At 35.9% G+C, this 72,089-nt stretch overlaps 3 protein-coding genes and 1 pseudogene across 6 annotated transcripts; 3 read left to right on the top strand and 1 right to left on the bottom strand.

Annotated features, from left to right (window-relative positions):
• Positions 1–201: 201 nt before the first annotated feature.
• Positions 202–35,057, bottom strand: LOC124407495 (moesin/ezrin/radixin homolog 1). 2 transcript variants are annotated; one of them, XM_046883680.1, is made up of 10 exons: positions 34,797–35,057; positions 32,065–32,121; positions 26,106–26,285; positions 5,546–5,668; positions 5,184–5,456; positions 4,764–5,093; positions 4,301–4,543; positions 2,879–3,054; positions 2,473–2,692; positions 202–2,073 (listed from the first exon to the last, which is right to left on the bottom strand). In XM_046883680.1, exons 2-10 carry the CDS (start codon positions 32,074–32,076, stop codon positions 1,909–1,911), a joined length of 1,722 nt encoding a protein of 573 aa, XP_046739636.1. In that variant the 5' UTR covers positions 32,077–32,121; positions 34,797–35,057; the 3' UTR covers positions 202–1,908. The 2 variants fall into 2 exon arrangements, with proteins under 2 accessions (XP_046739636.1, XP_046739635.1); XM_046883679.1 differs by lacking the exons at positions 32,065–32,121; positions 34,797–35,057 and adding an exon at positions 27,949–28,135.
• Positions 35,058–37,281: 2,224 nt separating this feature from the next.
• On the top strand, positions 37,282–42,291 carry LOC124407002 (deoxyribonuclease-2-alpha). Of its 2 annotated transcripts, XM_046882767.1 has the most exons (8): positions 37,282–37,787; positions 38,418–38,657; positions 39,738–39,915; positions 40,217–40,721; positions 41,120–41,222; positions 41,316–41,454; positions 41,623–41,729; positions 42,142–42,291. In XM_046882767.1, the coding sequence occupies exons 2-8, from the start codon at positions 38,548–38,550 to the stop codon at positions 42,146–42,148; spliced, it is 1,149 nt and encodes a 382-aa protein (XP_046738723.1). In that variant the 5' UTR covers positions 37,282–37,787; positions 38,418–38,547; the 3' UTR covers positions 42,149–42,291. The 2 variants fall into 2 exon arrangements, with proteins under 2 accessions (XP_046738723.1, XP_046738722.1); XM_046882766.1 differs by having other exon boundaries at positions 41,623–42,291.
• A 1,070-nt stretch (positions 42,292–43,361) lies between these two features.
• Positions 43,362–47,088, top strand: LOC124407088 (zinc finger protein 2 homolog). Of its 2 annotated transcripts, none has more exons than XM_046882909.1 (2): positions 43,362–43,574; positions 43,906–47,088. In XM_046882909.1, exons 1-2 carry the CDS (start codon positions 43,419–43,421, stop codon positions 45,730–45,732), a joined length of 1,983 nt encoding a protein of 660 aa, XP_046738865.1. In that variant the 5' UTR covers positions 43,362–43,418; the 3' UTR covers positions 45,733–47,088. The 2 variants fall into 2 exon arrangements, with proteins under 2 accessions (XP_046738865.1, XP_046738864.1); XM_046882908.1 differs by having other exon boundaries at positions 43,436–43,710.
• Positions 47,089–47,264: 176 nt separating this feature from the next.
• On the top strand, positions 47,265–49,495 carry LOC124407493 (annotated as a pseudogene).
• Positions 49,496–72,089: the final 22,594 nt, after the last annotated feature.

Below are 72,089 nucleotides of genomic sequence, written 5' to 3' on the forward strand. Positions count from 1 at the left end.
GGTAAGTGGATAGTATTATTTACTTCAATCTTTTTAGTTTATCTTTATATATCGTTCAAGGCCACGAGTGTTCAATATAAAATTACTCAATAGTAATTGTACTCCGTTCGTATTAATCTGTAAATACCTTACAAGTAATCCGCAGGGCGTTAATGTTAATATAACGTTTTTTTTGTTTTTTTTTTTTGTTTTTTTTTCATCTTTTTGATATCTGATATCACTTAATTAATGTAACCAGCATATACATTGTCATTGGTTGTGTTCAATTCCAGTTATTACTGTTATTACAGGATCTATGGATTCATAGACTTCGCTAGCAAATATTCCAACAAACATATAATATTTACATATCCCTATATATGCTTCAACAATCTATCACCCTTTTGTTCACAATTGCAGAGATGTATTTTTTTCTTTAGAGAAAATATAAAATTTATTCTTTGAACGATTTTTTTCACACATTTTTCGAAATAATAAGACATCTTCAAGATTATGAAACATCACTAATTTTATAGCGTGCATAAGAAGAAAACAACAGTCTTCAATACCATAGTGAAGATACGATCTTGTTTAAGTATTCGAAGATTATCGCACAGAGTTGAATTTTCGACGAAAACTGTTGTAAAATTACGTATAAAAGATAGCATGATTCTCATGATAATACATTTGTGAAAACTTATCAAAACACCATTTACAACTCAATAACATGCATTGATTTACTCAATCCATACGTGTAAATATCTTCTATAAATATGATTTATAATGCATGTCATGGAGCAGGGTGATCAACAAAATGAAATATTGACTCTCTTGTAACTTTTGAGAGAATCAATAAAAATTAATATCGAAATTCGACAGTGAGAAAAAAATTACTGCAAATAACAAGTGATATCCTCTGTTTCGGTGGAAAATGGTTTCAGCAGAAAAAAAAACAAAGACAAACTACAACCAATGTCAGTGTATTTGGATAAACACGCATTTTGTAACGTAATATTTAAATATTGGGGTCGAAGCTTATGATTATTAAGAACCAAAAGGGCGATATATGGACAGCAAATAAGGTGGCAGGCGAGACACATGTAAGAAAAAGTATACACGTCGATATTATTTAATGGCCGGCAAGGCTTTTCAGCCATAACAGTTTTCATAAGCAAAAATAAATTTTACAAGAAATACAGCTGCTCCTTGCAGTGTTTTAACAATTTTATAAAAATATGTAGGTAACGGATCACAACGTAATAGATTTCATTAGAGCTATTACGATGTATAGTTGATGCGGAAAAAGCAAACAGATTTTGTTTCGATGTTTACATGTAGTGAGTAAATTAGAAGCATTGGCCATCCATAGATCCGGAGTAAAAAAAAAAATAATGGATATGTAATGTATGGCCATTTTGAAAGAGTGAGAATTTGAAAAATAAGTACGGCATCAAATGAAATAAGGGATCAGAGCACGGCTTATTGTATGGTACACAAACTTAATATTCGGAAGAAACGACTGATAAAATAATTGTGTGTCGAAAGTTGAAGATATGAGAATACGTAAATCATTTGAGCCATTGAGACATTTTTATAAAAAAGTGGAATTTAATAACAGATGAAGTATAATCATAACGAATGAAAGTATCCCCTAATATGCTTGGAAAGCCATTCGGGTTGTAATCTGCCACTATACACTATACAAAATTCACCACAAACTAATCACTTATACAAAATGGCCGACAAAACTGATTTCACAAGCATTGCTTTTTAACAAGCTCTATCGATGCAACGAAAAAACAACGTTGAATTGTAAAATCTCAAGTTTTGTTTTAGTGTAGGTGAAATAAAAGTAAATCGTAAGGATGGAAGTTCATAATAACATAAAGATATTAAGGGATGTAATTAAGAGAAAAGATTGGGTATAATCTACATGTTCTCAAACTGGTCAACACGACGTTTAGTATTGCCTTTGCGAATCTCACGTAGCGTTTTGTATTTATCACGTCCCTGGCGTATGTTTTCCCTGTGAATTTTGTCCATTGCCGTTTCCTTCGTTTCATCACGAGACTGGGCCAAGTCCTGCTTCAGAGCCTATTGAAAAAAAAAGTTTAGAATGAAAGTGTGAAATTTACTTTGTCTTGATTTACGATTTTGGATGATAAATAATATATTATACTTAAGGACCAATCCCTCTAAATGCAATGCATATCTGCGATATCAACTGAATAGCAATTCAACAAAGGATAATTCACTACATTATAATATTAACTACGGTCATCAAAGGCCTGGAAGCCAATTTAAAATTTCATAAGCAAGTATCTGCTATCGTAAAAGATTTATGGGAGGTAACCATGGATGGTGAGAAATTATTACAGAGAAATTGAGGATGTCCTTAAATGAAAGTTAGTATATTATCATTATTTTCTGCTAAGTTTCTCCGAAATATGTAAATAGTGATCATCTCGAACGGCAGAGTAGAAAAATATTTACCTTCAACTGATCGTGCAGCCGTTCATTTCTTTCTGCCAAAGTACGTCGCTCTTCAACTGGATCGATAATCGATTCGTCAGTAGCAAGATCTTTAGTAACTTGACCCTGAGGCGATTCGTCTTCCCCCTCTTCTTCGCCCTCTTCTTCATTTTCTTCGACATGATGATGCTGGGGAGTCGAACTGGCTTGGAATGCTCTATCAGCCTCCTCTTGTCGTATTCTGTAGATTAATGTCAATTTACTTATTTGTTTTATGCAAATTATGTTATCGTAACACAATTGAACAACTGCGATTGAGATGCGATCTAATCTCATTCATACTAATTCAAATATAAAATTTATACTTTAGTTTCAACTATTTATTACAAACTGCAATAAATTAATAGGTTTAGTAATGCAAAATCACCTGGCTGCCTCTACTTCTTCTTGAAGTCTTCGAGCCTCCGCATCTTTCATTTCAACTTCGGATTGAATGCGTTGAACCTCCTCCTGCTTTGCTCTGATTTCCTGTTCCAGCTTCATACGTTCAGCAAGTTCCATTTCTTGCGAGCGTTCTAGTTTCTCCATCATCACCGTCAGTTCCTAAGAATATCATGAAATCAGTTTTAAATTAGAAAACAATATGACTACTATATAACGCAATTGACAATGTAATTGCATATTCAACTAGACAAAAAAAAATCCGAAATATGCAATCAGTCACATCAAGAAAACTTCTTCTAGTCACATTTGCTTTACATGATTTTTTTGTGTGAACCATTCATTGTATTTATTCTATTCGATCAAGTTGCCAAACATTGTTGGTAAAATTAATAATGAGAATTATTTTGTGCAAGATTGTCATTTTGTTAAACTGGGACCAGGTACTTAGACACCTGTTCAGTAAGTAGTTTAATATGAAAGTCCAACAAACGGTAATCGCGGAATATACTCAATACAAAAACAGCATTTGATATGTAAAAAAAAAATTGTGTCGCTTGGAAGAGATTTGCGACCCAATTTCCAAGTGACTATAAACAAATCACTTATAGCAATAACGTGTGATCCAAATCTACGGTAAAAACAAAATGAAAAAAACTAGCTACACAAATAGTCATTTGTAGAGGCACTTTAAACACAGGTAAATTAATATTTTATCCAATTATCGGTTATGTATTAAAGTCTATTCTTGTGGTCAATTGTAAGGTTTGTGTAGAAGAATTCTTGTTAAAATAACAAATTTGTTTAAAAAATCATATTCTACTTGAAAGTGAGCACTGGGTAATAATTTCGATTAAAAGAGTATTTTCATAGCGTAAAAAACGCAAGTAACTATATAGAAGTTATGGAAAATAGCCAAGACAAACTCAATGATTTTGGTCATGCATTACATACAAAAATATATGGATTAAAAAAGATTTCTTCAACTAAACTCACTCCTGAAGTAGAGTGATGAGACGTTTTTTTTTGTTTGTTTTTTTTTTTTCAAACTAAAATAATAACCACACTGGTAGAGATTTGTGAGCCAAACATTATAAGTGAAATTAAAGAAAAAAATAACGTTACGAAACGAAATTAAAAGAAGAGAAACATCTAGAATGGAAACTGGTGTCTCACCAATAAATATTTGGAATAACGTGCTAGCACTGCATTGGTAAGACATGCATGCGCTATTGCCATGATTTGCAAAATCGCCTAGAATTTTAAACCCTATTTTAAAAGTATGAAAGTACGCGAGGGCATCATTTGTGAGCGAATTTCAATTATTCCCTATAATGAGTTTGACAGTGTTAAACTGTTTTTGATGTGTGAGATTATTTTTGGTGAGGCAAATTGTAAAATAATTTACCTTCTGACGATCTTCAAGCTCTTCTTTAGCGGCTTGCAGCTGTTTCAACTGTTCCTCTAAACGTCTAATCATTTCCTGAGCTTCTGATAATTCAGCTTGCCGTCTCTCCATTTCTTCAGCCATACTCCTCAGCCTTTCCTCGTACTCCTGCTGTTTCTTTTCAGCTCGTTCTCTCGCGGCTATTTCCAACTGAAGCTTTTCTCTCTGCTGTTGCTTAGCAATTTTCTCCTCACGGGCTTGTGCCTTTAATAAACGACCAGTTATTCGGTTGACGAAAAGTTATAAGATATCAAAGATATAAGGATTCATTAAAAAAAAAAAGAAGATTCAGTTTTCATTTACCGCCCTCAGATAATAATTCACATCATGGCAATCAAGAGTAGCAAATACAAAAGTAAACATCATAGGGCGGTAGAAACTAAAGTTATTGACAGTATTGATAGTTGGATAAAATTCAACGCACCTTCATTTGTTGAACGTCAATGGTATCGGGTTTGCGTCTTCGCATGTACAAATCGTGATTGCCCATGCAGAGTGCCAAGATTCTCTTGTTAATCCTAACTCTAGGTGCAAAGAATACGAAGTCTGGAGCTTTCTTATCGATTGGTTTGATGATAAACTTTCTATCATTGAAGGAAATGTTGCGGATCTCTGACCACGGAAAGCCAATTTTTGGCGTCAGTTTATCATCTTTTTCGTAAATATTTAGACCAAGAGCGTCGACACCGAGCCAAAGTTCGGTACCCTTCTTGTTGCGAATTTCGAAGTAATTCACTCCGTACATTTCCAAATCCTGAATACAAAAAAATAATAAAAGTTTGAATCCCTTGTAAATGAAAATTAATTCAACATCATTAATCAATAGCTCCGACATTTCCAATACCTGAGCGATCTTGAGATACTCCATCATCGCATCTTCACGAAGCATTCCTCGATGTTCCTGCCACCAAGTTGTGACGGATCCTTCCCATTCATCCTGGCTCATTTTGTGCTGATCCATAACACGTTGCGGTAGCAAACGATCATTTGCCAAAAATCCAGAACTATGAGTACTCTTCACAAAGTCACCGTGACGAGCTTGAACCGCGTACGACGCCAAAAGTACGGACGTCTCTGGTGGGCAGTAAATTTCGTCTGTCAAGATCGTATTTTTCACCTAAAATACAGAAAGAATAATTCAATGAATATCTACGTGACGCAACTTTGTCATGATATTGAATTTTGAAGCTTTGTTTGAGCCGCCACCTGAAGGTAGAAGAGACGAAGCGTGATGTCCTGAATAATTTCCTCGGCAACATCTTCTGGGTAGAATTTAGCACGGAATTTGAATTGCAGCGGGTTCTCCTTCTTCACGTCTTGATTCATCACCTGTAACCCAAGATTAAACGATATTATTGTCATGTGCTGTTCATGCAGCCTGCGTCGCCGACAGAACTGCAGTTCAAATGACAATTTTATATGCAAACAAGTTTCTATAAAACGAACTTTGACATTAATACAAAACAATTGGAAATCATGCACAAAGAGAAAGTGTTTGTAATTACTGTGAAAGAAATTCAACCAATAAACACAATTAATATTCAATAATCTATGAAGATAATCAGAAAAACATACTTTATATTAATAAAGTCTGATGAATTCCAACTTAGTAATATTTGTTTTTCAATAAAAAGAATAACAAATCATTCGTACCTTTAATATTGTAAATTTATTAATAACATGTGTAATGAGAAACAAATCGATTTTAATACTCTGCCAAAAAAACAAAAAAACTTAACCATTGGTCTTCATGCACAAGACAATTCTATTTTTCATGCTATCTAAACCCCACAATGCATTCGTGAAAATCAACCGATAACAATATTTGAGCTATTTTTTTTCTGGTGGCAAATAATTGAGATCATAAATAATATCCTGCAGTGACAATCCTTAGAGCTGTTACGCAAATGAATGACGATTGGAAAAAAAAAGAAAAAGTAAAACAGACTGATATCGAGCACAGATTTTGCGATTTGAATATTGAGACAGTGATAATCTGTGTAATTGACGTCACGCGAATGAAAGATAAAAATTTGAAGATTCAATTTGAAAAATATTAACAATACGTAAGTAATTTTTAATCCGATTTTAGATAAAGGTGGATTTAAAAAATAATTAGACGTGAAAAAAATCTTGTGCCACTAGAAAGCTTTTAATGCAGCAACACGTTTGACAAATACAACAAATTGAATTGGTTAATTCATCTTACGTGCCAAATTTTTCGACGATTGAACAAACCCACCTGTAATAATTATACGCCAATGATACACTGCATACTCAACCTTCAATAAATGGTAATTTGTTCTTCATTCACATTATTCAATGTATATGTAAAATGTGAATATAAGAAAAGTTATTATGTGTATGAAAAAACAATATAGGTACTAAATCTTTTTTTGTTATTGCATAAAAAATATGATATCAAAGGATATGATTATAAAAATAATAATAACGATTGATGTGAAAAATCGAGAGAAAAAGAGATCGATAACATATTTAAAAAGAAATAAAACAAAAAATAATGATATGCTCTTACTTTGATAATAAATACATCTAGAATTGTACATTTTCTTGTGGAAACTATGCAATCATATAACAATCTATTACCATCGTTATACGTATAATTGCATTACACATGTTCACAACAAAAGCTGCGGTCTAATTGATGATCTTATAACATGTTAATTGCGAGCTTTGTAAAAATTTCGAATACGAAAGCATCGAGAATATAATGTGCATGCGAAATAACCATACGCACATGTATTATATGTACCATATTTATATTAATGCATCATTATTTGATTTAAAAATAAAGTGGCACAATGTTTATCGTATAAAAAAACTTAAGACGAAATAATTGTGCTACGGAAAAACATACGTTGACCAACTTTTGAAATCTCTGCGAGGTTTGAACGTTATTCTTACCAAATTTCCATTCGTCGCAGGCAAAAATTTTTTTGGTAGATAATTACCAAACTTTCAATACGTGACTTTCCCGTTACGTTTCAATTAAATATTATACAACCTGTTGGAAAGTCCACCTATAAATAACTATAAAGTTACGATCTATACACTTACCAAGATTCAATATGTTTCCAAAATGCTACTAGGCAATCATGCGTCAATTATTTATAGATTAAAAAGTACTTCAGAACTATTGTATAAATGGTGTTTTTTGATTAATGTTATTCTGCTTACCCTAGACAAGAATGAAAGTCCGGTCTGGTAGTTCATCATTTTAGTTAGCATGCGTTTCGAAAATAGAAAGACATAGTAAAATTAAAGCATTAGGTACAGAGTACAGTAGAAAATGATTATAATAACAAGATTGAACTTTCTGACATTTATGCAACAAACACAATAGACGAAAGAAATCCCATTACAGCAACCATTAAAGCTTAACCAGATGGCGAAATGTCATGAATATACAATTGTTATTTGAATATTCATTTATTTTTTAAAGATTTTTTTTTTTTTACCTCACAACGGAAAATTTCAGTAATTAAATTAGCCTAATTTTGTGCTGAAATTTTACTGCGTAAACGATGCAAACTTCAACCTCATTTGTAAAACGATGCGTGTCGTGTTAGACAAAAAAAAAATTAGTTCCGGTGAATTGTCTCCTGTCATCACGTTTCTTCTCTAATTAAGATGTTTCAAAGCGATTAAAATTACCCAAACTATACATATATATTATGTAGAAATCGTTATACGAAATAATCTCTTCTTTTACAACACGTGGCCTGCAAATGATACAAAATTCCGATACTGACAGAAATGAATGAGGTTCAGAAGATAGTAACGTTACTGCAACAATGCATCTTTAAGAAAAATCGTTACTTCGCAATTTGAAGATTGCCTGATATTCAGTGAATCCTAATAACCAAAACATCCTTATATTTTAAAAACGCAACTCATTGAGAAAGTCATTCTAAAATTGTGCAATAATGATTCTTGCCCCAAATGTTTCGTTACGTTAACGTCAAAAACTTCAGCCTGTTAGAAATGCCTAGAACGGTCAATGGGATTTTATATTATAAACATAATTGTAATTCTATTTGACTTGAATAAAAAAATAATACAACATTGTAACATTTACATCATCTACCTCCAACAATAAATGATATTTGTATTTTATAATTTATGCAATATAACGAATGACAAATTCGTCCCTCGCTGTTTCCATGCCTCAAGCCTCGAGGAATGTGCAACTACTCGATAATCTCGTAGTAAAATCTCTAATCGTAAGATTACATGTGGTATCGGGACTAACGAAGCGATCTGCCCGAGGTATATGCTCAGAGTGTTAAATTACGTCATACACCGAAGCTTAAAATCGATAAGATTATTCGCAGGAATCGCAGGGTATTACACACACATTCACAGTCATAGCGTATTATCGATTCACGTGAACGGTAACTTTTCTCTGCCGTCAAGCCATGATCGTCAAATTGTACGTTCACGTGTCTGGTCTGGCGCCTTCGACGAGACAAGAATCAATTACGTCATTGAATGCCGCTATTCCGACATGTTGTAGATATGGATGCAAGTATGCTCGGAATTCCAATGTTAGTTACTTTAAACGATACGTGTATCGCCAAAAGTCGGCAGCCTTCCCCCGATGACCCAGAAATTACGAGTATACCGTGTGTCCATGAGGAAAGTGCGCACCTTATGCGCGTGCGTCAAGTCCTTCAAATTTTATTGGCCGACATTTTCCCCCTGATTGAGTAGCCGACGCAATACCAATTGCGACTGTCAGATTTTGTCCCTAGGAGCCCACAGCTAGCGGTAGGCTCCTAGGGACATTTTAAGTGACTGATTTCATCGAATTCGCTCCTATTACCAGAGTCCCGTTTCAGAATGAGACTGAAATTAGTAACATTATCGCGACGACAATGGCAACTGTCAGATAATGTCCCTAGGAGCCCACAGCTAACGGTGGGCTCCTAGGGACATTTTTTTACAGTCGCGAATGGTATTGCGTCGGGTGCTCAATCGCATTACGCATAAGATGCGCACTTTTCTCATGGACACACGGTATAGGCACGACCAAAAGTCGCATCGCATCGCCTGCATCGCCATGCAGGTAACAACACCGGTCAATGCGTGACTGATTTCATTAAATTCGCTCCTATTATCCGGTTCCCGTTTCAGAACGAGGCTGAAGTTAGTAACATTAACGCAACGAAAAATTCGGGGGAAAAAGTTAATTACTATTTTTCAATATTATAGTAACTTTGAAGTGGCTAAATTATGGAAACATAAAACTTCTTTTGCCTTATTATAATTTACTGCATTTCAAACGTTCTGAAAATAATGAAATAACGATTTTTCCGAAACGTAAATCATTACGATAACGTCACTAACTTTAGACTCATATTTCAGATGCGTTCATTAGCCATTCTGGAACGGATATTTGACATTTAGATCCGTCAAGCTCGATCGGAAACTTGACTTTTCATTGACACCGAAACGTTAACGTGTTCGATCACACTCTTCAAGACCTTTTTGTAGTGAGATTGCATCAAGTTTGATCCATAGAAATGTCAGATACATTAAATTTTTTCTAATCACGAAGAAAATAGTGAAATAACAAAAATGAATCAATCAAGATCATAAACTTGTATTATCACGACAAGTGTTGGAAAAGTGGAGCTGTGAGTCGTGACGTAGAATTTAATATACTAATTTTACAATTAGTCGTTGCAGATTATTACTGCGGACGGCCATAATCACACACACACAGCAAGATTATCGTAAGCCAATCCAATAACTTAGTGTCACCTAACGTTTGATCGATAACAACCGAAATACCAAATTCTATCAAGATAGTTTTTATCGACGTTTTAAACGATAACAAGAATCCCATCGCCGTATAACTTTGTTTACGCGTGTTAGAAATAATTATATTACCTATAACTATATACACACAGGTATATGCTTATACTTTGTAGAAAAACATGTGTTCGATGCTGCTTCGATAAGGTCAGTTGACACAAAAAAAAGGGGAAAAAAATTGTATCTGACTCTTTCGTAAATTTTCCTATAGAAACGGGATCAAAACTGAACATAAATTCTAGAATCTGTTAAAGAATTTCAATATTTCGGCTCTGTGAACAATTCAACATAACCTGCTGTGCACTTGATAATTGCAAAAATTAATCTTCGATTTTTTCGAGATACTTTTGTTGCATAATATAAATATGAAAGACCAAAGAAGGTTTGGAAGGCTCTGGAAAGTTGTACAAACAAACAAAAGGGGGGAAAAAAAAAACAAGACAAAATAATGTAAAAAGTAAATTTCTTCTTGTCTACAACGAAGTAGAATAATAAAAAAAAATTGAGCAAAAAATTAATCAGCCTATTGCTGGCGGAATAATAATCCTGAATACTGATAGTTAGCGTGGCAGCGAATATATACATACATATATATATTTTTTTATCGCAATTCCCGGAAGGGTGGTCGTTTCACGATAAGATAAACGTTACCGTTGATTCCGTTATTTCAGCACGGTAAAGGAAAGGAAAGGAAACGTAGAAATCGGAGGAAGCAACTCCTCCTCCGGATTACAATCTCTTAGCTGGAGCTGCAACGCGAGTTACCGTCTCGCTTCTTCTCGTCTTTTCACAATCAGAGTTTGTTTTATCTAACGTGTGTGTCACAAGACCAGCTAGACGTATTATAGAGAGGCTTCATGTGAAATAAAAAAGTGAGCTCCTGCAGGCGGAGTAGCCGACATCATCATCATCATCATCATAATTCACTCGTGGAATTTTCCTTGTTATATCGCGTTTTATTTTGTGGTAAACTCGGTGACGTAATAGCAGAATCAAGCTGCAGCTCACCAGACGCGTTAAAGATGGTGAATCGGTTTGAATAAAAACGAAGGGTTTGAAAAAACGGAAAAAAAAAAAAATAATATACAATATCCAAAAATTTTATTCGCGGTAACGATGCGGTGAAATTGAATGAAAAACCATATCTAAAATTTAATACAAACAAATGAATGCAAATTCAAATAATACGATCAAAAATCTAAGGAATTTAAGAAAAAATTTCATCGTGTAGCAATCAGAACGTTAAAAATTATTAAACTATGGTATTTTTCATCCGATTTCGACGTTTTTGAACTCATTTTGCTACAGCTGATCATACATTGTAAAACTGATTAAAATGTAACGTATAATGCGTCGTGCTTATATATGAGTCATTTAAGTCAAATAAAAAATTCATCTCGTTAGTTAAGTGAGGTCATGAATATCTGAATGGATAAATAAAAGTATTTCGCATTTTCAAAATGTTCGGATGAAAACCGTGAGAATTTAATTATTTTGTACGTTTTAATTTTCTTTATCATCTTGATAGTGAAGAAAATAGGTCCAAAAACATTAGAATAGGATTTAAAAAAAAACAACAACAAAAAAAAAACGTCAGTTTAATTATGTTCTACGTTCTGCCTGAAAAAAAGAACGTATCTACCTCTTCACAAAATATTTAAATCTTAGATTCCATTATTGGAATTTGTTCAAAATCACTTCTGTTACATTATTATACTATTTTGGCCTACTATGACGAAAATGTTGTTTCATTCGGTGTTTTCCGTATAATATCGAGGACTGAGAACCAAAAGGGCGCAATCGATTGTTTTTCTTTTCTTTTTTTTTTTTTTCGATTTATGGAACCCGGTAAAAAAATTTCAAACAATTTGTCCGGTCGATTCATGCTCGAATTATCGGAATTGGGAGTGAACAAACAGGAAACTGGTTTTGCTAATCTTTTCTCCTTCCTTTTTATCCACTGAGTATTTCTCTTTCCATTTTATACGCCAAACTGAAGACACCAATAGCATCACCGTTCTTTTCATTCTATACCTACATCGAAGAATTTCATTCTACGGTTCGACTTATTTGGAATTTGCGGTTACAACAGGTTCGCAGTTGGTTTTTTCCTTCTTTTTATCGCGGTTTCCGGTTGTCAAACGAAAACTATCTAGGTACACAATAATAGCAGATCAACTTTAGAGAAAATTCTAATCAATGTTTCGAGAACCAATTCGATTGTTACACACCTAAATGCATTACCGTATTTCTTAATTAATTGGTTGCTGATGTAAAAACACTTTAAATATCGAAGAAAATTCGAATCAGTCGAGAATATATTTTCACCATAGAATTACAGTATTCCCTGAAAGTCATCAAAATTCCTTTGTCATAAGGTTAAAGTTCGAGTTAACGTTATTGTAAAATGCAACTGTAGAAACAAAGCACTGAAATAAATAAATATTTATCTGTCACCTTAGTAAACCGTATAAAGCAAAATATAGATACTCATAATTTGAAAATTTGATTCCTTTGAAAAAAATAATTTTTACCGATATACCGCATATTAGGAAAAAAAAAAAAAAAAAAAGTCGAGTCAGCGATCTATTTTAAACAGTAAAATGATCGTTAATCCGCTTTCATTTTCCGTGTAAAAAAAAATTACGCAAAGAGAACTGAACAGGAAATTTGAAGAATATTCCGGGCGTTGATCATAACGTTATAAAAGTCTTCTTCGTAATGGGAGTGAAAATCCCGTGAAAATGATAAAAATACTGCATTAAAAGAAAAAAAAAAAAAAAAAAAAAAAAAAAAAAAAAAAAAAATAGTTTTTCTTTTTTCAACCTCGCAAAAATGATCCACGACAAAATTTTCTAGATCACGTTGAAGTACGGTAAATACATGTCTGCATTCTACTTGTTGCTTCGAATATCGACATTATAAACGAATCTGCACGCATATGATGGATAATTAAAGTATAGATATGTACAATATATGGGATAGAGAAAGAGAATTAGAGAGAGAGGGAGAGAGAGAGAGAGAGAAGAGGAAGACCGACTCGATTACGTCACACAGTTGAAAAATTACGTCGGCACCGAGTGTGTACCTCATATGCATGTGATATATGAGTCACGATACGAGCGTATATGTGACACGCACGAATGCGTGAATTAGCGAATTATACATGTGACGATCACGTTCGGCTTTGAGTTCATAAAAAAATGTGGTCTTTTGGATTTCTATTTCACGTTACATGCTTTATTCTGCGATATAAGTGCTAAATCCTTAAAAATAGCGAGTATGTAATTACTTCGCGGACTGATATTTTTCGTCAGCTAGCAAACAACTTGAACACATATGATATGCTAGACAGATTTGCTTGGGATAATAAATTATTTCGTGTAAAAAAAAAAAAAAAAAAGACGAATATATTTAGTATACCATTTGAGATAAGAGTGAAGGTTATTGTCTTTAAAAAATCTCTTCGGTTAATTGATCTCGAGGAAAAGATATGATTAGAAAAAAAAAAAAAGAAAGAAAAGGAAAAATTGAAAAAATCTTGTACAAATTCACGTTTCATTCATAATTCAATGTTGCGTTGGGTTAACGTCACTAACTTCAACCTTGCAGACTCGCTAATGTTGCCCATTAGGACTTTACAAGTTGGACAATTTTTTTTGTAAACACCTTTAAAATTATTTTTGTAGCTGTATCACCAGAAAATGTGTGAGAATGCTACTGAATTACTATTATTTTTCATTATTATACAAATCGTATTATATTATCATGCAACAATTGCGATGATTTGATATTGCCGTGAACGAAAAAAAAAGATACAACGTTGCAATAACCGGAAAATGTAGCATAAACAACTATAATCACGCTAAATAATTAATTGTACAAATTGTACATGAGGCTAAAGTTAGTAAAGTTAACGTAACGATGCAGATTTAGACGTATTTCGTAGTAACAAAGTTTTGAAAATATGAATTACGTATACCGCTTTGCCCTATTATAATATTCCCCTTGTTATAAGTCTGTACATAAAAATATTTCGTAGATTCCAATAAAATTACGTAAAAACGAGTATTTCCGAAACTTAAATCATTACAAATAAAAAAGTTACCAACTTCAGCCTCATAATTCTACCACATTTCCTTGTAATCCTTGAAAAAAAATATATATATATATATATATATATATATATATATATATTTAACCCGTTATCGCAACGATATCAATTTCACTGTAATTTTTTAGAGAAAAAAAAAAAACAAAAAAAAAATGGAATTTTTTTTCAGTCCAGCTTCTGGCACCAAAAAACCAGCGAATCCACCAAAGATAGACGCATGGACAGACGGCAACGCCCTGCGTCGTCGTCGTCGACTCGGCATACATTTGTCACATACCCGCGCAGGTAAAACCACGAAAGTAATAAGGCTTACGTAAAAGGCACCCGCGGTATTCCGGATAACCAAGCTTCGTTCGATTCTGTCTCCGAGAGAAAGGGGGCGAGGAGAGAAGAGAAGAGAAGAGAAGAGAAGAGAAGAGAAGAGAAGAGAAGGGAAGGGAAGAGGATAGAAGCTGCTGCGGTTACAGCTGGAAGACACCTGTGGCCTTGGGGCTAATTATACTGGAGCCTTCCATATCTACACATTATGCATATATTACCGTAGCCTGATTACACACGGTGGTAATACATATGGTGCATGGCGTTTGCGGAAAATCGATGACTCCGTCGTGCAAATGTCTTCGTCACGTGTTCATTGGCACGACAAACGGCATTAAGTAAATAAATAAATAAATAAATGTCGGAAAATTTGGGAATTTGTGAGGCGACAATTTTTTTTTTTTTTTTTTTACCTTTTTCAACTTTTATATCCGAACATGGAGAAAAATTCGACCAATTATCGATTTTATATTCATTTTACTCTTTTCCTTATTCACTGTGCTATCCGAATGATAAAATTTTATAACCGCAAATGATTATGATTATGATTATGCTTAAATACTTTCGTCACATGATTATAGTCTCGTGTATATTATTTGTAAGAGTATTATAGATAGACAAGTGATACTAAAATACAGGTATGATATAATTTTATCACGTGTTATCGAATGTTGCACGTCTACGAGACATCCTAAATATATGTTTTTTAACGTCAAATTAATAACAATTTTAATAACGCGGTTTTCGTTGGTTAGGAATTATTACGTTTCTCATAATTCAATAATTAAATTGTTAAGAACAGAATATCTCTGGTAGAATATAGAGGATGAATTAAAGGTTTTTATATGTATAAGTTAAAATATTTCGCAAGTTAAGTTAAGCGAGATCTTAATTTCTAAAATCCACTCAAGTAGTCGTTGATCCGATTCTTTAGTTAGTTGCAAAACTGCTTTTACTTTGACCGTATAGATGAGAAAAAAAAAAAAAAAAAAAAAAAAAAAAATTTATACATCCGTGAGAGGCGACATCTCATGGATTCCTGTTAAACTACTTTCACACAGGATTCTAGTTCAGAAGACCAACGAACTTTGTGTATAATAATAAAATAGGAACGCGTCTATCGCTGGCAAAAATAGGAATGAAGAATTCACTTGTAATGAATAAAAAAAGAAAGATATCAGTTTGTTGTCGACTCAGCCTGGAAGAATTCTTCTCGTTCTCCGAACGAAGGATGCCAATTAAGGACGAAATGCTCGCAACTAATATACCGACTTACCAAATCGTCCTCAAAATCGTCATCGTCGTCGTCTGAATCAGAACACCCACGAAGTCTGCGTACCTTTTTCTTAACCTCCTTCTTGACGACCCTAGTAATCATGCTTTCTGGCTGCGTGAAATTAACACAAGAATAACAATGGAAAAAAGAAGTCAAGAATAATATCCTATCCCGGAAGTTGGTAGACGGATATCGATAAATTTCTACGAGTACCAGCTTACAGCAATTTTCAAAATACAGATGAGATCGAACTAACGGATCGGATCTAGCCAACGGGTTACTTACTACATGATCCAACGATACACTGGAATGAAAATACAAGCTAAGGGGTGTTTCTCCAAGCGTTGCCACTACACAAACACTGATCACGTGTACGATGTTGAAGTCAATAAGTTTATCGCAACGAAAGTTTGGACAGAAAAAAAAAAAACAAATCACCGTTTTCCATTTTTAAGGTGCTTATAAAGACCCGTTGTACACCTCGAAAACGCGGGGATGAAAAACTCCTATACCGCTCAAGCGATCAGAGTGAAACTTGGGCAGTTAATGCCTTATTTTGGCAAAAAGTGGAGCGTCTTTTTAAATTTTCAAAATTTGGAAAAAAAATTTACAGATTGGTTACCACCCACAGAAATTGGCCAAATTTTCACAGTTACACTAAATGGATCGAACTATCCGATATGATGCCACTCGGCGGTGATGAATCACACATTTTGAGCCCAGTCCCATGAGATTTGATGGTGAAATGACGATATGGCAACTGATCTGGTTTTCGATTATGAAGAACACCGAAATCTCATTTTGGCGACATTTGTTACCGACATTACGCGCATGCCGGTAATGTATGCGTGTAATGTCGGTAAAAAATTACCGGCAGGCATGAAAGGTCGGCAACAAATGTCGCCAAAATGAGATTTCGGTGTTCTTCATAATCGAAAACCAGATCAGCTGCCATATCGTCATTTCGCAATCATATCTCATGGGACTGGGCTCAAAATGTGTGATTCATCACCGCCGAGTGGCATCATATCGGATAGTTCGATCCATTTAGTGTAACTGTGAAAATTTGGGCACTTTTTTCAGGGACTGCAGTTCACTTCAAGATTGGATTTGCGATTACCGCAGAATAATTAACGGGTTCAAATAATTTTCACTGATTTCAAATACGATTTACTATTACGAATGAATTATGCATGATATCTAGATAAACGCTGGATTATTATATCAATAATTTGACATGATTTTCGATAGTTTCGACGGTCGTAGGGTTAAGAATTTTTTTTTTTTTTTATCTCAAGACTTGAACAATTTCATACGTTACTACGATGACATCATGAAATTTCAAGAGATATATCAAATGATATAATATAACCGACGATTGAAACTTTTTAAGGCCATCGTGACTGTACGAATTTCAACGATCTTATACGATTCTTAACGATTACAAGTGACGTCATTCTCATTACGTATAAGGCATAACCAGACGCGCCCCTCGAATTACTTGACTCCAAAGAGACACGAAACCTCTTTACTGTTATAATTATTATCATTATTAAAATCAATAGTGAACAATTACGCGACCAAAGAAGCAGAATAAAATTAGTATCGGTCTAAGATTCAACCAGCTTTCAATGTGTTGCAGAGAACGAGTTGAATTGTCTGAAATTTTACGGTTCGAGAAGCGTGAAAATGCGTTCAGCGGTTAGACATTCTCCTTAAATGCTGTGCAACAATGTCATCCAGCAGATTCTGATTACACAGGACAATAAATAGAAAAAAAAACATTTGCTTGAGATAAATGGAAGTCTCCAAAACGTATTTTGGGATACTGAATTCGAATCCATTGAGCTTTGGCCTCCGGCACGTCAGGATTTTCCTGCAATCGTAAAGAACGTGCTAAAGATAGATTTTTTTTTTGGATTGATAGGGTTTGTGGTTTCGAGATTCACAGATCAGAGTTCGTGAGTTTTTAGGTTTTTAGATTTGGGGGCTTGGGGAGTGATAATTTAATTGATGTAGACATGTCAGACCTTTTTTCAAACAAGATCACATCCGAGAAAATCTATTTTCAGCAGGTTTTTTGCAATTGCAGGAAAAAAGCAATCCTGACGGGCTGCAGGTAAAAGCTCAACGAATTCGAATTCAGCATCCCAAAATACGTATAGGAGACGTGAATTTTTTTTGTTTAATTTGTGATCCTTTGTTATTAATATATTCGAAGAGCGATTACGAAATTAAAATAAGTGCCTGATCCAACTGACGCTAATTACTTAACCGCCATGTATCATTAGGCTGAAGAAATTCTTCCGGATTATTTCAACATTTGAACAACGTGTTCGTACACAATGAGACTGCGTCATCGTGCGCATTTGTCAGAATAAAATTTTATCGCGTATGTACTAAAATCATGTGTATGCCTGACGTTATATTCAATCTCCTCGTTGCCGTACTTGCCGCGAAATTAAGGAGGTCAACTAATTAACTCTCTTAACAACTAAACACACCACGCGTAATAGTTATTATACATATATAGATATATATATATATAGATAACTGGACAACGTTTCGGGTTTTTACACGAGTAGCTCATTTTTACTTTCAAATATTAGTCTTCAGTTATAATTTTATACTTATAATACCTTAATATTGGTAAGGAACAAAAGAAAATGAAAAATATTCTCTCGACCCCTTAAATTGACTCGAAATACTAAAAAATTATTTTTAAACGTGAAATCCGCTCTTAATTTTAATATTAAACCGTGTCCCAAAGGCCCCTTCATGGAGTTATAATCTCAAAAAAAAAAAGAAAAAAAAAAGAGATACGACGACGGAAGATTTTTGATATTCTTCTTTGATTTTTAATTTATGTAATTTTTAATATACAATTGAATAAAAAAGTAGTTTATAAAATATGTAAACCTCTTGTTTTTGTTGAAATTTTTTTTTTAAATAATTTTGGGTCGGCACTCTATTGATTGGAATGGCAATTTTTTCGTCTGGAACTCGGAGAATGATCGTCAGTTGAGTTATTGTGTCTCGGAGAACAATCGGATTGAAGACAAAATATTAAGAATAGAAAACTCAAAGGTTTTGAACTTACTTTTTAACGCAAAAAAAAAAAAATAAAAATAATCAATCACGTCTCTTATCTCATCTATACGAGTTTTTCGTTGATTTAAAAAATCGCCTTTCGATATACTAATTTTTTCGCGATAATTAGCCATGACATGCCTTCATTGCATGAAGTAATAACCATGCCTCGTTATTCAATACAAAATTTTTTCTATTCAGCCATTTTTACACAAGAAAACTTTTCGGAGCAGGAAAAATTCGCAAGAATTATACACGCAGTTGCTGCAAATGTTCGTACGTTGTGTTGGCACACAAGAGTAACGAAACAAATTCAAAAAAAAAAAGAAAAAAAAGAAAAAAGAAAACGAAAAAAAAAGATAATATCGACAGGTTCGTGTGAAGCAATTGTTTACCTTCATACACTCAGTGCGAAGCTTACAACTTTTATTTGTCATTTGGAGTCTTTGTTTACACGGTATAGAAGTCAGGCAAAGTATTTTGAATTCGTTTCGACAGTCTTACATGCGAATAGTACCTACGTGGTAAATTTTTTGTGAATTTTTCCTGTTCCAAAAAGTTTTAACGTGTAAAATTGACCGAATATAAAGAACTTCGTATTGAAAGTGAACAAGGCATGATAAATATGGTCTGGTCAGTGCGGAGGCGATTTTTTTTTTTTTTCAACGAAAAACTCGTACAGATAAGATAAGAGACGTGATTGATTCTTTTTTTCTTTTTTTTTTTCTTTTTTTTTGAGTTAAAGAGCAAGTTATTTGAATGCTTAAACTTTTTTTCTGTTTAAGGGTGGACAAGAGTTTGAGTTTCCCAGAAAAAAAATCAACATATTTTTGTGATTTTTTTTACAAACTACTTTATTTAATAATATTTTTAAACATATTGTACATTATTGAGCATTATTCTAAGAATATTCTGCTACATTTTCATAAAGAAATATTGAAAATTCAACCAGTATTAGTGGTGAGAACCGCGTCACCTCAAAAGAAAAGGTTTCACATGCGGTAGTCAAAATTTTTTGAAAACCTTCGAACCGATTTCGCCTAATCTTTGCACACTTCATTTACATACTAAATACTAGTTTCTGAACGGAGGATATTATTTTTATTTATTTTTTTCAATTACAACTTAACTTTTTTAATTAAACAAAAAGAGCAAATCAGAGTTTTTTGAATGCACCTATACCAAAAATTTAAAAACGACTATTTTGTCAATTCTTTCGTTCAAATTCAAGATAAACGTATATACTAAAAAAATCTCTTTGGTTTTTTAATTTCAGATGAAGCAATCGTGAATTATCCTGACTAGCGCGCATAGAAACTTTTTTTTTTTTTTGATGTGACTCGGTTCTCACCACCACCACTGGCTGAATTACCAATATTTATTTTACGAAAATCTAACAGAATATTCTTAGAATAATGCTTAATAATGTATAATAAGTTTAAAAATATTAATAAATAACTGTGCTCTGTAAAAAAAAAAAAACACACAGAAATATGCTTTTTTTGGTATCTCAGACCCTTGTCCTCCCTTAATATTTTATAAATAATTGACCCTCCACTCATCAGAGTCCCGATCCAAAATTATATGGAAATTTTTTTTTTTTTTTTAACAAAACTCAATTAACAAAAATGCAATACTGGAGTGAAAAAAATCGTATGAAACTTTGCTGAGAAAAAAAAAAAAAAAAAATGAAAATGTAGGTTTTGATATCCTTTTCGAGTTTACAATAGGAAAAAACGAGAAATTTTTTTTTCACAAAGATGCGGGGTTAATTTCCGGCGGTTAAAAAGTAGCCGAAAAACGGCCATGTTGAAAGAAAAGTACACGAAAAAAAAAAAAAAAAAAAAATTGTAGAGAATTTTCAAAAAAAAAAAGGAAAATAAAGGTAAATTTTTCTTTATTTTTGAATCAGCTATTTAAATTTAAGTGCGGCAAGAAATTTTTACCGATGTAACCAAACTTTTAGCAGCCGGCCGTGTATGTATTTAAAAATTGCAAACTTTTCCATCTGCATTTTGTTGAATGCATGGAATTGTTATTGATTCAAGGTCAGGACCAGTATAATATATCCTCCTGATATAAACCACGAAACATTCTAAAGATCTAAAAGGATTGTAAATACGGGTGAGGCCAAACCGTGAGTCATGAGTGACGAATTGACAAACTCTAAGTGAATGGAGTTTTATTTTAAAAGATGAGTCTCGAGGATCGCGAGATAAAAAGATATTACACATGTCCTCGTTATATGTGTACACATATATTTATACACGATTAATCAGGTGCCTAATGCATAAAAATGTTTTTTTCTTAACTTCTAGAAATATTTTTAAGGTAAAATATCAGAATAAGGAAAATCTAAAAGAATTTTTCAACATTTATTACACGGCTAACGTTACTGACATATATATATATATATATATATATATATAAATTCATAATAATTATATAATTCATATATAAATTCTCAATAATATTTTATGAGAATAAATGATTTCTAACTATATATATATGTTAGAAATCATTTATTCTCATAAAATATTATTGAGAATTTATATATGAATTTATTTATATGAATAAGTCGAGGATAAATAAACAAGACAGAAAATTGCGAAGATTGAAGTAATTTGAAAGAAGTAAAAATAGGCAAAAAAATAATACAAAGAATTATACTCTAAAAAAAAAGAATGACTCTATGAAATTATTGAAATTAGTATTATTATTACGCGACGAGATAAATAATTCTCACCATAGAGCAGAAAATACTGGATTCTGTCGTTTAATCCAATCTGCATGTTTCCGCGTGTGTTTTATAAGGTGTATATATATGAGTAAAACGAACGATATATGCATACATCCTGCGAAAAACAGAACAGATCAAATGAGTTACATACGTTATAGGTTATTTACGTAACTCCACCTGTTTGCATAATAACACCGACGGCGACGACTACTACTACTACTACTACTACTACTGCTATTACTACTACTATCGGTAACGGATCATTTGACCCTGTAGTTGATCGAACTTTGATCAAAGTGTTAAGTAGATAAAAATGTGTATTATTATTATAATTTCGGGAGGTTAAATGAGGCAAATTTGTCACACAAATTGTTCGTTGCGTAATTTAGAAAGAAAAAACAATATTACGCTGTTATGACGTAGACTTGAAAATGCAGGTATAGGATTACCTATTTACCTATTTTAAATTTTAAATTCCCTATATTTGAATAGAATAATAGGTCGAATATGTGTAATAAATAAAGTCTTGGAAATTTTATTTCGACGTCTGTTTATTGATATAATTATTCATTAAATTTTTTTTTCTTCTTATTTTCATGGCCAAGGGATCTAGAATCGACGCAGAATGCCCCATACATAAAACCCGCGTCGGTTGATTATAAATTATAATTCTTATCTCCTAGCTGAGATAAATAAATTCAAAAAATTTGTACCAAGAAATAGAGTTTTTTTTTTTTTTTTTTCACGTCTTTTTCCGTGTTTCTTTTACCCATATATTTATGATTGCGTGTGTACTTAATTGAAAAATGCGGTAAACTAGGTAATGGAGGGAAAAAAACTGCTGCGCTCAGTGCGCGTGCAGATGGATATGGAAGTAGAAAGAAACATAAAAACGAGACATAAAATATGCGTGTGTGTAGTTTTTGCTTGCAGCAACCATCGTGACATACTGAATAAAACTTAGTTTCTCGCCAACAATCAGGATCTTACGTTATTATTATACAGGTCAAATGTATGTCGCGTAAGAGAGAAGAAATCTTTAGTTATGATAAACTGTACAGTTTTCAATAATTATACTTTAATTTTTTAACCATACAACCGTAATAAATAAATAAATTTTTTAAGCCATAAACAGAAAATTTAATCTAATGTGTTAGTATTTTTTTCTTTCATTTTCTTCGTGTAACAATTGTAACAATTTGATGTTGGTGCAGGAATAAGTCGATGTTTAATTGAAGAAATATAATAAACTTATAGATTCAACGTTGGTATAATAAGAAAATTTAATTTCGATAGTTTTAATCACACTGAATAGTTACTCGTATACCATATTTTCTTGTAATTTTGAAAATATTCAAACAAGATATTTCTTTGAGACATTTTTCTGTAAACGATTTAATATCAGGCATAACGTGCACGTAAAGCTTTTGAAGAGTAGCGAATGAACCGGCAATCATCGTTAGAATCGCGATTGTGTCAAGGTGAAGGTGCGTTGTGGGGTGAAAGCCGCCAACCATGACGACAACCGACCGACATTCGCGACTAGCGTTTAATTAATTTTGTTCCGAATCTAAACTCGAATCAGTCGTTGGAAAAAAATTAAAAAAAAATAAAATAAAAACATTAACCGGTGAAAGTGCTATCGAGAGATATAATATATCTAATACGAAAGAACGATGAAAATTTTGCATAAAAATCCAACAAAATTTATTATACAGCGAGGTATATTGTTTTTAGTTTATGTCATTTATTTATTTATTTTTTTTTTCTTTTGCAGTAAGTACTCGTGTAGAATATTGCATTTTATTTGTTTAATCCGAGTTTATTAATCATGAGTTACGTAAAATCATCGACTGAAGTTCAATTGAATTCACAGTTAACGGATCATACGATTCGCATGTATATATATATAACGCATAACATTCGTAGCGATCTGGGACATTTCGTGCCTTGACTGATCGAACAAACCGCAATACTTTTACATTTCTCGTTAGCACGTGAATCGTTTACTTAAGAATTCTTGGAACTTGTAAAATCTTACGTCACTTGCGATAATTATTTATTTTTTTTTTTTTTTACGTTTTTTATTCTTTCACGTATTGTTGTACTGATTTTAAAGAACGTTAATCAGTAAAATATATTTGAAAGAAGTATAATATAAAAAAAAAACGTTCAGTTTTTGTCGTCGAAAAACGACTGTTACATAATACCGTTAAAAAATATGTACACACAAGTATCTGGATAAAAAAAAATATATACCTGAGTAATAATTAACAAAATTTTGAAAATCTGTAAAAATAAAGTTTGAAGAAAAGTCATTGTAAGAAATTTTTGTCTCCTCTTAGAATTACACAGGTATTTTAATTTTTTTTTTTTTTTTTTTTTTTTTTTTTATCATCAATAATTAAACTCATGGATAAAATATCCGTCAAATTGACATGGAATGCCCTACGTATCGAGATTCTCGTTCGCTGCAAGGTAGGTGATGACTACTACACACTTTGCTGCGTATACGGTTACAGATGCTCAGGACATGAGGCAATCTGGGCTGAGGACCTCGGGAGATAAGGTAAAGTGGATATACATATATACATATATAGTGTATATACCTTATAAATATATGTATATAGTTACGCACGTATCCGGTGAGAATAGCGGTGACATCACAAAGTGTCCCTCCACACGTGTTATTTTTCATTTCTTATTTCTTTTTTCTCTCTCCCTCTCCATACATACACGCGTAATTTTTTTCTTATCGCGGTGGAAATGAGCGGTTCATCTCAAGAGAGAGCTCAACGCGACAGAGACGAGGACTCGTTTCAACTTATTCTCGCCTTCTTTATAAATATATTCACACACATGATGCGTGTCACGTATATGGATATATATGGTAAGTTTAGAAATTTATGTGGCCAATCGGTGTCCATGTGATCACGTAACGCAAGGTGTAAAATTATATTAAGTATGTAATATTTATTTTTTCATCCTGAATTTAGTGATAAATTAATATCGTTAAATTATCCTCCAATAATTTTCGATAGTTTAAAAAAGCGAGGATAATGGGTTACATATTTGGATCCTAAGGACGCTACGTTTACGTATATATACAAGCGGCAAATCCCACGTGACATGGACCGGTTTCTGGCCGATGCGATGCAGTCTCAACGCGTTCACATATTTCATTAGGTACCTACTCGTGAGGAAAATATTTTTTCTCTGAACATAAAGGCGAGCCGAGAAAGTTTTACCAGCTCCTGCAGCCGATGTACAATAAGTTTCGTTTCGTGTTGAGGTAAATGTTATATACTCGAATAAAGTTTTCATATAAACAATCTACAACTTTTTGCAGTTGGTTAACAAAAAAAAAAAAAAAAACAAGTTATTAAAAATTTTCCAATTTTTGCGGTTTAAAATTTCTTTTACATATCAATTGTTAGAAAAATTTCAAAGCTAAATACATTTTTTCACTCTATATATATATATACCAATTATATAATATAATAAATAAACTATTATTACAAAGTAGAGCGACGACGACGTTGCCGACAAACGGTGTTTGTGAATCGCGGTTCGTACAGATGTTAATTAAAACGACGTTCAGGTTAAGGATAATTAATCGTTGATATTGATATGTTCGGTCGTGCGGTTAAAAAAAAACCCACAAATTTTCCTGCACTCACTGGCACCAGACCACCACAGAGTTAATGTACACAAAATTATCCTATATAATGTATAATACGAGGTATAATACTACCGTACAATTACGCTACGCCGTAAAATTACATAATTTCCGAGCTCTACATGTCTATATCGTACATACATATACAAAAAAAAAAAAATAATAATAATAATTGTAATGAAAATTAATTATGTATATCGTGAGATTTAGAATTTTAATATTATACAGATTAGTAGCAGGTTAGTGTCGAAGCGGATTAATTAATTATCGATAAAGACTAGTGAGAAGCTCGTATTTTTTTTTCTCAACACATATTAAATATCGAAAGCGAGTTATCAGTAAAAACACTGCATGAGCTCGAGTAAATTCATTCGCAAAAAATATTACTCAAACCCTCGAATATGAAAAAACCGTTCAAACACACAAGGGAACTAAAGAGTGCGCTGACCCAAGATCAAGATGGCGACTCTAGTGGTATACGCTTGCGATCGTATTTCGGCTCTAACATGATTTTCAACGCTCGTCGATCGCGAAACGTTCATTCACGCCAAAGAATACGATGGCAAGCGTAGTTTTAGCCAGTAAATTTCATCTCCGAGGGGCGTCCAAGCATATAATTAACGAACGAAAATTCACCAAAGATCCGTGGAATGGGTTCAATCTCAAATCAGCAGCGTCGTTATTATTCATCTTGTTACTCGGTCTTACCTTTTTGTAGAGCTTAATCCACGTAAGATCGCCCTTGCTGTCTGTGTACTGCAGACCGAAGAACCAGACCTCCCTTAGACCAATAGTCTTGACAACCTGGTCGAAGAGTTGTTTCCCTGTCGTCGTCTGCTGGATCGCGAACTCGAGTTCCGCGTCCATCGTCGTCACCCTCACATTCGTCTGTTAAAAACGAAAAAAATCAAAATCGATTATTCTTTTTTTAAAGCTTTCCCCACCTTCGCCTTAAAACGTATTTTATAAAGTTATACATTTGCAACGTCATATACTATACTAACAATACATAACTTGAATAACTATGAATAAATATTTTATCAAAAAACTTCTCAAAAATATATAAGTTCTTAATCTGTTACGATTCTGAGAGTACATATCTCTAAACATTGTGATGAAAAGTAAGAACTAAAGAGCAAAAAGCAGAAGAAGAAGAAGAAGAAGAAGAAGAGGAGGTCTCGGAGTACAACAGGTGGCCTTCAGGGCGAGAAACTAAACCGCGGCGGTATAGCCACAAGGTAATACCCATACATATAACCACACGATTGTTAATCGTAAGATCTGAATGATGCTTGTGAGTATAATACGGGACTCGTATAAAACAACACAGCTATTACGAAATGCATCTTGGTGAATAATTGGAAATTATTATACGTTACGCAACGATCTGCTGTACAGAAATACGCGCATATAATTATATCTACATCGGCGAATGAAAAGAGAAAAAAAAAAAAAAAAAAAGAAAAAAAAACTAATGTAAGTATACTGCATATTATAACATAGGTAAGTTTTGAACATCGTCATGCAGCCATTTACACGCCATTGCATTAACATACACCTTCGGACCTTGGTTTTTTTAAATTCATATCTTACGTCTATAGCGCGTAAATAAATGGCATCCCGGACTTTATATTCAAGTAGATAATATGCACGCCTCGGCTAATTATCGGCAAGAAAATATATAATAATAGACGCAGTGTGATATTAAATTCTTGATAATACGACGGAAGGCGTTTATATATATGGGGCATTCCGTGACATAGCGATTAAGATTCTACATCGATGTCTCAGATTGAAATTTTAATTTGTTTCAGAATTTTTTGAAAAATTTGTTACGCATATTTTACGGACGAATGAAACTTGAGTCGCTTTACAACGAGGATAACGAAAGAAGGAGTTTTACGTTAATACGTTATAGCTTCAAGCTACCGTGAGAACGAATTTGAGGCTTCTTTTGTTCCTCGAGACTATAAGGGTGTATATAACACGCACCTTTATGCATTATACTGATTTTCTCACGCAGGAATTCTTTCTTTTTTTTTTTATACCTGTTTCATGATGCGTGGTACCGACAATAAACTTCTAGTTCGATAATGACAATCGCGGATTCGTGGATATCGAATTTCATTTTTTCCCACATCAATACTTGAATCTTTTGAAAGAGTTGGAAAAGTAAATTGAAATAATTTCGGAGTAAAATTCACATGTAGAATATTGTAATTCGAAAGAATTGTCGTTTAATTTTTTTCCCGAACTATTGGAGAAAAAAAAAAGTTAAACACGAGTATAATGATCGATTCGATAATTCCCTGTGCAAACAAAACTGAATAATTATGTACAGTTCGCCTTATACAATCGTTAGAAACAAGTGCCATTAATTGTGCTCCAAATAACGACGCTCGTTTGTTTAACAATGAGACATTAATTGCGTGTAACGGACGAATGCAAAATCTAATTTCAAAGTTTAGCGTACAGTACAAAGTAATCGAATAATGGATTCAATTTTTTTTTTCTTTCATATATGTATGTATAAAATTTCGTCGAATCGTACCATTTTAGCACCGGCCACCATTGTAGACGAGATCCCGAAGGAGAATCAGACGGATCGACGACGCTACGCCTCAGGTTTAAAAACGAGGGGTGAAAATTTGAAGAAACCGATATCCGTCGATTGCCAGATGTTATAATTATCCAGGGATGCACGAGCCGGTTGAAATAATCCGCACAAAAAACCGAACAACCACTCTTATTCAAACACTCTCGCTTTTACTTCCTCCTCCGGCTCGTTTTCCTTCTTTCGAAAAAAGAAGAAAAAGAAGAAGAAAAAAAAAAATAAAATAAAGACCCTGAACCGCGGAATTCACCCCACACACTTAACAAACCCCGCGACAACGATAAGATTCGAAAAAACTATTTGAAAAGTGAAACAGCAGAGCGAGCAAAGGCTTGATCAATCGAGCAGATGAAGTGAACACAAACTGCGCTCAACTTCTCGCCGTTCGAACAACGCGAAGAAAGAAGACGTTGGTCACGTGACGACGCCGGTTAACCGCCGGCTCTTTTTTCACCCGATTGAAGTGGGGATAAGACTGATGCAGGTTGGCCAATCCCCTCGGCCGTCGACGTTAGTTTGGTTTGTTCGTTGAGAACGGCGAGCGCCCCTTGAATTTTATTATGGAGAGAAACGACGAGGTACAAGATGCATACCTACCCCATCTCGGAAGATAAGAAAGGGGATCTAAAATGCCGACGTGATTAGTTTCAAGTTCCGAATTTGATGCGATGATCAACTTTGCGTCAACTTTTGCAATTGCTTTCTAAAGCACGCGCCACCTGTTTGAGTTTGCTGTATTCTTTGATTCTTGTTTAATGTTCCTTTTTTTTTCATTATGTTGACGATACTGTCACGGTTGATTATTTTTTAATTCCAATTATTAGAACTTGACCGCGGTCGGAACGTTAAGGCACAATTTAGTTTCAGTTCAGTACAATTGAAGTGGAATTTTTTTTTTACAATAGATGCAACTCCTAAAACTTATCCTTGGACGACTTTCCAAGATTATGAGGTTGAAGTTGTAAACGTTAACCTAACGATGCATCCGTGCGAAAAATAGTTTGAAATTTCGCCAACTTAGAATACCGTATCCAAATTGTATTTCTAAAATTGCAAAATGGTGATGTTTTCGTTTCTTTCTTGATGATGAAACTGTAATTAGAATTGGAATTATTTTCCGCAGGCATTACTTTTTTTTTTTTTTTTTTTTTTTTTTTTTTTTTTTTTTTTTTTTTGCGTACGAAAGTGACGGTGCTAAAAATCAAAATTTAAATTTAGGAAGTTAATGCTCTTCTCATCTTGTGACATAATATTTTATGAAAAAATTCATCGTTCCAGTAACGTTACGAACTTTAATAATCGCATAACGGCATCAGCTATCTCGACTATTTTCCAGCGTTTAAATTCTATTACCAGATATATTTCAAAAAACTCTTTTTTAATCTATCTCTAAAAGTTTAATTAACGAAGCTTTTATGTTTCCAATTGACTCAATCCATTATTCTAAGTCAAACATATCAATCTGAATAAACATCCCTGCATCACAAGTAAAAATATTCTTATATATAAACAAGAAAAGAAAAAGAATATAATGATTCGAATTCAATGTCAAAATCTAGCTCCCAGATTCTAGAAACTGTTAAAAATCACGTCATGGGTATTACTACACGCCGATATGTATAATACTTATATCCTGCCACGTTAAAAAAAAAAAAAAAAAAAAAAAAAAAAAAATAGCTGTGTATACGCGAGATCAGTTATCGTCATATATGTATATTATTATGCTCATTCATGACTCTCCCGTGCATTGTGTGTAGGTCTGATATGTGAATCATTCGTACCATACGAGCGGAATAAGGTGTCATCGTTAAATGCGGCATATAGTCTTGAAAAGGAAACAGGTGAAGTTATAAAAAAAATTGTCAAAGAACAATTTGTAGAAAATTAAATTTATTTTATATAAATATATTATTTATAACTTCAACTGCTTTGTTGATGAGTACGCAAATATAACAATTTTTAAAAAAATTGGACTTTCGAGACCGACACCGATGAGACGGGTTCAAGTACAAAAAAAATGTTAGTGGGTACTTTCAAAGAGTCACTAATATACTACAAATTCTGACTAATCGCAATGAAATACCATGAAATCAAACGGAGCTATGTTAATTTAAATTAAAAAAAATCATGAATTACACGTTATTTAAATGGGAAATATACATCGATCGAGAGGAACCACTTAAAATTAAAATTAAGGGCTCAAATTTTCAGGGGATTCTTTTTTCGATAAAAGGAACAAAATTTTTATGTGTCACCCTAATGTATACATACATATCCTTATTCGAAATTAAGTATAAATGTATTTATTATACTTATAGACACAACGCATCCATAATGCGAGTTAGCCTGGCGTTATGACATTACAGATCTGATATAATATGTACGACAAAGTTAAGTTGCAAAATTTCTATTTCAAACTATTGAATTATCTAATCTCAACCAATCAAGCTACCGGGCAATAAACTGACGGCGGTCTCTGTTCTCTTAGTGTATATACATATGCAAACTACGTGTACGTAAGTAAATGGTGGTAACAACATTTGCGAAAGTCACAATGTTGCCCAGCTTTGAAACTTATCATTCAAACACGCCTACAACGAGCGAGCGAAAAGGCAAACGAAGCGATAAGGCTTGGAAGGAATTCGTAATAAAAAAAAAAAAACAAAAAAAAAAAAAACCATTCAACGTGCGGATACAATCCAATCATCATTTCCAAAGAATTCCGATGAGATTCCTTCGCTTCGTGGTCGGTGGTGAAATGACGAATTCTGAGTCACTTGCCGATAATTATGTATTATAATATAAATATAAGTCGTTTCACGCGGAAGGTAAATTGATTATTGATCCAACAATTAACAATCGCGTGGAAACTTTGGAACAAATTCATTATTTACCGTTAATTATAGCATACTCGATTACATTAGGCATTATACGAGTTTGATAAATCTACTTATAATTAATTTCATCAAAGAAGAAGAAGAACGGGTGTCGTCAACTCGACGATATCTTATCTCAGGCAAAACGTCATGTGCTGTAAAGTCAAACCGCCCGCATTTGCCTTCAAAACTGTATCTCGCACCTCAGAAAGTTTAATATACGTCTTACAGTAATATTTATGCATATTTTTTATTTATTCAATATTATCGTCATCGTCCAAGCGGATGATGAATTTTCCCATTGCTATAAATACGAGATAACTTGAAACAGAATTTACTAAAACGATACCTATTATAAATATCTGCAGAATTCAGCAGAATTCAGTTACCGATGCGGTATGAAGATAAAATGCGTTGATTCAACATTTGCGAACATCGACAGAGATTGAAAATCAATGATGCCGATCAGTTAAGTAGGTGAGAAAAAAATCTTCTTTATATGATAAAAAAAGATTCGCTTCGATCAATTTCCTCGTCGCTTCTTTTATGTGTGACTATACATATTATCATATAGAACCGATTGGACAGGATATGAAAACTCGATTACAAACCTGTGCGCAATAAGGTTTCAAGGCTTGACATCTTGCCGGTGTAGAAAGAAAAAAAAAAAAAGTATAATACGTATTAATTAATTAATTACTGCCCCTTAAGAAGAATGGAAAAGGAACTTTTTTTCTATAGTATAATTATAATTCTTCAGGCGAAATAAAAAAAAAAAAAACACAAGCCTTGTCTAAATGGTATTATAAAAAAAATTTGTATCACAATTAGTAAAGCTGACGTTTCGTCTACATATATATTTTCTCCGGTATCCTGTTGCAATCAAACTTTCGTTACACCCAGAGCATAGAAATGCACCGACAGAAAAAACAATTGATTCTAAAACCGAAATGGAAATTAGAAGATTGATCGTATGATCGTCCTTGTCCCGGTATAGATAACGAGATTATTCAATAATTAGTGTGAGGAAGAAAACCGTCGTCGAGGTGATATTACAGTGCGATAAAATGGCCTAATTCTATTACCCTGAAGACCTAACATTAATAATAATAATAACAACAATGGCAAAGAGTAACGGACGCGTTATCTAGTCTCCGTTATTCTACCACACACTTACCGACTTCGGCATCTTGGCAGCTGTGCTGGGCTCGTTCTAGGCAGTGAAACTGTCAGCCTGAAACAGATAAAGTATTAGCACTGTTATACAGAGTTACATCACAGACTGGATAACAAACATAGTCGAACAACAATCACGCGGCAGGCAAGTACAGGTTGACGATGCCCGATGCACGAGAAGAAATAATTACCGATGAACCTCAGGGATCAAATAAAGCATCGGAATCAGCTCGCACGCGATACAAATTTCAGTTATGTTCCGCTCGGTTCGTCCCTGTGCACGGAATGACTCTTCACTATTGAACGTCAATCTCATTGTCGGACATTCCGAGCGATTCGCAACGTGTTTACTTCCCTTTAATTTTTTTTTTTTTTTTTTTTTTTTTTTATCTCATACGTATGAATCCTATAGTTTTACCGTGTTCTCATCTCGCTCATTTTCAAACTATAAAATTGGATCATGCCTAAGATGATATTCGACGTAGATTGTTAAGGTGATGTGTGGCCGAAGATAAGCCGGTGACTTTTTGCTGCTGCATTGATGGATTGGTTAATTCCGAAAATGGAAGATTTATGGAAGAACATGATTTGCTGTTAAGAAGTTCTGTGCAATCATGAAATTTGAAACATCTATCTCTCCATGCGATCGATAATTTTTGGGTCGGAGTATTTTATTGTTTTCTGTTTCCTTCCCCCCCCCCCCCCCCTCTCCCCCCCGCAAGGGATTAGGCATGTCTTTTAAGATAACAGGTATAAAGCGACTGAATAATGACGATTACTTGGGATTGTAGTATTAAAAATTTTTCCTGGGAATTATACCGAACGAAATAATTCGGTCACTGTGCTGCGCCGCATCTTCTCGGAACTGTTCGAACGAGTCGTCGTCGTCGTCGTCGTCGTTTTGAATTGTATAAATGCAAATCCGTGTGACCGAGATCCAAGGTATATATTATATATATATAGCGGGAAGACGAAGGCCCCTTCGTACGTGTCTCGACGGTTTATCTGTGCCCCAGTGGCGTTCAGTGAACCGGGTTTCAACGTGCGTACATATATGCAAGTAGGTACATTTCCTCGATTACACATTTCGAAAACTCTTTTCGTACCATTCGTCGCTAGCGCGCGTTAGAATCCTCGATTTCCTCTCTCTAATCGTTAAGACTACATGCAAACGATACACACGCATTAAACACTAGCAGGCGCGGTTCTTACCGACCAACCGGTATTCATCAGGTGTGCTCGTTCCTTCTCTCTAAAACACGATGAAAAACCCGTTGTATTTGCAAATCCAATTACTTAAAAACAGCGTGATTTTTTATCTCGGTTTCCTTGCTTCAACGTTACTAACTCCAATAATCCTTCCGTAAAAGTATTTCTTTAAAAATACGTAATTCTCCAAATAAATAACACGACATGTGTGTCCTCAGGATCTATTTTTGAAATCACGATCATAGGTACAGACCCTTGGATTGATACCGGCACGTTCAAGGCCACCGGTATAGTCTGCTGCCACTTGTTTAACATCGGAAACGGACGCCATCGTTGATCTCGAATGTATCAAATTCAATCTAATTGCAAGGAGCAGTTAAAACACGGCAGAGGCTCTTCTCCTATGGCCACATAAGTACCTTATACGTAGTTTACTTACGTTTCGAAGGTTTCGAACCAACAGATATAACATGTATATATAACCGTCTCCGGCACTATTTTTTTCCACACAATATCAGTGATAAACGGCTCTCGCGAATGTGGGGGGGGGGGGGGGGGTTAGCCTACGCTTTTGGCACAGGTGTGTGTAGCACAGGCTCTCGGATCACCTATCTACAGCAGCAGGTAAGCTTTCAGCGGCCAAAAGGTCACGGGATATGAATCACGACATTAGATGATGAAGAAAAAGCAAACGCGGCTCAGTTCGGATCAATGAAGGCGAAATAGAGAGGAGGAAGAGAACTGCACGGATTGGAGAAGCTACGGCGATGTTATACCTACGTGATCGAAGTATCAATTAGTTCCCGTAGGATTTGAGCGAGTAGAAAACCACCTCGGAATACAGCGTTATGCCTTTTTAGGTCATCGACTGCCGATGAAATCGGACCTGAATAAGTATCGCCGGTGGGCAAAATTGACCGCGGGACGTTTCTGATCCTCGACCGAGAGTCACGGAAACTAGTGAAACGACTCGACTGCGTGTGATTTGCAAATACTGCGAGAGGAGGTACGTAGGCGAGCCGTTAATAAAGGGGTTTCGTATTTACACTGGCATGAGTAACGCTGGGTAATGCCTACATTGCACCTGCGAATGGATGTTCGGCAAAAATTAACTTGCTTTTGGATTCGCGCGCGAAGCCGTCGGCGACGGTGTTTAATAAAAAATCTTGAATAATTTTTAGGGAAAGGAATATTGATGTCGAATTATATTTCACCCAACATGCCGCTCTTTCGACCAGGAATTTGCATATTTCTGTAATAAGCAGGCGGGCAGGTTTGTAGGGAGGTGCAAGTTCCAATCTTGCTGTAAGAAGGCGAAGAAATTCAGTCGTTGATGATAATTACGAGAATACTTATTTCCCAGCATTTGTATCGTGCGCGATTCGGACATTCGCGAGGGTCTGATGATCATTCAAACCTCGGATAGAACAACCGGTATCGGGATAATCGGCGGTGAAATACGGCCAGTGAGACGTCTATTAACACTGTCTCAGTAATATTAATGTAAAATATGATTATACTCACTTTGAATTTACCGATATAAAATATCTCTCCAATCCTTAACACCACATTAACTGGGGTTAGAGGCACACACTTTTCCCGGGACAAACCCGTGCAATCCACACCCAAAAAAAAAACCGTCACGTTGAGCAAATACTGACACCTCACTGATAATATGGCCGCCGCCCGCCTCTGAGGTGGGGTGTTAGCACCGTTCACGAACTCTGGTGGCCTTTCGACGAACTAAATTGACGCTTACGAACATAGATGGGCGTCGGACCTCTTCGATCGCAACCGAACTACCGACTAACTATTAGTGACGGATCCACCTTACGGGACTTCATGGAACTATTTCTTATGAATTTTCACTTAAGGCCCCGCTGACCTGGCATGTCATATATATATTTCGTGATGTCAGAAGCGGGGAAATTGGGTGAAAACGCCTATACGAATCCTGCGATAACGAGAGTATGAATCTTACTCGGAAATATTTTAAATCGTAGCTTGAATAATAGTGTACGTGTGAATCTCAGTCACTGCTCAGGCAAATCGCTGATAATGTTTATAATAAAGAATGATGAAGTGAATAAAATCACGCGACAACAAACATGGCCGATCGGAGCTACCGCATGTTGAATATTCACTGATTGCACTGTTCCACAATTTCTTTCACCCTCGCCAGGGAGATTCACACGTACAAAAGGACACACGTTATCCGGGAAAACTTATACTATCAGTTATTTTTTTGTAAACATGGCTCGATTCGTATACGCGTTTTTCATGTGACAGCAGCCCGTTTATGGTCCACAAGAAGTATGTTTCGATCTGTAACTGACATCATTGGTTGGATCTAACAGAACAAGCCAATGAAATCAGCGGCCTTAGTTCACCGTTCAACGTTCAAGGCGCTGCACGTATTTATGACGTCACGATTTGATATTTTCAAGCCAGGTCAGCGGCACCTTAAGAAGCGTTTAGAAAGTAAAACCTCCGGGCACTTGCTCTTGAGTTGATTCATCAACCATATTCTATTAAAGAGTACCAGCCAGAAAGTAAAGAAGGGAGGAGACCGAACTCGGCTTGTGAAAGTGGGCCATTCCTTTGACGGAGTTCCGAATGCCACGCTGCGAGTACCGCTGTCAGGATTACCACTATCGAAATTGGTCGCACGTTTTTGTTAGTTGGGAATAAGCGTTGAGGAAAAATTTTAATACGGTACCTCTGGACACACTTTTGTGATCGGTACTCTGCAAGTAAGTGGATCTGACAATAAAAAACCGTGTTAGTGATCCGGTAGCTTCTTTATCGGTGGAAGCCGTTTAACATGCAATCTCAAAGACACACAAAACCCCGTTAGAATAACTGTAGATATAAAGGATGTCTAGGATAAACGTTATCAACAGTTTTCAATCACGAAATAGGAAAACTTCCTGCAACCGCCAAAGGGTCACGAATATTGACTTTTATTGGCGAAAACTTACTTATCTCTGCAATTTTTACCAGCACTGATCGGACGTTTCACCCACTTCACCCTCCAAATTAAAATATATTTTCTCCGGCTGGATTTTCACGGGTAGCAAAATGCTACCGCAATATTTTACTACAGACACAGAGAACTTATTCCATGACTTTAGTTGCCGTGACAAAAGTAACAAAAAATGCAATACCTAATCAACTATTTTGACTAGCTATAAAGTTAGACGATCGAATTCAGATACTTTGTGAATTACGTGGCAAGACGGAAATAACCTGATAAATCCGACACGGAATTGGTTAATGATGTTAAAATTACAATATAGACTGACATTTTGATTGAGTTGACGTTAATTGAAGAAACTGTCATGCAAAGAGTTTTTCGAGATTCCATTTTTGAAAAATTCAATTCAAACAATACAGAGTGTCATATGGGAAGACTACCTGAGTTGAGTATAGGTAGCATAGGCGCAGAGTGATCCCATTGTAAGCCCTAATTCCTATGTCCATATTGTAAGCCCGGAAAGCGTCATTATTCCTAGAGCCTTGTATTGCGCCAGCTGCGCCTGATCGTCGAAAGCTGCGAATATATTCAAATTTTTCAATTTTAGACAATTGTCAGGGCAAGTTGTATATGTTTTCTAAGTAAACAGTGTAAACCCCGAAGTAATACTTAGAAGAAGAGTAGAAGACTTGTCAACAGGTGGCGACACAAGGAGGTTCCAATAACATGGCGGCTTCCGGACTTCAATAAGGAGTAGGGAGCAGAATTTTGCGTCGATCGGCTATCCAATTAGTATATATAGGTATATACAGAAAATATACAGCAGAATTCGGCGTTACTTGTAACCACGGAGTGGAATACAGCGGCAATATTCTTCAGTATATAGCTCCATACTCTTAGGTTCAAACCAACCATGGATTTCGGAATTCTAATTACTCTAAACGTGATATATATAATAGATTAGTTCGATAATTGGTATCTGTCTGTTCTATTTACCCGGCGCTGCATGAATTTTTAAACTGTGAAATATATGCGCAGTAAGGATCTTGAGCTGCTCATAGTGGAATTACCGCACCGAGGCAATGAAAATTCCTGTGTTGCCAACGCCATTTGCGAATGGACTGCAGCCATAATTCTTCATTCATTGCTGGTACCGCTGGTACTGCCACTTGCCAGTCGTCTCGTTTCTCTGTCACGCTACCGGCTCGTCGGTTAGATCTGTCTCTTTGTCCTTCAAAGAATTTTGTTGCCTACCATAATTTAATCGCGACAGGTTTAATTTTATTTAACAATCGACTCCAAAATATCTATACACTTTGTCTATTCGGTTTAATCGCATACCGGACTACGTTACGAGAGTGACTTAATATCAGCGATAAATTCGGAGATGCAAACATTAGCAATTAAAATGATGACCCATCGACTAGAGTGACGCGATCAGTGTTTTGAGATATTAGAATACGTATATCTCATGTTATCCCGCGTGTCTAATGGAATGAGGTCGTGAGCAGCAAACAGAAACATTTTGATGACAAAAGGTCGTATAATTTTTTATCACTGTACTAAGTTTAATAAAATAATCAAACTTGAGAACACATAGATACATCATTCAAATAAGCAATTCGAAAAGTTAAAGGTAAAAGGTCGTATGTAACCGGATATCTTTTCTCATTAAGCAATATTTAATTTTAGGAAAACATTTTTAAAAAAAGTCCAATAAAAACGAGAAAGAACAAACTTTTTAGTACAGAGAAAACAGTGCAACATCGTAAATTCATTTCAGGATTCTCCTGTGGAGTGTGCTTTACCTTCGGCTGTACAATTTTAAATGTGACGATGCAAAAATTATTCTGTATTGAAAATATTTCTGTAAACTGTCGAAATTATCCTCCTATTTTGTACAACTTGTACTCTTAATAATAACGTATGCTTTCTTGAAGCTTTAATTATATTTGATCGTTTTATAATTACTTATAATATTGTTCTTAACATCTTCATCTACTTGCCTAGGCCTAGTAATTATTAGCTTATCGCGAGACAAAATATTCTCACTCTCAAAATTAGCTTATAATGCCTAGCTAATTGGGATATCAGACCTTGTATTATACATATACGTGCTATCATCGTGCCCATTTATGCTTATACCACAATATCCTGTAACTTTTCAGATATAGTCGCACCGAAGCGGCTAACGACAACACGTTAATCTGCGACGGTAGTTAGCAGTGTGTTTCAGTAATTATCGAACCAAAATTGTTTCTGTCAGGTCATTCTTCTCTGAAAACGTAAGGCATCGATATGTTGATGCGAGCGTGCGTCGTGTTCTCCGTTTTTTTTGTCAGCAAACTTTTAGTCGGAGTAAACACACAGTTGCAATGTAAGGATGAAAGGGATCTGCCAGTGGACTGGTAAGTGACTCACAATATATTATTTGCTTTGTGCTTGATGCGTTGTTCACTCTTGAATTCATAAGCCAATCGTATGATACATACGTACTTGCATCATAAAGTCTATAATGTATTTCTCTCGGCCTTTGACGTATAATGCATGATATTCCACTGCAGCATACTTGCGTACGAACATTTTTTTTTAACTTCAATAGTAGTATTCAGCTACAGATTTTAGAGACAAGGCGATATAACTGGATAAATTTCATCCAAGATGGACTAATAGTGTTGCGCAATTCTATCAATTATTAAAAAAGTGCGCACTGAATGCACATTTCCTAGTTTTCACGCACTGAAAAGGCTAGAAAACTAATGACAACTGCACTTACAAATAGTGCGCACTTTGGGTGTAAGTCGAATCCGCCATAAGTGAACGATCACAGGCACGTCGAAAATATTTTCAAATAATTTCAAATTTCTTAGCCTCACAGTTTACTCTTGGGTTTACGCGAAACAAGTTGATTCATTTTTCTACAGAGTTTTGCCCTGCAGTTTTTAGCACTTCGCGTGAAAAAATGAAGTAACGCGTTTTCTGTCTAAAATTTTTTATATCTCTCCGAATATTAATAATTCAACTTGCAAAAAAAGTGCTCACTTAGCGCATTCTTCCTAGTTTTTAATCAATGTTCAGAGAAGAAGACTAAGAAAGGTATGAGATGAATTCATCATGCCAGTACGTACTTTTGCTGTAAGTGGAATTTACCATCGTTTCATGCGTTTCAGTGCCACCCACAACTTCATGGATATTCCACTCTGAAAATATGAGATTCTTACAGATAAAAATTTCTAGTTTTACGATCAAATTACTTAAACAATTTTTTCATTTGCGGATGCTTAAAAAAACCATTTCAATGAGAAAACACGGTTGATGCTGAAGACCTATCCAAAATTAGATTTTAACTATCTATGATCAAATATAAATTGGTTAAAATATATCTCAGTTCGGAGAATGAACATTTTTACATTTATGGATATAACATGTATATGATGTTGATTTATTTTATAAATCTTATGCTTCACATATGGTGTACAATATTTCAGGTTTGTTATGTACAAACTTCCCAAAATATCGCAAAGTAGCAACGATTTGATAAGAAAAGGTGTGGCATATGTTTATATGACGAGTAATACGATAAATGATGGGTGGAAATTATCAAAAAAATCAATCGGTTTGGAATCCTCGATTCCTGGTCGAACTTTAGCACCTTTGTATCAACAAGTAAGTATTTGCATTTACGATCCTTAGTCAAACTCATGTATTAATTAAAAATGTTTAAACAAATCCGACGTCATTTGCCATTTTAACTCAATATTTGCAAATGTAACATTTGAAGTATCATTATAATTAACAAGATAATGATCCCTCACGAATATAGAAGGCGGTACCAAAATTATATACAATATTCTATGCAATTATTATACGAATAAGAATTAGTAAACCATTTGATCTCTGCAAATTGCGAAAATACTACAAAACGGGTAGGTAAAGTTGAAATTAACATTTTGTTTATAATCATTAGAACGATTCAATTCTTTGGACTTTATACAACGACCACGCTCCCAATAAGGCTGCTGTGGCAAAGTATGGGCATTCCAAGGGTGTAGTGATAGCAGACACCCACCAAGGTTTCTGGTTGGTTCACAGTGTGCCTCAATATCCACCAGCACCCGATCATGGCACGGAGCCTCCACTAAGAGCTCGCAAAGAAAGATTTGTGAATGCAAAATCACTCTCAGATCAAGGTTACAGCTATCCTAAAACTGGAGAACTGTACGGACAAAGCTTCTTGTGCATTTCTGTAGATAAAGATCAGTTTGATATTATCGGCCTGCAGTTGATGTACAATGAAATTATTACATACAAGAATAATTTGCCAAAAAGCCTTACTCAGCAGTACCCAGTTTTGACAAAAGCAGCTAACAAGATTCGCATCAACAATGCTCCGTACAACTCTAAAACATCAATTCAGTCTTTGAGTGGAACTGAATTTATATCATTTGCCAAAAGCGACAAATGGGAAAAGGGTAAAGGATGTTTTATTCTCAGCTTCAAAGTTTTTTTCCGTAGGAATTTCAGATTTACTTCATCAATACTTTTTTGACAAAAATTGTTAGCTATCGGATGGTGATAATTTTAATTCTAAATATCATTAGTGGCTTCGTGTGATCGAAAAACAATAAGAATTACACCAGTTCAACTTCTCCTTTACAACAAAACAAAACGATCTACTAATTCATGATACGAACAACTTCTTATTATTAATATGAAACTCAATAACCAGGATTTCAATGGCACTCTTTGAATCATTCAATAACTTGGATATTTACTGTCCTTCTACGGACTTTTATACCTATGTATACACTGCTACAAAACAGTACAGTGTAGTTAGTCTTCAGAACTTTAAATTTATATGTAATCGCAGACCTGTATGATGAATTCGTCGCACCGCAACTTGGAGCAGATCTTTTGGCTGAGACATGGCTACATGGTCCTGGCAGATTGCCATCAGATTGTAGTGGTGCGAAGTAAGTTTTGGTACATACTTATTAGATACATACAGTTTATAAACGTATTCATTTTATGAACTTACAACACAAAATTGTGGCCGATTATTTCAGAGTAATGAACGTCAAGTCTATTAATTTTCCCGAGGCAAATGTGATGTTTCCATCATCAAACGATCATTCGAAATGGGCTGTATCTAATAGTGCTAATAAAAATCACAACTGGGTATGCATAGGAGACATTAACAGAGCTGTGAGTATTCTCAACGCATATTTTCTGATTCTTACACTTGTCACTGAATTTCTTCTTTCTGTTCTTTCTTCTATCAGGAAAGCGCTTCCTCATAATGATTTCTATTTTTGTGGCATTACAATAAGTGATGAATGATACTTGATTTTAATAAAATTGTTTACATTTCAGAGTACTCAATTGGAGCGAGGGGGTGGCACGGTGTGCTTGAATTCACAGGATTTATGGACAAGTTATCGTCATATTGTAAACGATGTGGAAGCATGTCCCAAAAAATGGTCTCGTTTCTAGAATTGGATATCTAACTCAGTTTAAAAAATAGATATAACTTTTACTTGCAGTATTGCCTCTGAATAAGGCCGCTTGAAAGCGTTAAAAAAAACATTATTCTTGGAAATTACTTGGTCTATCAGTAACTCGAGCACGACTCGACTCCGCCGGCTTGACCTCTGAATAGAACTACGTGTCTCTTTACATAAGTAATTGTTCAAACACTCGTAAACAGAAATATATAGTGATGGAAGCACTCGAGCAAGGATTGGGAGGAATGGCCCTATTCAGATACGCTATATTCAGAGGGAATACTGTGTTTAATTTACTAAATCTACCTCTTGCCAAATTCAGTAAAAAATGCATGTATCATAGGGTCATTAATGATTGAATTTGGAGTTGGACCATATTATTTTTCAGGTTGTAGGCGAGTCTCAAATCAGTACAAAACTTTTCATATAAAGAGTAAGTCAATAACACAATTTGTGTCTAGACAACAGTATTCGAGATTAGTATATATAACGATTGAATATTATTTTTCCGTTCTTGCATTGGAGAAATAAACATCATGAGTCAACTTGAGTAACATTTGATGTGTTTTGTTTACTACTTGCTTTTGTTTTTCTTGTCCTCGTTTGCATGTTTGGCTCTCAAACCAAAGGTTTGGCTTCTGACACCATTGTGTCACAATATGCCAAAGCAACTTAACAACACGTGATTACCGCTACAACGAAAGAAGATATCTTTCGTATCATGGTGTTATCGGGTTCCATCGGGCCGTCCAGCGGTTCTTCTTGTTCTTCTTTTTCCTTCTGACTATTCCCCTTGTCCAACGGTTCAGAATGAAACAAATGGGGATTCGTTTTTGTCAAACTTTGCCCAGGGGGCAGCATCATAGTTCATTCTATGTCGGGCAAATATTTAATATTAGAAATAATACTTGTGTTATCGAACAACACGGATAAAAATGAATAACCGATTTTATTTAGTTTGTACAATCATTGAATGGGAAAGGATAACTCAGCTATATATTTACCTGTATAATAATTTTCTTTTTTTTCAACAAATACATCCTTCGCAAAGTAGCTAGAACATAACCTCAACGCAACCTCGAAGATTTCGAAGACCAAAAATTTGTATTTATGGTATTTTTCGATAGGAATCGGCGTTTCCCATCTCTTGGAAAAGTGAAAGTTGCATTACCTCTACAAAAAGGCACAGAAATGTTAATTTCTAATTTTCAAAAAGCACCATTTGAATATTGGCGCTTGACAAAACTTGCTAATATGCTGCTTTCAAGCGGATGAGTTTGGCAACACGGATCCTCATTGTCACGCTGTTCGGTACAAGTTACCGTTGGCTGTAGACTAAAATCAAAAATCTTCAGTCAATGAAGTTACCAACAATTCAAAGAGTAACCAGTAAGTACGCAAATCGTAATGCCGATAAACTGAAATACCGACATCGGTGATCTGTCCTTTTCTATCTCACGCTGTAAACGAAGATGAAAACGTAGAGTTACCGACGATACCATCTGTTCGAAGTATTCTTTTACCGGACTACCAAATTGCTAAAAGTACCGACAAGTACTTCGCTCATTACGCGCTTTGAACTGGCATGTAAAATTATCGAACGGTGGCTTCCTTCGTTCAGCATAGAGTATGTAGAACGTAGATACCTTTAGTTTTCCACATATTATGGCGACGAGAGAAGGGTTCAATCAAGAATTCAGTGAAATATGCAGACTTTGCTTGAAGCAGGAGGATGTTATGGAATCAATTTTCCAAACGATTGATGGGGAAGACACAGAATTTTCACTCGCTCAAAGAATTTCTACCATTGCACGGGTGCAGGTGGGTGTGGCCACGTTCACTTCATCGAGCAAACGCATCTTATTGCGAGCTGCACGCGCCCGCGGGATGCGTTTGTGCTAAAAACGAAAGGCACTTTACATCATATTTAATTGATCGGATTTACGTACAAGCGTATGTAAATACTAATGACATTAATGCATCTGTACTTAATAAGAGTCAGGATTAGCAGTAAAATATTAGTCCCCATTAAATTAATTCTAGCAATGTACAAAACTTGTCGTTTTTTTGGAGGTTATCTCATCTAAAATGCGATTACGTAGGTACAACTGAGCCAACTTATGCACGAGTAAGAAATTGATGCATTTCTCAGGTTCACGAAGATGATGGATTACCCACGCTCATTTGTGGCACATGTCGTCACCAGGTCGAGAAATCCTACAACTTTCGCCTGCTCGTCGAAATCTCTGATCGCACACTACGCAACTGTTTGGAGGGACCTCAGGTCGAGACTTCGGAACAGATGATCAAGCAAGAACTATCTGATCCAAATGTAGATTCTGCAGATGAGGAAAACGTCGGTCTGGAGCATTTTTTTTTAGACACCAATTTAACCGAATCTGACATAGATCCAAGAGCAATTAACGTTATTCTAGTACAGTCTGAAGATGGCACTAGAGTATTAAATATATGCAGTATCAACGATTCTCAAGATACTGAGAATTTGGAAGGGACGGCATCTGTTAAAAATGAGTATTCAGTAAGCTCGGAACAAGAAGAAGATGCTACGATGTTCCAAGTCTTGGAACAGGATGAAAGAAGATCAGAGCCAAACGATTTAGAAGATAATCAACAGTTAACGAGCCCTAAAAAAATCTATCTTCAAGATTTAGAACCTCAGCTGCAATCAGTCCACCCTTGCAACAAATGTGATAAATTTTTTTCAACTGACGAAGATTTGGATACTCATTTCACAATTGGACATGAAGATGATAATGAATATCTCGACACATCAGATATTGAAATCAGATGCCAATTGTGTTTTGATGCGTTTGAGTCATTGGAAGATCTGAAAAATCATGTTATTGAACATTTCGCCAACGGCAGAAGACTGAGTACCGTTAAATCAGAGACATATATTCCTAGTGCAGGAGAAGAAATGTGCGACGTCATTGAAACAATTACTGACAACGATTCTGATTATGTATTGGGAGTACCAAAGAGTGAGGAAGCAGAAGTAATAACACAGAATCATTATGGAAACAAGATTACAGGTCCCACTGTCGAAGATGGATTGATTGAAATCAGTATTGATAACATTAGTGAACATAGTTCTCAACCGAATAGTCATAAGGATGGTGATTCATTAGACGTAGAATTAGAGTTAGGCTTAGATAATAATACCGAATATCAGTCTGACATTTTTTATTGCGTTGGAGAGTACTTGCCTGACCTTGTAAAGGTACGATCTACCGGTAATTTTCCCTGTACACAATGTGATAAAACGTTTACGCAAAAGCATGAACAAACTTTACATCTAAGGAGACATCTCGGTGTTAAACCCTTTAAGTGTACTTCTTGCGATGAAACTTTCATAACAAATGCTTTGAGGAAAGAACATGAACGAGGCCACACTGGAGAAAAAGGGTTTGTCTGCGTGGTTTGTGGTAAAAGCTTTGTTAAAAAGTCTGAATTAAAATATCACGAAGGCGTTCATACTGATACTCCATCAACTTGTAATATTTGCAACAAAGAATTTACTAATGTACAATCTCTAAAAATGCACACAAAGCGACATATTTTAGGTAGTAGGTACGTTTGCGAGACATGTGGCAAAAGTTATTATACTAATTCTGAACTTGCCAGGCATGTACAGATGCATTCAGGCAAACGTGAATATCCTTGCCATCTCTGCGAAACTTCGTTCCTTTCACGTCCAGAATTGAATAGACATCTGCGATATCATATCGGAGAAAAAACATTTCGATGCAAAATTTGCTTCAAGTCTTATTTCGAGTCAGGTCATTTGAAAATACACGAAAGGGTGCATACAGGCGAAAAGCCTTACGTCTGTACAGTTTGCAATAAAGCTTTTGTAACCAAACCGAAATTAGTAAGGCACCAGAAAATTCATGCGAAAGAACAAATTATGAAATGTGATATCAATGATCAGCAACAAATAATGACTGAAGATACATGATCGAAAACAATCTCGTAATGAATCTTGCATATATATATATATATATACGCATATAATATTTTCTCATTGGAGGTAACTGACCGTTGAATCAAAAGCATGAAATTCATTTTAAACCGAAGAAGATTCAGTTAGTATAAACAAGGTGGCCATAGATCGGAAGAACCTATAAAATCTGGAAAAGTCGTGAAATTTTCAGAAGTACATGGAAGGACAACATCAATTGTGGTTAGAGAATGAAGAAAATACTAGTTGTTCTAATCTATAAAAGTTGAAATCATCCACTGATTCCGCTGTGGAATATGAGGAAAATGAACCACTCGAAAATTTAACGTTTAACGAGTTCTTACATAGTAATTTTGCAAAGTGGTGGATAATATGTAACTTTCATCGCAATTCTTCACACTTTTATGAAGCACTATTAGTGAAATGTTAATGAAAAGTTACAGGTGTTTGAGTTTTATTGCGACGTCATAATTCGGAATATACAATTGGGAATAACTTTGAGACTACATCTGAATACACTTTGCAATTAAATTTGAATGTTCACATATGGTAAAAGGTACAATTATTGATATACTGCGGATAATCTAAGTTGTTATTAATAAATTTCGAATCATGTTTTCACACGTAGGTTTGGCTGTCTCAATCCCTTCATCTTGTCAATAATTATAGGGATGCCATTAACTGAACTTCTTAGCCCATATCCGGAAAAAATTTGGAGAAGTACTTCGTTTTAAAGTACTGATTGTGAGTGGAAAGTATTAAAAAACCTTGAAAAGACAGAAATATTTTTTCTTGGTATTTGTGGCCACCGCCTAAATCGTCTGTGAAAGTATGTTTACAACGTATCTATAATTTAATCTCAGTATATTACTAATTATCAAACCGTGAGTTGATTATCATGCGAGTTTCCAAAGATATTGTACAATCGGCAGTAATTGCTCAATACTCATTATGTAAGTTTAATCTGTTAGGAGTGAGAATTGAATTTAAAAAAATCAAGTTTATTTTTTTGTTTTTTGCGTCGTATAGTTTTGGTGTAATTGAGATAAAGCTGAAACTAGTAACGTTATTGAATTTTCACGTTTCCGAAAAATCGTTATTTTGCAATCTCAGAAACGTGTGAAAAGTAGTAAACCATAATAAATTAAAGCCAAGCATATTCATATTTTGAAAACGACCACTTCAGTCACTATGTGAGATTGCAAAATAGTGATTTTTCCCCACAATGTTTCGTTACGTTAACGTTACTAACTGCGCCCTCATTAATTGAGTATTAATTTATTGACCAGGTGGGTTGATTTTGACCAATAAAATTTATCCCTAAATCAATATCTTTTTGAATGAGTGATGTAATGAATACCCATCGTTACGTGTATGTGTGCGTGTGAGTGTGTACAGCTAGCAAAAGATGCTATCATTGTACTATGTATGTACCCTATAAAATAAACAAATCTTCAGTAAAATACCAAAAATTAAAGTTAAATAACCTTCCAAATATTACATCGTGAAGTCGACTAATAGATAAAACAATGGTGAAAGGTGAAGAATAAGAAATATTCTGGGGTTAATGACCTAAGTGTATGAGCGTGGAAGGCAATTTCAGTGAAAATTGACGCAAATTCAAACAAAGCTATGACATTAATATGAAAGCATTAGAAAAAACAAATGTTGAATTGAAAATAAAAGTTGCCATGATTTTAAATTTAATTGTTGAAGATGTGCACGAGCTGTTGTAACATGTTTAATATAAGTGACACTGACAAACAGAATGAACAAAAAGTGATCGAACATTTCGAAGCTTACAGTGTTCCAAGACAAATGTTGTGTTTGAGAGACTTGTGTTTTACACAAGAGATCAAAAAGAGGGCGAAACGTTCGAGCAATTCTTAACAGACATTAAAAAATTGTCAAAAAACTATGAAATCCAAAATCTCACGGATCAAATTATCAAACATCGTATAGTACTAGAGATAAATGATGTAACATTACAAGAAAGATTTCTCCGAATTGATGAATTTGGACATGAAAAAACAGTTGATTATTTGGAAGTCACTGAAGCATCAAAAACTTGGGCAAAAAATTTGCAAGTTCAGTCTGTCAAACGTATAAAACCATACAAAAACAAAGGGGACAAAAAGAGCAAAGTTCCCGAGGGAGGTAAAAAGACTGACCAGTTCAACTGTGGAAGGCTTGCACAAAGACTTTGGCTTTGTCAGTGTCTTGTTTTCACAAAGAAGTATACAAGATCTGCGATTCTCAACAACTTTGCAGTATCCTGTCGCGTAAAGGATGTCAAGGAAATACAGGAATCTGAAGATATTGACTTTAAGACGCAGAACGACGGTGGAGGATATGCAAACAAGAGTCGTCCAGTCAATGGAAAGCCAGAACCCGTCTGTATCAGACAAGACCAAGATATGGAGGAAGACGAGGCAAGGTCAGAGGCGACTTTCCGCTAAATAGTGGAAAATTTTTCAAAGATCTAAGACTTCCAGCTATCTCCGTCTTACTACGTGCGTAATATTCCATGGAAGATTATGGTAATGCCTCGTACCAGCGGTACGCCAAAGTGCCAATCGCAGCGGTCCCTGGGCTTCTTCTTGCAATGAAATGGGAAAAGCGAATGAGCTTCATGTAGTTGCTATGCAGTCGCATAGCTCAGACTCCACTCCCACAAAGAGGGTTAGGAAGCTTCCAATAGAAAAATTCAACACGTATTCTACAGTAAAGACAATGGCTCGGAATTTAGCCACTTCATGACTTGGCAGGATGTACTTGAGGCGGACAGAGGCTAGATTAAGGATGACTCCATGACACTTGAAGTCCATGTCGTAGCAGATGAGACGCATGGTGTTAGCTGGGACAGTAAAAAAACACAAGGGATATGTCGGTCTGAAAAATCAGTGGGCAACTTGTTGTATAATTTCGCTTTTACAAACCTTATATTTTACTAATCAGTTACGTAAGGCGGTGTGTGTATAAGATGCCAACAGAAAGTGACGATTCAAGCAAGAGTGTGGCATTTAAGCTTTACAGATGATATTTGACGAACTTGGATTTTGTGATAAATCAGTTGCTACAAAAAAATTAACCAAAAATTTTGGACGGGAAATACATGACTCTTTATGCAACACGATGTAGGAGAATTTTTTAGAGTTCCTCTTGGATAAGTTAGAAAGTAAAATGAAAAGGACATGCGTTGAAGGGACAGTATCAAAATTATTCGAAGGAAAAATGATTCCGTTTATCAAATATAAGAATATAGACTATATCACATCAACCAGAGTGGAAATGTTTTATGACATTCAACTAAATTTCAACGGAAAAAATAATATCAACAAATCATCTTTCGGAGATTATGTAAGCATAGAAATTCTAGATGGTGATAACAATAAGTACGATGCTGATGAACATGGGTTACAGGATGCTGAAAAAAGAGTACTATTTTCATCTTTTCCATCTATTTTACACTTACACCTAATGCGTTTCCAATATGACTCAGTGACAGACTGCTCTTCCAAATTCAATGGTAGGTTCGAATTTTACAAACAAATCAACCTTCAGCTCTACCTTCAGTTCCAAGTATCAACAAGCGCAGATTACACACTGCACGCAGTTCTTGTCCAAAGTGGTGATAATCATGAGGGATTTACGTTATATTTATCAATCCGAAAGGAGATGGCAAGTGGTGCAAGTTTGACGATGAGTGGTGTCAAGGTGTACAAAGCAGGAGGCAATCGGCTATAACTGTGGAGGTTAGACAGACTTAAAAGTGGTCTTTTCGGTACTCCGCGCATGCGCATTTGCAGGCTGACTCGACCGTCATAGAAACGGGTACTTTGTGTACGGAAAACACGCATGGAAAAATGCATAAATCATGCTTCCGTTGTATAAAATTATTTTCCCTCAAACTTTTGTTTCTTACTGTGATATTTTTCGAGCATAAAGATGAATAAACTAAAAATCTGGCCATTGTGTCCATGGAAGCTCTTGACTCTCTCAATAAAATATAAAATTTTCAATCAAATCAGTTATGTCTGTTTCGGGATAGAGGGGAGGTATTTACAAGCAGCTGTCAATACGTTTCTATACCCACCCGAGATGTTGTTTCGGGTACCTTTCGGTCCGATCTCGTCATTGCTCTCGAGTCGAGGAATGGAGGATGTAGTAAGGATTCATGTAAGGAAGGTTTAATTGAATCTATAAATGCTTCATTGGAATATTAACGAATTTAGATTCATACCTGAACGAAGTGGATTGTTTGAATGTTGGAATTGAAGTGTATTTGATGGAGGATGGAATAGAAGTTCATTAGACGGATCTTGGAATTAAAGATGATTTGACGAAGGTTGGCATTGTAGTTGATTATACGATAGTTGGGGTTGAAGTGCGGCTGATATGAGACAAAGAGTGCGAGTGAAAGGTGCGAAAATCCAGAACAGTGGGGGGCATAATTAGCAGAGTAAGCCGGTAGCGAGCGGCGTGAGGCTGGATAGAATTAAGAGGACACGATGGAGACTATAGCGTTACTACAAGGAATGTCGAAGAGTTAGCAGGTAGAGGTAAGAGGTGGTCGAAGAAGATGGGAAAGACGTGTGCGGGAACGCTGACGTAACATGTCAATGATGAGAAAAAGTTGCTCCATTTGAGAAAGAAAATTTTTCTCGAAAACCAGTAACAACAACTCAATAACATATTAAATTTTTTTAATTAAATTGGTTATGTAAATCCTGAGTAATAAATTACTTTACTTTTTTTAATTGTTTATTTTTCAAAAACCAATAGGTTGAGGTCTGATACTTATAGGGTCGTAAAATTTTAATTAGGGTTGTGCGGGTTCCTAAAATCTCGAGGAAAAAAATTCGGGTTCGGGACGGGCTTTTATTGGATCGAGTTTATTGGTGATCCCGGAATGGATGGAAAACCCGGAATCTTCGGGAAACGCGGGATTTCATAAAATCCGAAATCTTCGGGAAATCAAGAATTTTTGAGAAACCGAAAACGTGAGTAACTTAACTTACCTAATATTTATAATACTGGACAAATATTAAATTCTAAATACTAATAGTAAATAGTATGTATATCTAAATGACATCAGTATTTTCAGTAAAAACTGTACCTTCCATTGAGAGATCTGGGAATCCCAAAAATGTCAACAAAATTAATATTGTCGTGAATCCCGACATTTTCATGAATTCCGATGTTCCCGGTAATCTCGAAAATTTCGGGAACCCAGCTTGAAACTAATAGATTTTTCCCGACCCAACCCGACCCGACCCAAAGAATTCTGATACCCGTACAGCCGTAATTTTATTAATACACATATGGAAATTTATTCTGCGACAGTTAATTTTTTCCCTAGCCAGTTACGTCGGCAATGAATTGCAATTCGAGAACTTCGACCCGTAGCGCGGCACCCGGAAAGTGTTAGGAAAAATTAGCTGTCGCACCATCAATTTCCGTAAGTGTACCCACTGATCCATAAAATATCATTCTAATATTCGCAAAAGGCATGTTTAACCTGCTTACCTCCCTATGGCCGTTATTTTATTAGTGTGTATCATTTTTTAGGTAATGTTAGATTATTAGAAAAATATTTGTCATAATATTGGTTCACTAAAACAAGCCTTAACATTTGAAAATCTGATTTGTCTCAAAGCCGAAGAAAAATAATGACACCTATATACCCGCCTGAAAAGGGGTGGAGGGGGGGGGGGGGGGGGGCTGAATACGCTCCTGGAATTGAACACATCTTCAGTAAAATACTAAAAATTAAAGATTAGTAACTCTTTAAACATTACAGGTTGAACGATTTTGCTATTTCTCTGAAAATTTTGCAGTCGGTCATGGGATTTTTCTGTGAGTAATTGCAATGTACAGAATTGAATGATGTACATATTGGGAAACGATCTATAGTATCGATTCGTGCAGCGAATTTTGAAACAAACCGTTATCCTTCGACCTTTCCTACATCGCTCCGCAGTTAATGGTAATAATTCTTAAATCCTTATTCTCATTTCTCGTTCGTTGATGAAATTATTTCAGTTGATATAACGCGTTGTTAGCTGTATTTAATAATATTGATTCAAATGGAATATGAATTTCCAACGTGGAGGAACATTTTCTGACCTAACTCAATCGACCTAGCGTACATGCGCAAGGCTTGCATAATTAGATTTGGTTCCTCGGAAAAGACCTCATTAGAGTAACTGTAATTAATTTGCGAGTAAATTTTAAATAAGCAAGCGTCAAACACATTTGTCCTCGAATAATCAGTTTAATTTGTTGAAACTCAAAAACGATTATAAAAACTCAATCACTATCGATACTCTAACCACGCATAACTGAACAATTATAGAAAACGTGCATCCTATCAACATCCAAAAAAATGGATAACACTAATCGTTTGTCAAAATATCACGCAAAAGTACGCGGACTTGTCGATGAATTATAGTCGCTGTTACAAAAAAGAAATAACTGAAAGCATTATTTTAGTGAAAATGATATTTGTGATTTTTTTGCAAAGAGACGGATTAATAATTTTCTATTTGAATTGGGTAAAAACTTCTTTACACTTACGTTTAACTATACCTACCATATAGTACAGTAACTTGAATAAATGCAGCCGTGCAGTGTAGCTATACAGCATCTCCTTAATTTTATTTCTCGACTACAAAGCACGTTCTCTCGTTGTAAGTATTGCTGGAGTTTATTTCCTGCAGTAGAAATGCATATAAAAATGAAATATTTTCTTGACTCAGTTCTTGGCCATTCTTTACACCGGCTTTTCACCTACCGGCTTTGGTACATACGTACCTATATAAACTATATACTTAACGTTCGTAGGGAGTGCTAAGTAAGTAGAGGTACGTCTAACTCGGTTGGGTTCGTTGGGCGGCTTCAAGGAGGTCGAGGTGAAAGAAGTAAGGGGTTGGGGGAGAAAGACTGCAATTAGTCAACGGAAAGTGGGAGCGGAATTTCATCTTGCTGGGATTCAGGTAAATACTATAATTTATCTTTTTGCCGCTAGAGGCTGCCGCTGTACGTACTACTGATAACCATTGACGAGAATGTTGCAACATGGAAGACACGTACTGAAGCTGTCTTTCCTTCGGGTTTTTGGTGAAAAGCGAGTTATGGGATCTTTATCTTTAGCAACTTGTGTCCAATGGAATTTTTGCACTTGCCTGATATAAGATTAGTGGATGAACATAAACCCCAAATGAGGAACTGTGCGAGGTTCAGCTTTCGACTCTCACAATGAGTCTGCTTATGTGCAAGTCTGGCATTCAGATGTTTTTATTTACTTGCGATGCATCGATTGAATGAATTTCGATTTTTCGGACACCCAGTATATCAAGCTGGTGATATCGTACCGCCTTTTTAGTGGATAAGTATCGTGTGAGAGGATTTTCCAGGCTTGAAATTTATTGGATTGAACACAGAGAGCGAACATTCGATATCTACCGTCCACTCGACTACAGCTAGAAGTTTCGTCGGGTTTATTTTTACTGCTGTTCTTTTGCGTTTAAAGAAACTTTAGTTGAACGACAATAATCCTTGGTTTTTGGGAAGTACAAGTTTCACACTTACGTCCAAAGCTTGAAATTCAAGTACGTTACATATAAGTGGCTACTGTAGTAGTATGACACAATTATGAGCACAAGAATCGAAAGGTAAGATGGAAGTTAAGTTGCATGCATTCCTTAGACTTCTGTATAATTAATTCTCTGTCATCTTACAGGAGTCAGCGATCTAGTAATTAATATTCCAATACTCGCTGCTTAGAGCAAGTCAGCTGTTCAATCGCTGGGATTTGTCATCTGTTTAATCGTTCATTCAATACCATTTTCATCATAACTCAATTGGGTTAAGGACATACTTACCAACACTTGTCGGGTGTCTAATTAACACAGAGAACCTGCCTTATTGTTGGAATAAGACCGTCCGCGCCCTCCAATCAAAGGGGGGAATTCAAGCATGTTGTATTTATCTACAACCCTCCCGAGTTTTGATGGATACATTCTAAAATACATTGGTATAATGTATGCCGATATGTATACATTAGGGTGTCCGTTATTTCCCAAGTTGGCTTTTTTTTTGCTGCCGCCCTCTAAAGTTTTAGTTTTTGCCCTAAAAACAAAATATCATGGCAAAAGAAGCTCTTAATTTTCATTTTAAATCGTGCCACAATCATGTTACGTTTCCCATTTAAAAAACATGGGATTTTTGTAGTTTGGGGAATCAATTTTTTATCTTCGAACCAACAGCAGTAGAGCAATGATCGATGCATATTCCGATAGGAAATTGAACGCTCTACGAAAAAGGTCTCCTATAATTTTACGATAAATCTACTCGTTTAAAAGTTATTCAAAGTTAAACTAGCGTTCATGGTAAATTTCATAGTTTTTTCTACTTTTGCCATAATTTATTTTTACATAATCATTAAATTTATAAATTAATGTTCTAGAAACTATTTTAAATAAGCTTGCCAGTTTGAATATCGTAAACAATACCTGGCAATTAATATTAGAACGAGATCTATTATTTTTTTTAAATTTTGTTACAACGTTTTTGTTAGAACGTTTTTGCTAAGCAGGCTAAGGCTGCTCAGCAAAAAGGCTAAGAATAAGAAACAGAAATAAATTTTCTGCTTTCTACCAAAGATTGCTTAGCAAAAAATTTAATAAATAAGAAATAGAAATAAATTGAATATTCATCTTTCCACTTTGGACCAAAGGCTGCTTAGCAAAAACGTTGCAAAAGTATTTAAAAAAAATAATAAATCTCATTTTAATATTAATTGGAAGGTATTGTTTAGGATATTTAAACCGTCAAGCTTCTTTCAGACGGTTTCTAGAAGACTACTTTACATATTTAATGATTACGTAAAAGAAAATTATTAATGCAAAACAAGTGAAAAGAGGAGTTTATAGTGAAAAAAATTGCTATTTACAATTATTTTACAATTATTTACAATTATAGTGAAAATAAAATTTTTAAAAGTAAAAAAAAAAACGTAATTATGGAGGACCCATGACAGGACCGGTCTCAAAATTCGTTAAAAGAATAGTGGTTTGAAATGAAGAAACTTCAAAAAATCAAAAGATATATTCACTTTTAAAAACACGATTTAACACTTCAAACCCAAAAATCCTAATCAGAAACAATGTGAATATTTTTGTTGTATTTTTTTCTGTAAAGGACATCTGAAAACAGAGGTTTAAAAAAAACTTCAATTTGGATCATTATTAAGAAAGTTATGGACGAAAAACCAAAAAAGAACGTTTTTTTGTTAATTTGATATTTTTTTAACAGGTAATCAAAAAAATCTCAAAATTTACTAGAAAGGCTCTTTTGAGGGGTACTAAAAAATATAAATAAATTGAGGAAATCGAAAATCAACATTTTTCAAACCATCCGATTTGGCGCGGAACGTCCCATATACACCTGATGTAATCTGTGTACAACCAGTATGCAAATGGTTTTGCAAGAACTGTGATTACGATATCCGTAAATCTCGCAAAAAATGAATATCGTTACAACGATTTTGTTGCTAACGTTCGATGATTCGCTAAAACCGGGGTAGGATTCCATGTTTAGATTATCTGTGCTCGTACACTGTAAATGGTGTATACATACCTATAGGTGATGATATCGCACTGAGTTATCGACCAGGTATTCGATATTACGGCTGAAGAAGGTTTATACAAAGTCACTGAAAGAGATTCACTACCTCAAGCCACTATAGAGCCACCCTCGGTGGCTGGTAAATATTAAAATTTTTGAGGTTATAACAGAAGTTTGAAGCGATCGAACTATTTTAATTATGAACTAAAATTCAAATTAGCTAGAGGGTCAGATCAATACTACTTGGCTCGTGAATTTTAACGTTACGACGGATACTGTCGTAAGTGGTCTTGAATCAGACAGTTTTCAAATAAAATGTTCATATTGTTCGTTTCTTATTATTATCCAAGCAAGCTAGGACGTGACAAAGTACCTATAAAGTAGAGTAAATCATGTTTTAATGAGAAAAAAAACGCTCAAGATCGCCTGACCTGCCAGATCCTCTGCGATCTGATGGAATCTTAATTTCAACAATATTCTATAAGTTTTTCTAGAGTCAATAATGGAGTCTCTTCCGAAGCGAAAACGGGAGATAGGCTTTTAACTTTGTTCCCCACCGATCGTGGGTAATCTCAACGAAAACATCACTCAGGTACATGAACTTGCAAGTGATAGGGTACCCACACACGACATGCCGAGACTCACACGTGTATTTGTACCTCAGAGTACAAGAGTGGGGAAGGGCGGGGGTTTTCGGCAGCACAGCAACACAAAATATTCGATTGCTTGGCGTCCCTCCGATCCCAGGGGGATTCCCATGCATACCCGTTTCTGTATTCGGGCTTAAAGCGGTTGTTAGTCGCCAACACGGACTTAGTCGCCAACTACAACGGCGAAGATTTCCGTCCAATTAAATGTTAATTTTATTTCCGGTAAATGTTTGACGTCACCGTGAAATCCGTCCATTGATGTTTTTGATCCTTCCGGCTGCAGCGTGCGGCTTCGAAAAGGTCGTGACCCAATTGGTCGGCGGCTGTGAGGTTAGGGATGCCCAATTTGGCCGGCAGAAGAGTTCGATCACGTGGTCAGCCGCCAGCGGCCCAACTACTGCACTAATAGCTGGCCATAGTGCACGGAATAATGGCTCTTCGGGTGCCAGGTGTACGTACCATGTACGCCTCGCGACCGTTGCGTCGTGTCGTCGGAACGGCGTTTTCGAATTTCGAACGTTTCACCAGCGAATCAAGTTCGCCGGCGGGTTCGTTAGGCTGCACACAGATGGGACGAACAATAGTTTGGTACACTTGCTGAAGGTCCGCGTCCGAGTTTTCACTCGAATTATTTTACTAACAAATTGCTCTGTAAAGCACTCTTTTCACTGTTTGAAACTGGAAGAGAACCCTCGTGGAAGCGTGAGGTAGAATTATCGCTTCGGTACACCGATACTTGGTGACACGCACTGGTTTAAAATGTGATCGAGGTGCCCTGCAGCGTTATCGTGAAAACACACAAGAAGAAATCCATTTATCATGTCAAAGTCTCTGAGTGGACTTCGTGCAATTATACGATTGAATTCATAATATTGGAAATTAATTTCGTAACACAGAATTCGCAATCACAGTACATCGTTACACGTTGAGTTCACGAATAAACCACTTTTATTGCCATAATTGGGAAGTATTATGAAAGAATATATTGCATATTTTAATGAATTATCTACCACATCACATTGTGAAATAATTGTTTCTTCATTTAAATATCTTTAAAATTGACGAAGATATTGCAGTTCAAAGGTTATCGAGTTAAGCAACTACCAAATACTATTTAATATTTTTCTTTTACAGAATACAATGACTATAATCATTATTACACCTATTTGAGGTTTACTATTTCGGATATAAAATATTATATGAAACCAGTGGCTATGCCTAGTAGGTATGCCTGCAACTATAGTGAAATAATTTGATAAAAGCAGCTTGTCGAGAGAGATTTGAAACTTTAGATCACATGTAGCAATGATGATAATCGATCAACGAGTATGATTGATCTCAAGCAAAAATAATTCCAAAAGATAAATATTAATACTCTTCGTCTTATAGTGAGATAACCAGATATACACAGAAGAGTAGCAGCCAACAGTTTTTCAAGTCGTACAAAAATACAGAGGCGTTCTATCCAAAAGCTCTAAATAACAAATATAAATTGCGGCAGACCAGTGGCGAAATAAAGCATTTTTCGTAGAGAATAGGTCTAATTTATCGCTCGCACCCCCGCAGTGCTCAAGGCTGTGATAGAATATAATATTTTTTCTCGTTCCTCTCAGACATATAAGGCATAGCCTCGATTACGAGTTTTAACGTTATCATTCGTTACACCTTTTTATATGAAGGCTATTTACTCAATTTCGTACCATAAGTGGAAATCGCCAATACTTATTTTCGCACCGTGCGTAGGTCGAGAATAATCTCTGACCCAATGGCTGGCGACTAATAATGCGGGTCTGATTTATGGTCGGCAGCTAAAAGGTGACGGGCGAGCGTTTAATGGATGGTCACGCGTCGCGTAATTTGCTTTGCGATTTACCAGGAGCGTTTTTATCGGAAACGCAGTACAAATTGAGGCTCGTGTATTGCGTCGTGCGCCTGTATCGCCGTGGTGCAATAGAGCATGAATAACTGCGAGGCTTGGGCTGGTGAAAGACTAAACAGCGTTGCCGTTTGTGAAACGAGAGACATGCGAGGGTTGCCGGAAAAAAACAAGCGACTGTCACGAAAGGGGATTAAGAGGGGAAGGCAGCCTACGTACCAGCCGAGTCCTCGTCCACCATAGCAAGCCCTCCACTCCGGGACTTCCCTGACTTTACAAATAGATCGCTGTGACGTCCGCAGTTAGAGTTGGCCGAGTAAAAACAATTTGAACTTTACCGGGAATTGTGGTCAGCTATTGGTGTTTTCTCCGGGAACAGTGTACGGAGATTTTCTACTGCTAGACGTCTAGCCGTTAATTACAGTAAACTTCAACATGGGGATGAAGTCGTAGACAAACAACTGCAGGTGGATGCGCTCAATCTGTTTTTTACTTTCTCATGGGTCGAGATCAATCTGTGAAACTCAGTAAGCTGAGTGATCAACTGCGCATTTGCAAAACAATTGAATTCGATTGTTCGGCGAAATAGTACCGCTTCAATATTTTTATATGAACGCAGCAATCCAATGAAATTGCCGGCTCATAATGTATAACCAATATAATTTTAAGCGAGATTTTAGGTCGTCAAGGATGAATTAGGGTTGATAATTGCTATCCATTTGTCAACTAGAAGATATTTGTTAATTAACAGGAATTACGACATGAAGTGAAGATCGTGGCATCCAAATGCTTGCTCCTTTCATGGCTAATATACGCTCGGTGGTTTAGTGAAAGAAGAAATATAACGGAAGAAATAATATTAAGTTAACGTAGTGTATTGACTAGATAATATATCTCTACCTTACCAAAGGAGGCATTCCGTAGTAAGGATTTTGTGTACAAGAAAACAGTAAACATAAAAAAAAGAAACTGGTTAGCAAACGGTTCACGGTGACAACTCGCGTTAGCTTTGGTTCACGATGAGGTATCAAATATTGGTTACTGTCAGGTGAACCGTCAATTAATTGTCTTGAAGTCTTCGGGCGAAGTAAATATTGAACCGACACATCTGACGTTTGATAATTATACCTGTGTCACGCATATAGTAGTGTGGTAACGTTGGTCGTTGACAGTAAAGTTTTCGCATTTCGTTTGATATCTCTTGTCAAAATATGGGCGCGAATCGTTCAGTATCGGGTGAAAAAGATTTCATTTTACTTGTGTAATTGAAAGATCAATCGATATACATATAAGCACTGTTACGAGAACGAAAATGAATAAGTACATTGTAATGGCGAACGACGTGTTGTCTGTAATCAGCTGACACGTGAGTGTTCAGTTACCAAAGGAATACCGCCTTTGGCATGCGAATTTTTACTGGCCAGCTCTCACAGAAACATCCGAGCTTTCGTGCTTTTGGAATGCGGAGGGTTGGCCGAGGGTGTACAGACGATATTTTAGCATTAGGGGCTCCACGTCCTGCATGCTAAAATCTACTCCGTCGCTATGTATGTGATCCTTGTATCGCTCGTATTTGCCTTCTCCAAGTTTAATACGCTAGGCCTTAAAGTCAGTGCGCGCATGCAGTGACTTCCTGACCTCTGGCTCCATTGTCGAGTAACAGACTTGTTACAGGGTAAAACAATTTCCGGTCTCACAGTACAATGCACTACGAATGTAACGCGAGCTGCAGGATTCGAGTTGGCAAGGCGGATATGGCAGAAGGATTATTACAACTTACCCACTGCACACCACATTCAATTATGTCACAGGACAATATGTTATAGGCTTCAGATTTTTGAAGGGTCACATACTTATGACGAATCCGTAATGACGAAAACTATCAGAGGTCGTTTGACTGAAAGCTGAATTGCTGAAATATTACGTTTAGACTCGCGGTACCACGTGGCTGCATCTAATACTTTATACTTTAGAAATCCTCTAGGGTGCACGAGATGATTACCAACCCCTCAACGTGAGCCGAAGGGAACGAAGCTGCGAACGAGTTCATGATAAAATACGATACAGCCGTTACGCGAGTTAGCTAGTACCTCACGTATTTAGCATAAGACTTACCCTCTGCACCATGAAACTCGAAACGTGCTCTTACGACTTTATGGCATTCGATAATGCACGGGCGCAGCTGGCAGAAGTGTGTTATACTTACCGATGACTGCAAGTATCGTTGGTGTGTGTAAAATCGCATGATACAGTAGTAAATAGTCGCTGCTGTATCACAAGGGATATTTTTAGTTTGTACATCAGTGCTGCAAAATTGTGATTCTATGAATTATTTTTGAATTCCTGTAACTAAATATACCGGATCCAAACGAATTCAGCGAATTTCAATACCGATTTTTCAGATAATGGGTCTCATATTTCTGCGTAACTTGACTATCAGTCATTGTGCCAATCCCGTAACTTTTGTAACGAGAAGGCCGGCTGCTCAATTCATGTCAAACTTTGATTCATTGCAACTCTGACTATCAATCATACCAATGAGCATCCGTTGACGCGACCAATCATCTCATTAAAGTGAAACGAATCGCTCAATTTCAATTTTCGTACTCCACGTTGGAAGGAATTGAATTTGAAATTTGAGGGAAAATCAAAATCTTTTCAATTTTGAACAGTCGATTAATTTGTATAAGGTATTACTTCAGGTTCTTTACAGCATTATTTCAGTTTTCTATACAATAATAACTGCAGGTTATAACAAGAGTACTTGTGACAAATGAAACACAATTTCAAACAGCTATTACAATCAGGTTTGAAATCCTCCCAACCATGACTATACAAAGTGTACGAAAACAACGTCGCCAGTACGGTTTCTGTTATATTAATATGATTTATGAAGGTAACAAGTTATGACGGCACGGTGGAAAGTTAGTACAGTTGGCCAATACGATGAGGAAAAAAGGTAAAGTTTGGCTAAAACTCACTTGTAAGTTGACACTTGTCTCCGCGTGTGTATCGCCCAGTGGGGCAGTTGTGCGATTTTTACGCCCACGTAGCAACTCTAGACGTCATTTGGGTGTAGCTGGTCTGTTTCCTAAGGGACCAGGGACAACGAAACCCGGAACGAGATCTACGGGCAGAGACATTGGACGTCAGATCCCTGCTTTCTCACAATTCCAACAAAAGAGAGACGCCGGAGGCAGAGAGAAAAGTATCCTGGATACTTGATGCTGAGCCACGTTGGTAGTTGGTAAACTGGTGAATACTTGCTAATAAAAATAGCTGCTCATCCGATTTACGTGCAGCTGTTTTATTTCTCATGTCGATTTCTTATATAACTTCGATACATATATATATATATACTTTTACGATGGTGGTGGAAAAGAAAACTGGAGGGCCGTTGGCTTGATCGTGCAATTTATATACGATTCGCGTACGATGTAATGACAGGGTCGCTGTCGTGGTCGTTGAGAGAACTTTAAAACGGCTGATGCAATTTCTGCCTACTGTGTCTATACTGCTTTTACTATGGCTGACAGACTTCTTCGTTTGCAGTTCACGATCTTCGAATTTCCCGTACCATTCTTCCTTCGTTCCGTATTGGAATGTTCGATCAATTTTTGCTACTGGAATATGATGCACAACATCTGAAGAATAGTGGCGTTATTCGACATTGTGTCACACGAAGATCGTTGGCAAAGATGACTTGTTTTATTTTTTTTGCAGATTTGCACAAATCTACGGTATCAAAATTACAATATACTTGAATTAGAATACTGAGTCAAATGGATTGCTCGATTCAATGCAGAAAAAGCGTGCTTAATATTGTATATATGATGGGTACTACAGGTTGTTTAATTGTAGTCGTATCGAAAAAGCGTGTTAAGAAGTAAAACAACGCGTTACCTTCAATTTCCAGGAGCAATTTTGGCCCACGTAAGATTTAACGACATACGTCCAAGGCATTAAGGATACTACAGTTAGGCCTTAATACAGCCTCGGACGTTGGGACGATCAGGTTTCGTTTAAGGTGTGGTAAAACGATGGGCACAGTTACGGGGTTAATAGCAGCTCTAATTGGGTGCTTAGACCGAGCCAATCAGCCTCCTAAAACGCCCCTCTTCTTCCGACCACCCAATTTTATTACCTTAATCATAGAATTTCACTTCTTTCTTTTTATGCTTATCGATAATTTTTTCCACTCTTTTCTTTATTACACTGTAAACGTTAGTTCATCTAGATACATCATTTTTTCGTAACGGTTACATGGTAAAGTCAACTATATGGTCAGCTAATTTCCGTCACGGATGGCCGAGAGTTAAAGCAAAAAAAGCTACACGTCCGATCAGGGTGATGTCGTAAATATTTCTCGTTGAAGCCAAGTCTTACCGAACCTTCGTTATTGAGCCATATAAGGCTTTTATGATACGCACCAAGAAGCAATCACTACAACATAATCGGCAGTGTCGTAGCCGTACCTACGTGTATACCTACAATATGCATATATATACATATATTTGTATATTAGGGTGGGCCAAAAATTTTTTTTTCTTCTGTCTTACCATAAAAATATCGTTCAAGATGATGAGAAACAAGTTCTGTGAAAGTTTAAGATCTCAATATTAATATTAAAAGGTGCCTCTTCGCGATTTTTGATTTCCCATTTAAATAATGAAGGACATTTTTTTTTTCAAGTTTGGAATTTTATTGCTTTTGAACGAATGAACGATTTGTAGAAATCAATACGTATTCTTGTGGGGAAATTGAACGATGTACAAAAAAGGTCACTTGCGATTTTTCGTTAAGTTGACTCGTTTTAAAGTTATTCAAGGTTAAAGATCAACTTCAAATGGTATACGATGACTTCCATAATTTTTTTATATTTCATTACGAAATAATGGCTCAAAAACATAAAACATTATATTTTTCGTGAAGTTCATCAAGTGTTCTTTGATAAAACATTGAAATTTTTACGAAATATTAATAATCGTATAGAACATCGATTTGCCTTTTCAAAACATGAAACTTTTCACGAAATACTAATAATCGTAAGAAAAATCGATTTTTCCTACAATTATTAGTATTTCGTAAAAATTTTGATGTTTTGCCAAAAAACACTAGACGAACTTCACGAAAAATATGATGTTTTATGTTTTTGAGCCATTATTTCGTATACCATTTGAGATTGAACTTCAACCTCGAATAACTTTTAAGCGAGTCGACTTGGCGAAAAATCACATCAGACCTTTGTTGTAGATCGTTCAATTTCCTACAAGAATATGTATTAATTCTACAACTCGCTCATTCGTTAGAATGCAAGAAAACTCCATATAAAAAAAAAAAAATTCCCGTGTTATTCTAATGGGAAATAAAAAATCGTGAAGAGGCACCTCTTAATATTAATATTAAGATCTCAAACTTTCACAGAATTTGTTTTTTATCATCTTGAACGATATTTTTACGGTAACAAAAATAAAAAAATCAAATCCTAATGGTCCTTACAGAAGCGGAAAAAATAAATAAATAAAACATGTGTTGAAAAATTTTGATGCTTTGCATATTTTTCAAAATAAATGAGATAAATCTGTTTTTTTTCAATAAAAAAAATCAAAAGATAAAAAGATTTTTCTCATTTATTTTGAGAAAGACGTTTTATTTTTATTTTTTTTCCGCTTCTGTGAGGACTATTAGGATTTGATTTTTTATTTTGTTTTTTTTTTATTTTGGAAACTAAAAAAAAATGTAAAAAAATATGAGGTAGTCGCACCGCACTTTCCAATTACCGTACCCTAGATGGCGTCAAAGTCAAACAAAAACGAGAACATACTTTTAGGTCATATTAAGAGCAGAACAAGTTGTTGAAATGCCAAAATTTAATTTTTCATAAACAATGAATTTTGAAATTATTTATTATAATAGTGTTTTTTAAAAACTTTTTAAGATGAAAAATGAAAAATAATAGAAAAATTCTCTTTTTGTGGAATATATTCACATACAAAAAGTGGAAATACAGAGCACAAGGTATTGTTAGCATAGCGTCAAAGGTACCAGGCAAATACAATCGGTACAGGGATAACGAAAACGTTCGGCTTTGCTATTGAATCGCACATATACACAAACATCACACACACGCATTCACGGAGATGTTTATACATGGTTTCACGTTGTTATTTCAGTATTTATTTTCGTGCGGTGCGATTTCTGGCGACTCCGACTCTCAGCTGCTCGCGCGAGAAAATAATTCCTGAATAAAAAGCCGTGGTTGAGGAATCTTGGTATCTCTCTGAGAATGCAGGCCTCCCAGGGATGTACTTTGATTTTCTTCTCTTTGCATACAGCTTCTTTTGCGTATTTTCCTTCTTTTGGGTATTTTACACTCTCTACATGCCTCGTCTTATGCTGGAGTTATACAGGTTGTTTTCTAGTAAACCCCGCAGTACGTTGGGTTGCCTAACACCGAGGGTAACAAATATCGGTAATATAGACTTCCCGACTTACCGGTTATAGGTAGCGCGTTTAAAGTCCGCGCGAGTGAGCTGGAAGTGTCCGTATGTCAAGTTGTATGGATTTGGCCAAGCAGTCGTTTCGTTGTTTCTAACCCTTTCGCTGAAGCATTTAGTGATCATGTTCCAGACTCACGTTAAAGTAATTACGACTCGGTAGGTCTGTATTACCGACATGTCTTCCCCTCAGTGGTAGGCAACCCAAAATACAGCAGTGTTTTCTTGGAAACACCTCGTATACTTACAATTAGATATCAAATATGAGGAACACAGGTAATGTTGAACGCATTAGTGCGATGCCTGTTTCGAACGATATAATGCCTCTAACGAATGCTCACTCTGGATGTTATGCTTTTTCGATTATGAAAGTGAGAAAAAATTCCGGAGTTATATACATATTTTGTGCGTAATGGAAAAGAAGAAACAAATGATCCTGCATAGGTTTTTGCACCTATTTGACGGCGTGGGCGGTAAATACCTTTCTGCACACGGCTCGAATACACCCTCGGGTTTTGCGGCCAGTGAGCCGAATTGCTGTGGCCTGAAAAACTGTCGAATTGTTTGACAGGAATAGGGGGAAACAGGGATAAAAGGGGGGCAGCCGTTATAAGCGACGCCCCCTGCCCCACATTGCAATTCATCCTCAACGTTGAGGCACATTCCGAGTTGTGAGTAAGCATAATGGAAGTGAAGTTGGGCTTGCAGTACCTACTGTTGCTGAATAGAAGCTTCGTTAGGCTTTGTCTGAGTCTAGTGTACAGCTTTGCAGGCTATACTCGAGCTACTTTAATTATTCCGTGACGCAGACTGTGGCGGGTCAGCATCCTATCTATACCGTGTACTTCCGCTTTGCCGTTTTCGACTCTACCGAATTTCATATTGTTATAGATGTATTAAGTGTTTATACGTAAAATAGTGTCCGTGCAAACACCTCGAAGGCACACCGAAATCAATGATTTTGTCACAGAATGGCCGGGGCGTAAATGTGAGAATGTGCAGAGAAAAGTAAAGGAACACGAACTATAAACGCAGATAAATAAAAATTCTATAAACAAGTTTTGTCAACAAGTCATTTGAAATTAGAACGTATAACTGATCTTCAATTGAATTCTAGCAATTAACTTTTTTGAGAACGACCCGAAAGAGTCAAGTTTTGTCAACAAGTCATTTGAAATTAGAACGTATAACTGATCTTCAATTGAATTCTAGCAATTAACTTTTTTGAGAACGACCCGAAAGAGTGTACTTAAAAAAATTGAGAAAATACTGACTGTATTGCGTTATGTTACGATTTACTGACAAAATCAATGGATTCTAGACATGAGAGTGAAAATTTGAATAATAACTTGTTTCAGCAAAAAATTTGATCATCATTAGTCTGAGATTTTTAAATGGAGGGTCGTTGAACTCGATCTCAAACTTGAAACCAATTGAATATAGTTGTAAGCATTTTATTGAATGAGGTAATTTTTATATTAAAATCGATTGGTGTGGTTATCATTGAACTAGATATTTAATCTCAGAAAGTCTAAATCACTATTCATACCGTTAAGTTTCCTACGTTAGCGTGGAAGGTCGACATTACGAAAAACTATTTAATTTACATTGATCCCTTTACAAATACGCCGATCATGCCTGCTGACACAATTAGTTATACGCCGTCACGAAGTATTCAAATAAGTTACTTCTACTGCCAATTCAAAACACGACACAAAGTCCAACAATCGACAAATATATATCAGCAACTAAACAAATTTTATCAAAGACATAATTCTAACATTGCATACAAAGTTCGATGAATACCTTTTCACTTCTGCTCCAGAGGATTGATCTAGTACATGCAAAGGTCACTTGTAAATGCATGGCGAAGCGAAATGGGTAAAATGGTTGGCTTTTGATAAATTGAGCTAGGTTAAATGCTCCATTTATTGTAACACTTCAAATCATATCTATACCTTTGTAGGTACGTAAGTTAAACTTCGAGAATGAGACATATGTCGATGTGTCACCGTCGAGTCGAGGTTTGTTTGGGGGATGCTTGGATGGGGCGATCAATAAGGTGGTGGTTCGGTGACGAGGGTGGCATCTCACCAAACAAACATGCGATCGATCAAACATTGTATTTTTAATTTTTCAGATCGAGTTCGACTGACAGGCGTTCTCAACCCCGAATCGGAGTGGAAGTGTCAGCTTCACCACCACCGAATTAAACCTATTTACATATTTCATATGGGACATTCCACCCTGCGCTGACCACCATAATATTTACCATTTGAAAAATGTTTTTTCCTTTAAATTAAGCAGCGTGCGATGCCACCCGCGGCTGGGTCACCCGACAGGCCGGAGTTTTTGTGCGTCAAATATAGACTTAGCAGTGATGAATGGATGGCGCAGCGGTATGACAACATGTATTAATGGGGAGGGCCCAACCGGACATTAGGACATTAGGGTGGCGGATTTGGAGAGCCGAGGGGCTGGGAAAAACACATTTTTTATCGCCTTAATTTCGTCTTAAATATTATCGTCCGAGCAATCAAAGGGTTAATTAAAAACGCCGTCAAAGTTATTCCGGGAGTTAATTGAACGCTGAAATTCTCGATCATCGTAGTGTACGACAACTTTCATCGAAACCTTTCGACTCGAGGCTTAAACGGTAGAGCATATTCCGATTTTTAAACTGGAGTAATAGTCACCGAGAGTATGTTTCTCCTCGTTTCATTGTAGCTCGGTAATCAATGTCTCAAATATCGGATAACCGCACAACGCAATACATTCGCAATACGGAACCATGTGGAAGGCGTCCTTCAAGTAACGCGAGGCGAAATTGCTATTCTAGTCACAATGCTGAGCCCGCAATGGTCTCATGTCGCCCCTTTTGCCAAGCGGGAAAATGGGAGTGAGATTGTCGAATGTCTTTGGCTTGAAGGGGTGACCGAGAAGAGCTCGGAGGAAAAGGTTCCGTTGAAAAGGGTTCGAGAGAGCTTTCAAGGACCCGCGGACAAACGAGAATTCGGTTTTTACTGACACATTTTGCTTTCCAGCCGTTTAATAATGTTGTACAAACACAATCGATAGTCCTGCTGCAATTGAATTCAGAGATCGATTTTCACTCGGGCTTAGCGCTTTTACGTCCCATCATCTCTCCATAATTCTCACTACTTTTTGGTAGTTTGAGTTCTCCTCATTGTCCACTCAGGCACCGAAAAAGGCTTTCGAGCAGAAAAAATTTACAGTCTTAACGCCCGTGGATTGCGATAACGAGAAACTAATCTACCACAACTCAGTCGAGGGTAACGGAGATTGGGGTTCTTCAGATCTGTCAGGCTCGGAATTTGCAGGAGAAAACTTTGGAAGAGCTGAGTAACTTGCCGCAGGGATCATTCTGCAGAGAGAATGAATATGTGGAATTGGTTCTCCGTCTGTGGTGTCTTGGAATTCCAGCTTTATCTCCTCCGCCGGCATTTTCAATTGCGAATCCATCAGATTTTATTACCCCACTTAACATGTTTTTACGAACCTATTGACTTTGACATAGTTAGGGAGAGAAAAACGACGAGAAAGGGTGGGACACACCAAAGGGAAAGGAGTGAATAAAATTGAACGGAAACGTGCCAGTATGTACGTGCGGAGAAAGGTTAACCACACGGTATTTTCATTTTATTCACGGATTTTGGAGTCAACTCTTTGACTGAAAAATTTCCACCCATAACTGTGCAGCTTGACTTTGAATGAAAATGAACCAATTCGCGATCGCCGTTATTCATCGGTTCAGTCACATTCTCGTTTTATCTATACACCTGAGTTTTAATATTTTTCTCACGCGACAGTTGTGATCTGACGTGATCGGCATAAAATCGAATATCTCAGTCTCCGAGTTACTTGGTCCTGAACTCTGTCAAGTATCGACGGCCGAAGTACAGCCGGCTCATATCGACAAGGTTACTTTTATTATACTTTAGTAGTGCCAATCAGCATAGTAAAAAATTTACGAAAGTTCATCAGTTATTCATTCGATTACTAGTGCTTCGGAAATGTTATGTGGTAAGGAGACATAAAATGAAATGAAATGAATGAAATGTCAGGCAAAATTTATTCACCATTGATCTGGAACTGAACACACAACGGCGTACTAAAATGTTGAATAAATATTGGGTCTAGGTAAGCTGAAGTGATTTCGAGGTGTTATGTGCTATGGGTCAGACTCCAGTTCCAACTTTATTCATTGCGGGAGCGTTGAGCATTTAGCGTCATCTGATCACTATAACTTGTTCCTTCATTGGGAGAAACTTCTAGTTATAACTACTATGCACGGTTCTTGATTATTTTTTTTTTGCATAATGGAAATGAGTTTTGTTACTGTAACCAGGAAATCTAGTATTTTACTGTTCTTTTTGATCATGGGTACTCGAAACATAGTTTCTTGTAACTATTTCGACAATGTGCTGTATGTGTTAATAAAAATCGATGTTGTGAGGTCTTATTTAATTGAGAAAGTGCAGTAATCTAAGAAGACAGATTTGATTTAGCAATATCTTGAAAATTTAGCATTAATAACTATAATCATACTAAATAGGTACTTGCACCCCCACATTTTCGTGTATTTCTAAGAATGTTTGAATTGTTATTGTAAATTGTAATGGTACCCATTTTACTAGGATTTTCTAGTAACTATAACACATCCAATTTTTCTTAGCGTATACTAACAATAACTTTGTGTTGCGTCAATAAAGTCACTAAACTTTTTCACCGGGAGTACAAACACTTGTTGACATTTCGAATATGCATGAAATTGTAATCGCATAGGTAATTGACTAACGAAATTTTGTAAAATCTTCATAACCACGAGGTGTAAAACGAATGTTAGAACCGCGTCAATGCCGATGGAAGAACGTCTCATCATGCGAGGAATTGCTGATTTCGAAAATTATTTCCCAATATTCCATCCGTTTAAGGGGGTAGATAAACATTAAAATTTTCCAAAATTTACCTATAGAATTATAGCATATTTAAATGACTGCATCCTTACCATATGTTTCGTGAGGTGAATCGTTCAAAAATTTTTGAAATTGCCGATATGGTATCCAAAAGTGTAAAGGCCTGCAAATTTTATTTGACAGTCGCTATGGATAGTACTCAGAACTCATAGTATTGCGAATAGCAACTAAATTTTTCTGAAAAAAGACCATTGCATGCGCCAGGCATGGATTGAGACTCGTAAGTACCTTGTGTCGATAAGTAAAGTACTTACGAGAAAACGTGAACGTTCAACGCACGACTCGAGCGACTCGACTGGACAGATTTTTATCAAAATTAAAGAAGAGGTACAAAAAATTATTATCTACGATGTGTTTGAGCCCATTTTGTGATTTTTGCTGTCAAACCAAAGTTTTTAAGATCTTATGTGAAAAAATGGCAATATTGCATTTTTGTAGGCATAATTTGTCTAATTTTCGTTATTTACAAATTTGGCTTGAACACATTGAAGATGTTATCCTCTCAATTATAAAACCCTTTGGGTATTGCTTTCGGAACCTTCGTATCAGTGTCTGTGAAAATAGCACGTTTGTCTTTGTTTTGTTAGAATTAAAGGCAATAAAATAATTTAATAAGATTGGAATAAACCATCTTTTTACCTTCATTTATCGATTCTCAAATCAACCTTACAAAATAGCGTATTTTTCAAAGCTTCAAAGGTTCGTTACCCGATTAAAAATGTACTTGGATTGCATGTATCATAGGAAGAAATTCCGCGGCAAGAATCTTTCGGGCTTTTTAGCTACTCTGAAGAGGTTTATGCATATATAGGCATGTACACTTGCCCGTAGTAATTCGCGGACGGTTTTTTTTTTGGACAAGCCGGTTACGTTGGCAATGCTGAACCGCCCGCAGCGCCACCGGCGAGCTGCCGCAAACCAAGCTCAATCTTTGCCAGGAAGTAAGAGAGAAGAAAAGGAAACTCCGGAATACAAAGTTGGGCCAGATTTCAGCGCAGAGTTAGTAGTACCGATATCTGCCACTCATTGCATCTGTGTTCTTTGTTGATTCTAATTTATGATTATTAAGTAATGACAGGTGTTGACACCTGTCTGGTTCACATATTTCGAACAACCGAAGTATAGGAAGGCGGTGAGTGGAGGAAACTGGTACTACTAACTCTGCGCCAAAAACGGGTGCCATTTTTGCTGGCACGCAGGCTTGAGTTTCGTCTCCTTCTCTCTTACTTCCCGATCTTTGTGAACATAACTAACACATGATCGTTGAATTTTATATTTTTGGGTTGGATTCGATCTTTGTAAACATATCATAATCCATGACCGTTGAATCTTGCTTTTTTGGGTTAGATTCTAATTTTGTGAACGTAACATAACCCATGATCGTTGAATCCAACTCAAAATTACAAAACTCAACTCTCACGCAGGCGGATTTCGCATTGCCAACGTAACTAACTCGTCCAAAAAATCATCCGGCATAGAATCACTGCGGACTAGTGTACATGGGTACATATGGAGATACCAAAATGGGCAAAGAAGATCCACTGACCAGGCGTTACCATTGAACGACGCCATGAGGGAATGACTTACGCTCTTTACTCATCCTGCCGATTTGGTATAGCGACCCGGTTGGTTTCCAAGGTGGAGCACGGCTCGGTGTAGGTGTGGAACGAAGACCAAGCCGGTGCTTCTACATTTCGCCAATGGCATCGTACATTCTCCCAACTCAGACAACCGGACCGCCGTGTTCGTTCGCTTGACCGCGAGCCGGAGAATGCGAGAGGACGTGCAGGAGAGACTCTCCACCCTCGGACTCTCCCTAACTCTTCTGTGACCATTTTTCTGATTTTTATTCCTCTCCTTTCATTTTATTTCCATTCCTCGGCAGCTAAGCGTTAGAAGCCCGCAGGTCGAGATCACATACATTTTTACCGTCGTCCCGTGGGTTCGAATTTTATTTTACTCAATTTCGTTGCTATCACTGCCTATGCTGATCGTCAACTCTTATGGCTGTCGTATGTATGTATGTATGTATGTATGTATGTATGTATGTACGAGTATACCTGAAATGCGCATACGGGCGAAGCGATATATCTGCAGGAGCAATCACCGATCAACCTTGAGTTCTTCATTTCCATATCCTATACTCGAATACCATGCCCTGATTGCTCGCGTGACAAGGAAAAATTCATTTCGTTGACTGGAATTTTATACCGCACGAAGTACAGAAAACGCAACCGGCATGCCAGGTTGCCCGGGAAAAGGAGAAAAGAAACACCGACAACTTGATGTAAATATTAATAAATGTCGTTGACGATGGGGTAGTATTTTGTGCTATTGATTTCCGAGAGAGAAATATTACAAATCCCCCAGATTTCATTTTATTCTATCTCGACTTATACCTCCAGACTCTGGGGATTAAAGTTTAAATTATTTCGTATGTAATTGAAGTATACGGTAAGAAATAATGATCGGAATCTCAGAGAATTCGGAGAATTTGGGCCAAGATAAAGAGAACTTCGTGTCGAACTTTTTTATCCCTGAGTTTTTTTTCTCTCTTAAACGATAAACAATATACTTCACTGCTGCTCTTTAACACACTCTTCAAATTGATTGCCTATTACATGCTTTTATCTTTAAAGTTCCTTCACTTTCTTAAGAAAGTGGTTCAAAATTATTGAATTGTATCCGTAATTCGTTTTTTTTT

Source organism: Diprion similis, chromosome 6 (genome assembly GCF_021155765.1).
Source record: "Diprion similis isolate iyDipSimi1 chromosome 6, iyDipSimi1.1, whole genome shotgun sequence".
In the NCBI taxonomy this organism is placed as follows: Eukaryota; Metazoa; Arthropoda; class Insecta; order Hymenoptera; family Diprionidae; genus Diprion; species Diprion similis.

What these genes read in the sequence shown, in the direction of transcription:
- LOC124407002 (XM_046882766.1), top strand. Translation starts at nt 38,548, where the DNA reads ATGTTGATGCGAGCGTGCGTCGTGTTCTCCGTTTTTTTTGTCAGCAAA. An exon ending in TAGCACCTTTGTATCAACAA is followed by an intron (nt 39,916 to 40,216) that starts GTAAGTATTTGC and finishes TATAATCATTAG; the next exon opens with AACGATTCAATTCTTTGGAC. An exon ending in AAGCGACAAATGGGAAAAGG is followed by an intron (nt 40,722 to 41,119) that starts GTAAAGGATGTT and finishes ATGTAATCGCAG; the next exon opens with ACCTGTATGATGAATTCGTC.
- LOC124407088 (XM_046882908.1), top strand. Translation starts at nt 43,486, where the DNA reads ATGTTATGGAATCAATTTTCCAAACGATTGATGGGGAAGACACAGAAT. An exon ending in GGATTTACGTACAAGCGTAT is followed by an intron (nt 43,711 to 43,905) that starts GTAAATACTAAT and finishes TGCATTTCTCAG; the next exon opens with GTTCACGAAGATGATGGATT.
- LOC124407495 (XM_046883679.1), bottom strand. Translation starts at nt 27,969, where the DNA reads ATGGTGGCCGGTGCTAAAATG. An exon ending in TGGTGGCCGGTGCTAAAATG is followed by an intron (nt 26,286 to 27,948) that starts GTACGATTCGAC and finishes CGTTTTTAACAG; the next exon opens with ACGAATGTGAGGGTGACGAC. An exon ending in AGCTTGAAGATCGTCAGAAG is followed by an intron (nt 3,055 to 4,300) that starts GTAAATTATTTT and finishes TGATATTCTTAG; the next exon opens with GAACTGACGGTGATGATGGA.